Here is a 72,089-nt window from a genome sequence, read left to right as displayed (position 1 = left end):
TTGCTTCTAAAAGGAAAAATCAAGAATAATTTCTCCTGATGACCATCAAGAAAAGTTTTATCAATTATCTGGGTAATCAGTATTAGTGTTACCAAATTAATCAAAATTTCATGTTCAAAAAAGAGAATGAACAGTGCTATTTTGAGGCAGAAAAGAAAAAGAAAATTTGTGTGTTTTTTTGTCTATTTTAAGAAGTGATTTATGGTTTGACAATAGAGTATGAAGCTTTATTACTCTATTTCTGTACATTTGAGGGGAGTTTCCATGCAATGCCTACTGTAGGACTTCTTATATCACCAAATGATATAAGAATCTGTTCATTCTCTTTTTCAGTGCTGGGGATTAAAATCAGGACCTCAAGCATGCTAGGCAAGTGCACTACCACTGAAGTCAATCAACCCCGGCTCTAAATGCACTGTTGAATACTATTGTATGAATTAGCTGAGTAGAACTGCAGAACATGCTTCATAATGTTATACTTACTGTTATACAACCATGACATGGAGTTGAATCTTAAGTTATTGCATACTTGGACAAGGAGTAGACAAGAATTAATTAAAGGTCTTTGATTTAGAATTTTACTTATATGACTAATTTCTTGTACTTCTATTTTTGTTTATTAATTTATCCCAAACATATTGATTTATAGGACCTAACAGATATTTTGTACTAGATGTTAAAGATCAAAGATAGCATCTCTGACCTCTGGTGACCTCTGGTGACCTCTGGACCAGTGGGAGGCAGAGAGATCCAGAATTCTTTCATTCTGTATAAAAGGCTATGAATGCAGAAAGCACAGGGTGCATAGAAGTGATACTCATAAGTAACACAATTAAGTCTAGGGGTAGCAGGATAGGCCTCTCAGGAAGGTGAAGATTACCTCAACCATGCAGGGAGGTACTGGAGCAACGAGTGTGGAGGATGAAAGAAGCAAGTTGGGAGGAAGAGAGAACAGTTAGAAAGTGATGTAGTAATATAGGAATACTTTGTATTGTTGTATCGTGTACATGTATGAACAGGTATCAGTGAATTCCACTATTAAATATCATCACAATGCACAAAATAATATGGAAAAATTAAAAATAAGTATGAGAATTCCTGGTTCTTACTTTATCTGGGTTGATGTCAGCCCTCTGAAATATAAAAAAGAAATAACTAGGAACTGATTAGAAGAGGGATAGAAAGGTGAGCTTCTGTTCAAAGTCTTTCCCCACTAGGTGAGGAGTTGATGAACAAACTAGAGGGTCACCAGGCAGCCCTTAGTCGGCCACTTCTGAGTAAGAGTAGAGAGACATGACTCAAATTATTTTGATACTTTCATTTAGGTCCCTCCAAATGTTCCCAAGAATGTTGGGCTCAGTAATGTATCTGAGTTCCTTAGAGAGTACTGACTACAGTGAGTGAACAAATCCAATTTGGCAAACTGATTGAAATTTGTATTTGTATATATAAAATATCACTGGAAGATGGATCATGGGTCATATAGAAGAGTGATCATAGAGCATAGTGAAGTGAAGTTATGGTGAAAATGTTATTTTTATAATTGTCCTTAGCTAATTACTCAGTTAATTATAAAAGCTCAGCAGAAAAAATTTTCTTCTTTGCCTATAAGTCCAGAATATTTGTTACAACATATGATTGATCAAAACATCTGCATAAAAATATTCATATCAAAGTTATTCTATCTGTGCTTACCTAGCACACCAGATATAAAGAACTCCATAGCATTTGAACCTTCACTTTTAATATTTTTGCTGAGATAATAAAGGATCTTAGATAGAAATAGCAAGAACTGATAGAACATCTAAGCTCAGTACATTTCACTAGGGAATTTTTTGGTCTATTTTGGGTAGATTTTAATCCACAACTTGGTTAAAAAAATTCTTTCCCTGAATACATTTATCAAAGCATCAGGGTACATACAAGTTCACTGAATTTATTTTTAAAAACCATAGGAAACCTCCCCTGTTCTTTATCTTATCTGAGTTTTCCTTTGCTTCCAAAATGGACTTCAGTGTCATATTCTCACAGAAAAGTATGGAGTACTAAACATTAACAAAAATTTAACAGAAGTGGAAGAGATACATGGAAATATAACTGAAAGAGCTTAAGATAAGTCATTGGATATATTTACCAATAAAGTGAAGTTGCCAAAGATAACAGCAAAAGAGTAAACTGAACATTATTGGACTGTGCAGTTATTTTATAATGTCTTTACATAGGACAGCTAATTGGAAGCTAACTCCCATCCAACTGTACATGAGACAGGTGGTTTGCCTTTAGCAACTCACTCAAGTCATAAAGCAAGATAGTGGTGATGCTGGGAACAGACTGTTCCACGTCCCAGGAAAAGCACATAATCTCTAAAAGGCTATCATGTTGTTCTGAAAGAGAATGTGTCAGGCTTTGACACCATTGGTTAGATTGCAATGTTAGTTATCTTTGTTTTGTAAGAACCTGATGAATAAGTTTCCCAATCATGAAATCTATTTCTTAATATATCTGTGTTTATTTATTGCCATGTATTTCATTCTTATAATTCGTTTATTGAGTAACCAAAAGGGAAAATATTTAAACATATAACCCTGTGAACAACAAATCCAGTATATTTATTTTCACATATTAGGAATTTGAAATCTAGAAAGATAAAATATGGTAGTTTCAAAATCAAAATGGTAACATGGTTTCTCTGCCACTAGGCTATAAGACTCCTGAAATCCAGGGCACTCTCCAATCTACCCTTTTATTTGATGCAAGAAGTTTGTTTCCTGTAGTTTTGAATTGTTGCTGGTTGTGTGCTGCTTTTCAATTCAAGAGTTTCTGTTTTGTTTAGATTTTGCATTGTTTCTGATGACCCCAATTGTTCATCAACTTCATGACATCATCTTTCTTCTTAAATTCCATTAACACGCTTATGCTACATGAAGAGTTGTGCAAATGTTGATGGAACTCTGGTCTCTGATAAAATCCCACTTTTCCCGGGCTCTTTTACTCATTAGACCATAAGGTAGTGGTCTATCATCCAAACATTGCAGTGCTAGGGTCCCTCTTCAAAAAGCCAAAGAGGAGGTCAAAGGTGAGCAAGTCCAAAGGAGGCCATATGAAAGGTTCTATGCAAACATATTAGCTGGCATTTAAGGCTCTTCATCTCCTGTTATTATTGAGCCTATCTAGGTTTTCATCATATCAGGTGTAAGGAATCCTTTGCTCCCATTGGAACAAATATTTTTAACGTCTTTTTAGATCGATTCATACCCGTTTCCTGGAAGTCTTGCTCTCCACCACTGATTCATCTGAGTTGATTACAAGCACAAATATTGTCTTTCCTTCCATTTTACTGTCTGAATCTAAGAATTTACACACAATTTAACTTATTCATTTAGTAATTCAACACTCAATGTTTACAGATCTCTTCTATCTCTGGACTCCTTAAACTACTTTTTCTCAGCACCACATTCTTGAGTCTTTTAATACCTTTTATGTGATACTCAACTCTATCTACGTAATGTTTACCTGCATGTCTTATTCTGTAACAAGTTTTCAAGGTCATGGAAGGTAGGTTGGCTCTTGTGTTATCTAGGTTCTCCTGGGACATTAGTTCTAGTCACACATGGCTCTAGTCTTTTTGAACACATGGCAGGAATGTACTTCCTTAATGCCTTTTAAGTTAAACACAGCCTTATGACTTGCTTTGGACAATAAAATTTGAGAGAAGTGATATACGTGACAGGTATAAGCTTTAAGAACTATTTAATGATCCACCTCAGTCCACTGCACTGCTATGGGACACAGGTACAAAGATAGAATCTCCATCAGCTTGAATCCTTAAAGGACTGCAGTGGTAGACTTCACTTTTGATCTGTGACAGCTATGTTTTCTGCTTGAGACATAAATAGTCCCATTGATATGCCATTAAGATTTTGGAATTCTTTGTTTCCTAGTTGTTAAGCATCCTAGATAGATATCATACCTATAGTGAATATCCATTCAGTTAGTTTTTATGGAGCAAAGTGTTAACAGAATTAACTAAACACTATAATTCATTTTGGGAATATCCCAGTGATACGTAATAAACATATTCAGATATCATGGAGAAAGTAAAAAGATGATGTTGTGCTGACTTTTGCAAAAGAAAGTTTGACAGTTTCCCTTAACTCTGATTGACCTTTGAAGTACTGAGCGAATCCCAGAACAGCCTGAAGTTACAAATACTTGGTGTCTCAATTACTGGAATATTCATTTCTAAGGCCAGTTTGGAACTGAGAAGAGGTAAGAAAAGAAAAGCTGGAAAGATGAAGGTTTTATAGAATTGGAAAATTGTGTCAGTGTGCAAATTAAACAGGGATTTAAAACAATTTTTGGTATTACTTTAAGTGTCTGAGATATGCATACACTATATATATGTATGTATATATGTATGTATGTATGTATGTATATATTCTTGCAAGTCAAATACATAAACTTATGCATGTGTGTGTAAGGATGAATCATGCTGAAAGTCTTTTAAAACAACAGAAAACATCTCAATAACCTTTTACTTCTCTACATTTTCATTGTGTAAAAAATCAGCCAAAATTACAAACATCATTTGCCAACTTACTGTGTTCCATGAAGTGCCCTAAAGCAGTGCTTGCCAAACTTGACTGTGCATGCAATAATGAGGGGATCTTGTTAAAATGAAGTGGGGTAAGGACTGAGATCCAGCGTTTCTAAAAATCTCTAAAGTGATGTTGATGATCCTGGTATGGAGTACATTTTGAGAAGCAAATTTCTAACCAAAGCTTTTCATCTTACCAATGATCTGCTTGACTACTTTACTTCTCTTAACCCACTGAGAGTTCAGTGCCCTGGAGCTAGTAACCATTACTGAATACCCTCCTCAGGGACTCACCAGTGGTACACCACATGTTCATCTAATGCACATTGCATGAGAAGCCCATCCAGAGTTCAACACATGTCCCCAACTTACTGAGCACTCCCAAGGAAGACCTCTATCTCCTGGAAAGTCAGCTGCAGAGCTCTTCTTTACTTATCATGATCATTGGACCCATTGAACTGATGTGAGCCTTGTACCCATGGAGAAAAATATGCAGCACATCCTGCAATCCATCAGGGAGGGCAAGACAAAGAAGCCAAGTAGGGACTTCTAAAGAGAAGAGGACTGAATAACGCCATTCAATATGTCTTCACAAGTGACAAATACTATGTTTCTTTGCAATAGATTTGATCTTGCCAATATCATCCTGACTGGCTGTGGGATGACAGCTCTGAACATGCATATATGTTCTGCAAATTAAGAGTTTGTTTGTTTCTGAAATGGTGGATATGAAAAATGTTGAAATTTGTATTCATTTAATATAACAAATTTGAATATTATGTTTACTCATGAAAATAAGAAATATCTCTCATACAAACATATTCTTCTGTTGATTATTTTAATTTGTTTGACAGTTTATGGATACTATTAATAATTTGAAGAAACAAGCATTAGAACTCATGAGAAAATTTCCAGTTACTTAAAGTGTAAATTGTTATAATATAGTATATTTATGAAAGCTAGCTCATATTTCATATTTAAAATATGTGAAAACATCACAGTTTGACATTCAAATTGATGCCTGGTGTTTGTATTTAATCTGTCTTATAATTACATAATATAATGAATATCATTTTTTTCATTAATTCCCAGTGATGCATTAAATCTTCAATTTATTCCAAAGTTACAAATAAATAATATAAAATAAATGTGTCCACTGATGTTAAAAAGGTAGAAAAGAAATGTCATTGAGACTATAGCAGTGAAAGAGACAAACTTCCTATTCTATGTAGTTCTCATTCTTCAGAGAGAAAATAAGTAAATAATGTAGAGGCAAAAAACAAAATCAGAGAGATACACTTTCCACAAAGACATATAATGCCCTGTTCTCTTAAGAGGTAATGGTGTGGTTTCTTTCAATATGCATCACAAAGACTTCTGCTAGGGGCTCACATTAAAGTTGGGATTTTGTCCTTGCTCTTATTAACCCTGACTCTTACTAAACGTATACATAAAAAATGTTTCTTGGGCTCATTAACTCTACTTTAAACCTTTGAACAGATGTCCTAGTGACTTTCCAAAATTCCTACATTTATTATCCTTTGACTTGAGCAGTATGTGTTACCTTTATATCTATGCATAATTTCTTTCATTTTTGAGGTATTTTCACTTGTCTTATATGAATACATACACTGTTTTAAAATTTGCAATGAGGTTTGAAGTCCTTGGAAAGTGGGTGTCATGTTTTGTAATCTTTATGATGAATTCCACCTCCTTTCCCTTCCCTTAGTCCCCAGATCATAGCTGGAATGAAGCGCTGTGATGTGGAGGTGGATGGGGGAATCACGTGGGGGCCTGAAGCTGAGGTGTCCTATGAGCTCTTTTCATGAATATGAGCCTCTGTTTGGGGCTTGGTTTCTTAACAACAAAAGCTGCCATGGAACAATAAAAGATTCCAAAGCAGAGAATCCTGAGATTACTGAGGCATAGAAAAATGAGAAAGCAGGCAGTAGGAAGGTATCCATCATGAGGCACTGATAATTTGTGTGAAAATGACAGTGAAGGTGGAAGTAAATCTTGGAACTGGGAGCTCCTGAGGAGGTCAAGTTCCATGATGTTCTCAACCTGTAGGCTGCTACTCATTAGTGGGCAGGGGAATTATTGTAGTGGGCCTCACCTACCATTTTTTGTTAGCTTTTGTTTATGTTTGCATTGATCACTTTAGGGTCTTTATTTATTTATATACTAATGGAATTTTACTTAATATTTGTCTTTTACTTTATCAGACATAAAAGTATTCTTTTATGAAACTGTTCCAGTTTTACCAGTCTGCTGGGAAGTGTGTGTGTGTGTGTGTGTGTGTGTGTGTGTGTGTGTGCGCGTGTGTGCTCCTAGTGATGAGAAAACTGCATTTCAGACAAAATTTTGGAAACACCAAGTTACGGACTTCGACTCTGGAGCAAGATGACTATGTTTAAATCCTAACTTCTATATTTATTAGCTGTGATATTTGGGAAATTAATCTCCTCTTGGTTTCAATTTGTTATCTATAAAATAGGTTTAATAATAACACCTACTTTAGAGAGTTTTATAAAATTTTAATGTATTAACATTTGTAAAACTCTTAAAGTATTGCCTTCTATGTATTAAGTGAAATATAAATGCTAGCTGTATTTTTTACTATCAGTGAAAATATTTTAAAGGAATTCCTCCCTCCTTATCTGGAGAACTTGGAAAACTCAGTGATGGTTTAGAAGTGAGATGTTAATGAAAGAGCTACAAATGGGTTCAAATTTGAGCAAAGATTTCTTAGTAAAAAATCTCAATTTATAGTTGAAGTCACAGAATAAGTAGAGGTTACTATGGGAGAGTATGGATTAAGTGAGAGTTTTTTAAAGGACTGAGAAGTGAGGAGCCAGAGAAGAAGGACAAAATAAGACAACTGATAGAACTGAACCCCAAACATAAAAATGGAAGTGGTTAGCAATCTAAGAAGAAGAAAATGATTAATAGTGTCAAACATCCCTGATTTAATTGAAATTTAATTGAAATGAAAGGCATGATTACCTATTGAATTTGACCAAACAGTGGTCAAACAGTGAAGATAATTTCTGTGTAGGGATTAGTGTACATGCATGTATATTGTGTGTGTGAGTGTGTGTGTGTGTGTGTGTGTGTGTGTGTGTGTATGTGGGAGAGAGAGAGAGAGAGAGAGAGAGAGAGAGAGAGAGAGAATACAAAAGTAAAACAAGTAAATGAGAGATACAGCAAATGAAATCACATTCTCCTTTCAAGCAGTTTGTGAAAATATATAAGCTTTCTCATCTGGCATCATCTGGCATTGAATGATGAGCAGCACAGTAGAAAATGAGAGGTTGAAGTTAAAGATACTAACGAAAAAGAAGAGAAGAGAAAAGTTCTTGGGTATAAAGATAGAGATGTTAACCAATTATAGGATAGAAAAAAAAAAGACTTGACATTATCACAAACTTTCTGTATACCAACAGCTGAGCTAATCTTCTTCCTGTGACAACCCAGTGAGGTAAGTACACTGTTCATTTCAAATTACAGGTGGGTACAGAGATGAACGGGACGTTTAGGAAACAGCCCTCCCAATTCTAAGAAGAGTCTGGGTTTGATCCCAGGCAGCCTGCATACTGGCTGGGCCCTTATTGACTGCTCTGCCACAAACAGGGCGAAAAGTGAGGAAAAAGAGGATGCAAAGAAATATAACATTCTAACCAGCCTCTCAGTTGCTTTTATACCAAAAGAACCAAACTATACAGCCAAGACTTTTTATATTGAATGGCTTCTTCTGCTATTATCAGAGTATTTTAATCTGAATTAATATTTTAATTAATTTCCACAGCAAATTAAATAGTGGCTGTTGTAGGTTTTTTAAAAAACTGGATAATATTAGCATTTAAGCAATATCTACCAACCATCTACCATTTAATCACTAAGACTTTCTTTATTTGAGAATAATATAAGCAACTACCAACTTAATTATTAATCATAGAAAAAGTATATTGGTTCAATTAATTTTGTTTTCTTTCAGATTTATCTATACATAAGTTTGGAAAAATTAACCATAGGAAAGAGCTATGGATAAAATTACCGAATATCAATAAAATTTCATATTATTTAACATATTTAATGATGATAATATATGGTAAGGCACAGTACATATGCTGTAATTTATTTTATTCCAGAGAAATCTTGAATGTTTCTATGTTTGGGGAGGGGATAGCATTAGGAAAAGTTCGCTCTTGTCTCTCACAGTTCTAATTTCACTCACATGGAACAGCAGAAAACCCTGAGTAGAGGTCAGGGGAGAGAAGATCTGTTTCCTAACAGATGTGACCAGGAACCCTAAGGTGAGTGTAGATCTTCCTCAGACTGACAGTATGTCCTGACAGTGCAGTGTTTGTGTTCTGATTTGGTGCTGGCACAGGACCAATAGGAAGCAGGGTGATTGTGTTTCTAAAAGACAGCAATGGTGGGAATTACTCAAAAAACAATGTTCTTTCTCTGAGAGGCATTTTTCCCCATTCTTCATCCTCGGCGGAAGAAAAATATTTTTAGAAGAGTAGTAGCTGCATTGGGTCCACTCACCAATGCTCCTTTTTCATTTTTCTTCAATGTCATACAATTTTTTTTCAATCAGGAATTTTTCAATAAAATGTTGCATTCATGGAAATAATTTTGTTTGACATGAAATACACTTGTAAATTTTCCCTAGACTTTTCTCCATTCAAATCAACAACAACAAAAAGTTTTAAAATTAAATCAGACTCTGTTGAAAGGAGAGAGTATAAAGAATTTATGCAAAGCCTTATAAATTTTTCTAGAAGTCATAGAGTTCTGAAAAGATGCAGTTTCAATGCTATATGTATATATTATATAATATATAATGTATAATATATAATACATAATTCACATCACATATATGAATTTATGTACAATAGAAAAAAATGGTTTTAGCAAAATTTAATTTGAATTTTGAATCATCATTGATAATTGAAAAGAAACCACAAAGGAATTTGTCTCTCTTCCTTGAATATACAATTAAAACTATATCTAATTATCTAAACTTGGAACATTGGTGTAAAATTAGTCTCCAGTTAAAGGTTGAATTCTGATATAAGAACAATCAATAAATCACAGATTTATTTCTTTATTTTTCACTTGAATCAAGGGGTTGTACATTGGTAGTTGTGTGATTGGGGGTAAGAGGTAAAGGGATAGCCCTAAGGATTTCAAGTCTTTAACCTGTGTGCGTTGCGCCCTCTGCTTGTAGCTAAAAACCTGAGTCAAGAGTGCCTAGAAAGGGAAGTACAAAAGTGATCCTTGCTACTCTAAAGTAAGCATCAATTGTAAACTGGTCATGAAACATTATTTTGATTGGTTATCGCTAATATATAGAAAAGACCTGGTACAAAAGAGAAGTTTATGTGGAAATATAACTTTCAAAACATAAAATAGGAATTAGCTATTTTATTAACAAAAATTCATGATTTTTAAATAACCATTTTTATTGTTTTTATAGGACATATAAAACGTTCACATTTTTATTTTAATACTACATATATAAAATGTTTAAACTATTTTAATTAAAGTTAAAAGCTTTTCATAAGTTAACTTGAGGACAGTTTAGAAATGTCTATATTGGAAAAGAAAATGTTTGTAGGTTTCTTACATGGAGATCAAACAAGGCCCCCAGGAAACCAATTTGAGAAATTGAATCAAGGTTAAGAAAGATGCATTATATGGGTCTGTGGCTGTAGCTCAGGGACAGAGTGCTTGCCTAGTACATGTGAGGCACTGGGTTCCATCCCCAGCACCACATAAAAATAAATAAAGGCATGCTGTATATTCACAACTACAAAAAAGAAAAGAAAAAAAAAAGAAAGATGCACTGCACATGGAGAAGAGCTTCTTCAAAGCCTCCTGCCTCGGTTGGAATTGGTCTGGGAAGTTGGACTGTATTTTTTGCAGGAGAGCATCAGGTAAGTCAAACTGGAGCTCAATGGAGGTAGGTAAATCTGATGCCTGAACCTGGAATCCCTTCTCTCTAAATTCTGATGTAATCAAAAGAGCTTGATTCAGTAAATGGGGATGTAGATCAGTGGTAGGGCACTTGCCTCACAGACACAAAGCTCTGGGTTCAATCTGTAACACACCTCCACAAAACAAAACAAGACAAAAGCTTCAGCCAAGGCTATTCACTTGAAATTTCTAATTGGGGATTGTTAATGAGACTGACCCTCAAGGAATTATTACAGATTAAAACACATGTAATGCAGATGTCTTTCATCAAAAGCCACAAAGGAGAAAGAAATCTATCCCTGCCCCTTTGAGGACAATGTGCTTTTTTTTTAGAGAGAGAAATTACAAAATTAAGCATGGATCATAAAACCTGTATTGAAGCTAGGAAATGCAGGAACAGGGATTTAGTCATTTAGAGTAGCTGGAAATAACAGATCTTGTTGAATACTGTCGGTCTCTCTGGGATGCATACATGACCACTATTTCAACTGCTCAAGAGACTTCCAGTCCACACTGGCAGGGGGGAAAACTAGAGCAGTGTAAAGAAAAATCATTAGGGAAAACAGCACTCAACTTGGTCCTGACCACAAGTCCCTGGATATGGCTGCCAGTGACGCTAGTGAATAAGATCTATGCCAGTAGAAACAAGGCCAGGTCAGGCAGATGCCTTAGCATTGGGTTAAGGGAGTCGTGGTAGAAGGAGGCACTCCCTGGAGCAGTCCACATTTACGTTTGCTAATTGTGCAGAAGCAAAATCAAATAGTATTGATTTTTAAAAAGAAACAGGAGAAGCTGTGATTTCCACCCTTCTTAAACCTGAGGTAAGACAAGGAGATATTAACACACTGTGTAGTATGCCTATATATGTGTGTCTGTATATGTAAGTACACACAGTTCCATGGTCAACATGCCAACAATGGGTAGCAGAAACACTAAAAACTCATTAGTAGCCAGCTGTGGTGGCACAAGCCTGAAATCCCAGCAGCTCAGGAGGCTGAGGCCGGAGGAGTGTGAGTTCAAAGCCAGCCTCAGCAATAGGGTGGTACTAAACAACTCAGTGAGACCCTGTCGCTAAATAAAAATTGGGAGTTCATAACTCACTTCAATCTAATGTATGAAATATGATATGTCAAGAGCTTTGTAATGTTGTGAACAACCAATAAAAAAAATAAAATTAAAAAAAATAAATAAAATAAAATAAAATACAAAAAGAAAGATCTAGGGCTGTGACTGAGTGCTCCTGAGTTCCATCCCTGGTACTAAACAAAATAAAACTTCATCAGCATACTCAATTGCAATGTGTCCTTCATCAAAACTTTGGGCCTCATTTCCTTTTCTACAAAAACAAGAGGTTTAGACTGTTAATGTATTTTACAGGCCTACCAATCTATAAGTCTATATATTCAGTCAGCTTTATATATATATACACACACACATATATGCATATATACATACACACACACACATTTTGGAGGAAAATCTGGGAAAATTATGGAATTGGTAAAATGATGTGAATCAGCAAAATCTCTCTTAAGGAAGCTTCATGAAGGAAGTAGATCTTGGCTTATGTTTATGAAGATGCCTACCTATCTAAATTTGGCACCTAATATATGAGTTATCAGAATCCAGATAAGTGACAGAAATGTTTTCTTTGGATACAATCCTTTTTTAGTTAACAAAGCCTTACATAGAGTTTTGAAAGAGTGGAGGAGCTTGATTTGAGAAGATTGGGTGGGTATGATGGGTCAGGGAAATAACATGGCTTGGAACTGTAGAGTTGGAAGTCACTTGTGATTAGCTAATGCAGTTTTCTACCACAACTGCAGCTTACTGCTGAAGAGCCTCGATAAGCTTTAGAGGAAATACATGCACAAAATAGAACAGTTCTATTATGTAATGTTAACTAATTAATGCCGAGTACTTGGATTTTGTAAATAATGGTAAAAATAAAATAAAATAAAAATAAAAGGCACTCCAGGAAAAGGGGACACCATGACAAAAGACAAGAGCATGGGGTTGAGGGACACCACATGTGTTTCCAAGTTATGAGAGCTCACATTATGGGACAGGGAATTGTAGTAAAGGTAGTTACATTTAAGATGGGACTCATACCATATTCTTAGCCAAACTCTGAATCTTGGGACATTTTCAATCCCAAGCTGTGTGTTAAGCAATCTAGTGGTAGAGCCAGAGTAATCCAGCACAGTATGGAGGGTGTATTTGAAGGTGCTAGGAGCAGAAGTTGGCTCTTTCAGTAACCAAAGAGTGATTAATAGGTTGGAATCTAGAGCACAAATAGAACAGACAGAGAGGAAGGAGAACATGAAAGAGATCTTTAGCAAGATAATTCTGCAGGATTTGTTTGTTTTGGTAGAATTGTAGAGACCACCCAGGTTTTTGGATTTTGGTAACCATCAACACAGATGAAGAACAGAGGAGAAACACAGAGTGCTGGGTGGAGAGGAACATGATGAGTAGGCATGCGACTTTAGACATGTGTGAGATGTCTAAGATAGTATCCCTGATAGATACCACATTTAAGGAAGAAGAGGTCAGTGATGAAAGAAATTGATAATTACTACTGAAGACTGAATACTTCCCCCAAATAGTGTTAGAATGATTGGATAGAATTGAGTTTAAGTTCAATAGAATTTGAACTTTTTGTCATCAATCAGTAGATAGACTCATGAAAAGATTAGGTAGTTGTAGGCAAAATATGAATTATTTTTAGCACATTAAATTTTATGAGGAATTTGGTTGCTCCTTCCCATTATCTAGTTAGAGCATTTAACAAAGCATAAATGTTCAAGTATTTGTAATAATGATTAATTAGAATTTAACATCAACTCGGAACTGGAGAAAAGATATAGGATGCATCAATTCTTATTTCTTGCAAAATTGGAGTCTGTACAACCCCATGTATGAATTGAGCAATTTACTAATATTCTTTACTAATATTCTTGTAGTTAAGTGTGTGGTAAAATAAAAATAGAATGAATAGACAGAGGTTAGTTAAGAAGGGTGAACATTTCTCAATCGGATGGATTTTTGTTTGTTTTGAAAGCCATCCATAGGGAGAAAAAAAAAGAAGAAGAAATTATTGAAGACAGGAAGAAACAGATCAAAAGGGGATTGATGCAAAACCAGGAAGGATGCTCTTGACCTTATAGACAGCAAAGAGTTAATCAAGAATAGACTTGAGCAGATAGGGATTGATTGATTGATTAATTTTTTTTCTGATTTTGATTTGGCTTCTGTGTAAAGCAGGGAGAGTCAGCTGGACAGAGTTTCAGGCAGAGAAGGAGAGATTGAGACTAAAGGCAACAGGAATGGTGAGGAAGTGTGATTAAAAATGTCTCTGGAGAATAAATCTATAGAAAATGTCATCTGAGTCAATATAGGGACTGTGGAAGATGGAGATGCATGCAATATCTTGAGTTTTTACCTTGAAATAAAATAATCTATCTGGAGTGCACATTTGCTTTATTTTCTTAAACTCAACAGTAGAAAAACAAAAACCTACTTTTTCAAAATCTTTTGAAACAGATGAATGTTGGGCACTTTTAATTTTTGTTTCTCATTACCAAATAAATCAACTCAAATCATTTTTATTCTCACTGATTTTCACAATTAATCCTGAATTAAATATTATTCTCCCAAGCATAGAATTATTATTATTGCTTTTATCATCCTTGAGTTTATTAACATCACTAGTGCATTTTTCTTTTTGTCATAGGGATTAAAATGTGTTAATATTTGTTTAATGCAGATATATTGAGTAGAGGCCAGGAGTTAAGATTAGTAAGTTCATAATTATTAAGAGTTTTAAAAAATCAGAACATCAACTTTTTAAATAAAACACTTTTATAAGTGAAAATTGGTCATATTACAGAGTATGTTACATTTTCTTAGTCCATTGTTATCTTACACTGGGATTTTTTTTTTCTCCATACATGATTTTGTCACAGCATGTACTGCTCATTTGTAAAATATTGGTTTACTGAGTTACAAAGATCTTCCAAATATGGACACATTTCATGATTCAATATTGTCATATGCCATTCAGCTCTAAAAAACTCTGCTGTATACTTGTGCAAGAGTGTTAGGTAAATAATGGCTTGACTTTAACAGTGAAAAAACCCTGGGAGGATTTAAGAAGGGTTCGTGGGCCACACTAAGAATTAATATGCTAGAAATACTTACTTCCTTTAAAAAAATGAAACTGCTGGCAAAGTTGGTTCACATGTATTCTGTTTTCCATTTCCTAACAAAATGAAAAGAGGTGATGGTAGGTTATAGAGACCTCTAAAAGATATTACTGACATTAATATCTCATTTATTATGCTCATTTTGTATTCAATTCCCCATAATCATGAGTGACAGATTACATCACACAGATTATATACTGATTACTCGATTCTATAGAGATTATATACATTTTATCATGCAAACATTATGGGTATTATTTATGAATTGCAATAGTAATAAGTGTGTAAGAAAATATTTTTCTTGAAGAATATAGGGAATCTGGAGAATTCAATATGTTATACATAGAAAATATACATGAAAGAATTAGGATAAATTGTTTGATTATGAGTCCTTTAAGTTTTTTAATGCTTGGACCTATAACTATAATTCAGATATAATAGACCTAAATATGGTTAAAATGCATTTTAAACTCCTTTTTCTTGGAAACTAAACAAGAGCTGAATATTGAATAGGGCATGATAAGTTTCCATTGTTTAATATCCTATTTAATTCTTAGACAAGCATGAAGTATTTGCCAAGTGTCAGTTGGCATTCGATGTTAAATACCTTGATTGTTCCAGGAAGCTAGCTAATTATCAGCCTTTTGTCAATTAGCGTATATGCAAATATTGAATGAGTTTTAAAAGCACACATGGATTTTCTTTTATAAATATATGTATAGGAAGTGGATTATTAAATGATTTTCCCTATGAAAGAAGACAACAGATATGAAGTTTGTATGTGTGGTTTTTGGTTTATTATTCTGAAAACAAGAGACTAAATGTCCATTACTGAAGAAGTAAATTTATCAATCTGGGAACACTTTCTGTATATTCTTCAAATTCATTCTATTTAATGCAAGTCTTTACTTCTTTTGCAATATTTTTTGGAAAACATTATATTTTGAGCTATATTTTGCAAAATAAGTTTTGAATCACTTAATCCAGTCATTTCCAGACCTTTGTATTATGGAGTATTAAAATAAAATTTAATACAGATGAAAAAGGGATTTGGTTTTATTTTGCCAACTCCTTATTTTGCCAAAAAGAAAATTAGGGGGAAAAAATCAAGAAGCAAGCAAAACCTATTGCCTATCATCATCAACTATAATTATCAAATCTAAGAGGACAGTAGAAAATGCATGGGAACTTCAATACATCACCTTTATCTCTCCACCTATATATGCTTCATTATAAGAATGTTATGAGCTGAATTCTCTTCTTTTGAAGTTCCTATTTTGAGATCCTATCGCCCAGTGTGAGTCTCTTTGGAGATGTACCTCTAGGGAGCTAATCAAAGTTAAATGTGATTATACAGTGGGACTCTAATCTGCTAGGATTACTGTCCTTATGAGAAAAGGAAAAGATACCAGAGATCTCTCTTGTCATGTGTGCACAGAAAGGGGGCTGGATGAGGACGCATCCAGAAGATGCCCCCTACCAGTCAGGAAGATGGGCCTTGCCAGAAAACAACACTACAGCCACCTTGATCCTGAACTTTGAGCCTCTCGAATTGTGAGAAAATAAATTTCTGTTGTTTAAGCCACATGGTCTGTGGTACTCTATTATACAGCTTGAGTTATTGTCAACATTTCTAAATCACAGATCCAGTGCTCCTTGGAAATAATCTAGGAAATGAAAAGGCCTTACATTAAAAAAAAAAAAAGTTAGGAAAAGGGGTTTCAGAACAGATAAATCTTTGACAAATGGAAAGGGAATTCTGAGTTAACATTTTTTCTTTTACCCTCCTCCTCCCACTGCCTGCCCTACCTTTCTTTCATTGAATGGGGGTTTGGGCAGAGTAGGAGAAAGTAGAAATATGCACAGTTACTGTTCATAAATGCCCATTTTTATGTCTGGAATATTCTTGTCCTTTTGTGTGTTTGGCAAACTCCCATACACACTCAGGTATTCAGAGCCTACATCATCTTTTCTACCAACCCTTCTTTGAAGTCTCTTAAACAAGTTACCTTTTTTCTCAGAAAGTTGTTTATACCAACATAATAGCTATTATAGAAAAATGAACATACCAATTCATGATTTGCTTGTTATTCTTATGATGTTTTCTGATGATATTTGTTACCTGTCATCTACTGATGTTTATTGTGATTTTTTTATTTATTTGAGTTATTTCTGACATATTATTTTGTGATTTCTGTTTACCTCTCTTTTCGACAGTTTTTTTTTCTTTGCCTCTTTTCCCCCACTTAGTATTTTCTCCAAGCCTCTTTCCTGCCTTAGAATGACTAAGACTTTTTAAAACTTTATTTTATCCCTCCATTGCCTTGAAGTTATGAACTCTGATTGTTTTACTGATTACCCTAGACATCATTAAGCATACTTCACAAACTCTAAACTTATCTCTTTCCTACTACTATTAAGAATGCTCTTGGGATGTTCCTTTTGTAAATATTAAGAGTGGAGGATTGTGTTAGTTCCATTGTGTACATTAACCCCAACAGCCATTCCTAAATATTACTATTTATTGCAGCTATTGTTTTACAGAAGATTCCCTTCATATTTCTATGGCCTTATAAATCATATCACTCATCTTTCTGTTTTGAATTTTAGATCATTTTTCTTGCTATTATTTTTTTTTTGAACAGGGAGTACTGAGGATTAAACTCTGGCACTCTCATTTTATATATATATATATATTTTTTTTCCTTTTTATTATTTTATTTAATTAGGTATTTATGACAGCAGAATGAATTTTGATTCATTGTACATAATTGCAGCAGGACTTTTCATTTCTCTGGTTGTACACGATGTAGCATCACACTATATGTGCAATCATACATGTACCTAGAATAATGATGTCCATCTCATTCCACCATCTTTCCTGCACCTATGAACTCTTCCCACCCTCCCTCCCCTTTGCCTCTAATAAGTTCCTCCATTTTCTCCATGCCTTTTCTCTCCCCATTATGAATCAACATCCACTTATCAGGGAGAACATTTGGCCTTTGTTTTTTTAGAATTGGCTTATTTTGCTTAGCATGATATTTTCCAACTCCATCTATTTACTTGAAAATATCATAATTTTATTCTCTTTTAATGCTGAGTAATATTCCATTGTGTTTATATACAACAGTTTTTTCTTTTTCTTCTTTTTAAAAATCCATTCATCTATTGAAGGACATCTAGGGTGCTTCCACAGTTTGGCTATAGAATTGAGCTGCTGTGAACATTGACTTAAAATCAGCATACTATAATAACACAGCCACATCAATGTTCTGAGCCCCATTTTTTGTATTTTTTTGAGAGACAGGGTCTCACTGAATTGCTTAGCACCTCGCCATTCCTGAGACTGGCTTTGATGTTTTGTTTTCTTTTTTAATATTTATTTTTTAGTTTTTGGCAGATACAATATCTTTGTTTGTATGTGGTGCTGAGTATCGAACCTGGGCCGAACACATGCCAGGCAAGCGTGCTACCGCTTGAGCCACATCCCCTGAGACTAGCTTTGAACTCATGAACCTCCTGTCTCAGCCGCCTGAGCTGCTGGGATTACAGGCAAGTGACACTGCACCTGGCTCATCTTGTTATGCTTTAAATGCTTTTTTTTAAGTTCTCTTTCACTGCTCTTTTAAAAAGTTAATTTTAAAGTTTTTTTTATCCTTATTCCTTAAAAATAATTACAAGGAATACATGGCTCTATTTAGATAGCTGTTATTTTAAATTGTAGAGGTACTATTAAACCCTTTTACAGCTTTCATTTGTTTTAAGAAGACAATCATAAGCTCATCTTTTATTTTTCTTTCTATTTCATTACTTTGAAATTTTCTATGTACTTAATTTTCTTCAGATCCATAGAGATGTGCTTAGAAATTTGTTTTCTCAGGTTTATCCTTCTTGTAACTCATTATGCTTTATGAATCTGGGGATTTCTGTCTTACAGCCATTCTGAAACATTCTCATCTTTAATCCCTTTTGAATATTTTATTTTCCCCATGCTCTGTCATCTCTCCTTTCTGTAACTCCAATTACATATTTATTAAAACTTTTCTTAACTTCAATTCCCCATTTTCCATATTTTTACCTTTTTTATGCATCACTATGAATAATTTCTCTTGTTTGTGTCTCCCATGTTATTATTGTTTCTCTGGATATATTTTATCTGTCATTTAACCTAAGTAGTACATTTTGCATTCAAATCATTATATTGTTATTTTTAGAAAAACAATATTTTTCCCAAAAATTTTATAGAATAGTACGCAAAAGAAGAAGAAATAGTAGCAAAGTTTTATATTCTGAGAATCTCTAAAATTCAACACGTTTGTTCCTTGAACAATTTCAGAGTTTGGTGGTGGTTGTTCTGTAGTGGCAGGCAACAAGATGGCTGCACTGTGAACACTACAAACACAGGCAGGCCCTGGCCTAGCACCATCAAACAGGGGGCAAGAGCCAAACTGTAAAACAATGGTGATTGCTATGTGGTGTCTAATACCTGTTATGTAATATATTTATTATATTCTCGGATGAACATTCAGAAACAACCAGAAAGAGTATCGTTAATAGGGAGTTGATGGTTTCAGAGTTGCAGGCAGAGCAAAAGTCAGTGGGTGATGTAATACTATTAATATGTGCTTATTTAAACCCAGACAACATGGTCTAGAGAAAAATAGGATGGAATGCAAAACAACTGTCAAAATTAGATTATATAATGACTCGGATTGATCACATGGATGACAATAAAGTAACACACTTGTTCCAAATCTGACCAACAACTGTGAGCATGTAAAGATGTATACTGTGTCATAAGCTTATTTATGATTTCACTGATAATGGAACTCAGGTTATATCTTCAATCTCCCACACAGACTTCCTCTTCCTCTCTACTCTCTCACCATACCATACCAAAGTGAAATAATCATCCTGTGCATCTACTACTAGTCCAGAGACCTGACATACATGAAGATTGTACTAAATAAAAACATACTGGGGTTTTGTGCTAAATAAATAGATTTTTTTAGCTACTCTCATTACAAAATAAGTTAAATATGTGAGATTATAGTCCTGTTAATTTGGCCCACTACTGTAATCATTGTAATATGTCCAATAACATCATTTTGCAAACCTTAAACATATACAATAAAGTTCATCCAAAAAACAAATAAAATAAGCAGTGAAATGGCTATTATTCATATATAAAATATTACAAAATTGATTTGACTTGTTATTTCATCTGAACCAGTTTTGCCAACATAAATTTGTCATGACATCATGAGAATGAATCTATTGGTGGTTTCTAAAGGAATATTCTATATATTTTTTCATTAAGGTGGCCCTACAGACAAGAAAAATGCCATTGAACAAAGCAGACTTGGGTCAAGTAAAGGTATTCATAGAAGAGCCATGAGTTGTGTAAGCAAAGGTTAAATACATTTCACTTATTTGAAATAAAGACTGGGCTGGGGCTGGGGTTGTGGCTCAGTGGTAGAGCACTTGCCTTGCATGCTTGAGGCCCTGGGTTCAATCCTCAGTACCACATTAAAACATAGTAAATAAATAAATATTTTTTTAAAAGACTGGGCAGAGATTCATGTGTACAAGCAAAAGAAGTTCTGATTTACCTTTGCCCAAATTCATAGATAAATATTTCTAGTATTTATTTTTTAATGAAAGAAATTCAGTAGTATTTAGCAATTTAGCTTAATAATTGATTTATGAGTCATTTTTCTGCTATGAGCTTCTAGCCAGTCTTCTTGTCAAATCACCTCTGAAAATCATTCATCAATAGTTAATCCCATGACAAACTCAGCTATCATCCATCTTCTGTTTTCCAAGTCTCTAGAATTACTCATGTTATGTTATAATTACTTGTAATTATTCTACATGTAATGCAGTTTTTTAGACATCCTCAATAAGTAATATAACTCAGGCATCAAATGTACAATTTCATAGGTAGCACAATGAGCATTAAAATTGAGTACCACGGGGCTGGTCGAGTGCTCGCCTAGCTGATTCTCAGCACAACATAAAAATAAAGGCATTGTGTTGTGTCTATCTACAAAAAAAAATGTTTTCTCTCTCTCTCTCTCTCAAAAAAAAATTGAGTACCACATATTTTCTGAAGAAAGTTTTCTGAAGAAAGATCATAAGATCTAGTAAAATCTTTGGGAAAATTTTTAAATTTAATAACAGTAAAAAGATTGAGTGAATAAAAGATGAGAGAAGGAATGATAACACATTGAAGAGTTTTACATTTTGAATCAGATTAGTGTAAGGTAATGCCAAGTTAGGTTTTATTTTGGTGCTAAGTTTGCATCTTGTATGTTTTTCTCGCTCTCTCTCTTCCTCCCCCGTTTTCTTATTTTCCTTCCTTCTTTCCTCGCCCCTCATTCTCCTTCTTATAATGAGTTTTCTTCAATTTCCTTGGTGTTGGTGAACTTTAATAAGACAGCTTCCTTCTTCCTCCCAATATCCATATTTTTTAGTGGTGTTTGTGGATGTTGCTAGTCTTTTTTTTCCCCCGTTTGTTTTAATTTTTTAATCTTGAAGCATAGTGGACATCTCCAAAAGTAGACTGTTATGTCAAACTGCCTTGAAGTAGGGTGACAGCCTCTTATATTTATTAGTGAGGGTTGATCAGGTCAGCCCTTTCCCATCTACCAAAGGCTTATTCATCTGAGTGCTCACATTCACTTCTACACTTAGACTCCTCTTAGTTTTCTCAATTGCCTATAAGCCTCCCTTTTGGTAAGCACAGAGATTCTCATTTCTGTATCATTCTATTAATGTATTATGCATACAAACTAATATTGTACAATATAATATTATAAATATAGAGATATTGTGGTGGGAAACATAGATAAGGTCCATGTTTTCAGAGTTCTTTCTTTCTGATGGGAAATTCAGATAAGTCAATATCACAAAATTTCTGAAGTACTATGATTGGGCACAATACAGACATTTAACTCATCCCTGAATAAATTAATGGAAGAATAAGAAGTGATATATAAATTCATAAGACGTAAGTGGTCAGGAGAAACTAAGAGACTGTTCCAAGAAGTTGGGGAGGCCCTTAAATAAAAGAGAATATCACTTTTGAAGAATACATTTGTTAAGACTAGGAATAAAATACACAAGAGAAGAGTTTAGACAAATACATTAGAAAAGGCTGAGTCTAAGGTTTATTTACTTTTTTTTTTTTGGTCATTTACAAAGAGTTTGTTATTTTAAAGAGACTATGTATGTGTGACCAGAATAATTGAAATGCTTTAAAGAGGTAGGTAGATATAATCTTACATCAATTGCAATCAATCAATGCCTGTGCCATTGAACTATAGAGACTGGATGAGTTGGCACACCTTATGGAGTCTGTGGTATAAGAAGAAAATAAGTTTTAAGAGAGAGTCCAAAGAGCATCAGCATTTAAAACAGGAAGAAGAGAAATATGAAAGAAAATCTGGGATGGAACAGTCAAAAGGGAAGGAGAAAGAAAGTATGAGGTTTCACAGAGGAGAAGAAAAGAATGTTTTAAGAATAAGCGCTCAGGCTGGGATCGGTGGTGCATATCTATAACCTCTGCAACTTTGGAGGTTGAGGCAGGAGGATTACAAGTTCAAAGCCAGCCTCAGCAACTTAGCAAGGTCCTAAGCAACTTAGTGAGACCCTGTATTGAAATTAAAATTAAATAAAAGGACTGGGGATGTGGTTAAATGGTTCAATGCCCCTGAGTTCAATCTCCCTGGGATGTACCCCCTAAAAAGGGCCTGGATAATATCCCCATAATAAAATAAGGCCTAAAAGGATTCCATAAGAATAAATTAGTTTTTTTTTAATCTTCCTTAAGAATAAAGCAGTTAGCAAGGTACAAGTACCTCTAGTTAGTGTCAACAGTGTAGGAAGTGTAAAACTCACACAGAAACTAGCACACCATTATTCACTCAGTAGACACTTAAACTCTTTCTTCTACCACCATGTATGATACTTTCAATTCTTTCACATCCTCATTAACAAATGTGGTTTGACTCTTTAATTAAAGCATTCTGATTAAAGTTTATCAATATCTCATGGTAGATTCAATTTACATTTCCCTAATGACCAATGATGTTGCCATCTTTATACACACACACTTGACATCCATACTGCTGCTTTAATGAACTATTTAGATATTTTGTTCATTTTATTTTGAGGTCATTGCTTTCTTAGTATTGAGTTTTGAGATTTTATTATACTTTTAGTATACGTTTTATTACATGTACATTTGGTAAATATTTTCTCCCAAACCTATAGACTATCTTTCTATTACTTTAATGATGCCTTTGAAATAATAGAAAATTTACTTTACATAAAAGTCAATGTATTTTTTAAATATATGGTACATGATGTTGGTATTTATCTAAAAAAATCTATGCCAAATTTATTAGTGGTAATGTAAACTGGCAAAAATCACTTTGGAAAAACCAATTTGACAGTGATTTAGAAATTTAAACATGAGATCCTGTCAATCCACTCATAAATATTTACCTAAGAAAAATGAAAGTATATATCCACACAAATATTTGCTCACATATTTTCACAACAAATTTATTAGTAATAGCCCCAAGCAGGAAATAACCCAAATGTCCATCAAAAGTTAACAAACAAGTTGTAGCATCTTCATATAATAGAGTATTACCCATCAACCTAAAGGGAAAAATCATTAACAAAAGCACCAAGTGGATAAATATCAAAAGTTGTGGAGTGAAAGCAGCTAGAAAACAAGTGAGTATATCGGGCTGGGGTTGTGGCTTAGTGGTAGAGCACTTGCCTAGCATGTGAGAGGCACTGGCTTTGATTCTCAGCACCATATATGAATAAATGAATAAAATAAAAGTCCTTCAACAAATAAAAATATTTTTAAAAAGTGAGTGTATCTTGTATGGTTTCATTATGTAATATTATATAAAATGCAAACTAATTTAAAGTTACAGAAGATCAGAGGTTTTTTTGGGACAGATGATGAAGTCAAACAGGGATGGATTATAAAGAGGCACAAGGAAATTTGAGGGAATTATCAATATGCTTATTACCTTTACTATTGTAATGATCTCACCAGTGTGTTGATAGGTCAAAAATTGTACACATGTGTTTCAATGTTTGTCACTTAAAACTCAAGAATGCTGTTAAATATTTTATCTGCATTCAGATTTGACAAGTATGCCAATTCAATTTACTAAAGAGAACATACTTCTTGTGATATGATCAAATCATTCACTCAAAAAGCACACATGACCAGTTTCATGACTTTTCTGGGTTCACTTGGGCTAAGAGAACTTTGAGAAGTGATAACGCAACCTCAGGAATGTGGTGACAAGATGTAAAACATCTACCATCACATTCTCACACTCTTGTGAATCATTGCCATTGACAAAATGTGCTTCTCTCTGGGTTCCAAGGATGCGTCTAGGAAACACTCTTTATACACACACACACACACACACACACACACACACACACACACACCTTAATTTTATTTATTTATTTATTTTTTATGTGGTGCTGAGGATCAAACCCAGTACTCCACGCATGCTAGGCAAGTGCTCTACAACTGAGCCACAACCCCAGTCGTAGGAAACACTCTTAAGTATACTTTCTTTTATCCTTTTAAAATGTATTTTTCATGCATTTGGAAAATCATTTTTTTTCCTGTTTTCTCTTTTCATAAAATTTTCCCTGGAAAGATAAGGTTCTTAAGAGAATTATGTACTGGAAACCCTGAAAAATGCCTTCACATTGGCAACTTCTAAAACATGTTTAAATATTTCACAACTCTTTGGGGTCCTTGGGGCTTCTTAAATATGCTTGTGAAGGAAATTTTATCTTAATTTTCTTCACTTTTAACAATTTTTTATAAACTTAGCACATCTAAAATCATTTTGAAAGGTTTTGTTGCTCCTGCTCCTTTCGCCCTGGTTATATAATTTGGAAGCAATCGATTAAGAAAGACCATGCTACTTCTTTTAAACTCTTTAAAATTAAGGGTAAAATAAACAACTCTTCCCCTCATCTTAAGACATTGACCTGAGAAGTGGAAAGGGGGAATTATGCCTTCGGATGTGTTTTCTCTTCACCAGCCATGCACCAAGACCCAGCAGCCAGGAGAAAGATTTACAGGGGAGCCATGATGTCTCCCTTTGCTAGACTGCCAGTGGAGAAGGCTGCAGAGTCCTTAGAAAAACCTTTATGGGCTTTTCTTTAACACTGTATCCCACATGGTGAGGGTGTAATGGGGAGGGGACAGGATGAATGTATGTTCCTACTTGTCTGGGACAGTCTTATATTTCACCTGTTTTCTGGCATACCTATCAACAGCTGTCCCTTTTATTCTTAAAATTATTCTGGTTTGAGTTATATGATTGTCTCTATCTCCTTCACTGGGCTGGGGTACCCATCCTATGGTAGTCACCTAAGGTTGATTGCTGAAAACTCACAGCTGATCCTTCACAGGAAACGTTGTCCACTCGATCAGAGGCAGCACTACATGAGACACTGTGTTTCACTTCCCCTACCCCATCAGTCCCAAGCAAACCGAGGCTGAGAACTGACTAATGAGAGGGGGATTCAAAAAGCTGACTTCTTTTTATTGTTATATAATGCTCCCATATATAAATACACTACCTTTTATTTATTTATTCATGATTTGAAGCATATTTATATTGTTTTGACATTTGGGCTATTATGAATTATAAATAATGCTACTATGAACATTCACATAAAAATTATTTTCATGAATATACATTTACATGGAATAAGTGTGGAATTGCTGGGTCATGTGGTAATCCCATATGACTGAAGAATTGCCAAGATTTTCAAAGTGATGGTATAGTTTTATATTCCTACCAGCAACATATGAAGGTCCCAATTTTTCTACATCCTCTCTAACACTAGCTCTCAGCTATCTTTTTTCCCTTTCTCTCTCTCTCTCTCTCCTCTCTCTCTCTCTCTCTCTCTCTCTCTCTCTCTCTCTCTCTCTCTCTCTCAACTGAAGATTGAACCCAGGGGCACTTAACCACTGATACACATCCCCAGCCCTTTTTTATGTTTTATTTAGAGACAGAGTCTTGTTGAGTTGTGTAGGAACTCACTAAATTGCTGAGGCTGTCTTTGAACTAACTATCCTCCTGACTCAGCCTCCTGAGCTGCTGGGGTGTCACTGCACCTCAATTATTGACTGTGGTAACTATCTGTCTCTCTCTAAGTTTAATTTTTTTATAACTGTAATTGTATATCCATCAGCTCAAAAATTTATAGCTTCATTTTGTTGAGAACACTCAAACTCTTCTCACCTAGCTAAAATATATAATTAAATGCTGTCAATCACTTTTAGCTTACTGTTCTATAGAGTTTTTATGTCTCTGATTTTTGTGTCTTTTCTGTTTTGTTTTTAAATAAGTAGTATAGTTAAAAGTTTGTCAATTTTGTTTATCTTTTCAAAAACCACTTTTTGGTTTTTTGATCTCTTGTATTATTTGAAAAGATTTTGGTCTCAATTTCATTTCTTTCTTTAAACTTTATTATTTCTTTCCCATAATTTTGAATTTGGTTTGTTTTTCTTTTCGATTTCCTGAAGTTGCACTGTTAGGTTTTATTATCTAACAATTTTCTACCTTTATGTATGCATTCAGTGCCATAAAATTTCCTCTCAGTACTGCTTTTGCTTAATTATTATATAATTGGGTGTGTTGTTTCCATTTTAACTTGCTTAAAACTTTTTTAAAATTTACCTTCCAATTTTTATCATTGACTTATTGGCTAATCAGATACATGCTTAATTTCTATATATTTGTACAATTTCTACTGTTATTCTTGTTTTTATTTCCAATTTTATTCTGCAGTAGTCAAAGAATATAGCTATGATATTATTTTGGTTTTTAAGAATGTCTTTGAACTTGTTTTGCTGTCATTCCTTATGTGATAAGAATGCATGTTCTAGTTGGGCATGGTGGCACACACCTGTAATCCTAGTGACTTGGGAGTCTGAGACATGATAATCACAAGTCTTAAAATAAAAACTAAAAGGGGCTGGGAATATAGTTCATTGGTAAAACTTTACTGGGTTCAATCCCCAGTACTGCCAAAAGAATGTGTATCTGTAGCTGTTATATGAAACACCCTGTAAATGTTTGCTAGGACCCGTGGGTCAACAGTATTATTATTATTTTACGTTTTAAATAGAAACCACTCAGAAAGCATTTTCTTCCTGTAACTCATGCTAAGGAATGAGAAGAATGATCACCAATGTCAAATGGCAGTTGCAACCAAGCAATATCAAAAGCCATCTTCATTCTTAGGAGAGAGTGCTTCCCCTTTTCCTCATGGTTTCTGGTACTTCCCACTAGTTTTGTTTGTTTGTTTGTTTTTTTCTTTATTGATTCTATTTGATTATTTTGTTATTATCATTTGCATATCTACTCTACCAGTACTTTTTATAATGTATTTATATCTTTATCACAGTAGTTTTACTCTTATTTCTAATTCTGGCCTCTTCTTAAATATTTCTTATATGCCTGATATGATGGAGAAAAATTCTGGCAGTTTTAACTTGTCTGAAAAAGACTATTTCTTTATTGTTTCTGAAACTTAACTTTGATGGATATAGAGTTCATAGCTGAAAGGGTTTTTCTTGGATGTTTGTTTTTTTTGTTTTGTTTTGTTTTTGTTTTTGTTTTTTTAGTGCTCTGAATATATTATTTCATTCTATCCTGGCCCTCAATTTGAGAGAAATCTGTTATTATTCTATTAACATTTCCTTCTATGTTATTTAATATTTTCCTCTTCCTAAGAATTATTTATCTTTTCATTTTGACAGCTTGATTAAACTGTGTCTTGGACAGGACTGCATGAGTTGAGTCTAATTAGGGTTCTTTGAGCTGTATGGGATCTGGTTTCCATAACTATCCTAGTATTTGAAAATTTTTCTGGTATTATTTTGTTAAAATAATAACTTTCAATGTCCTTTTCCAACTCTTCTCCCTCCAGAATAGAAGTAATGGAAATAGTTGTCATTGAATGATGTACCATAGCTCCCTTAGATTTTTCATTCATTTCATTCATTTTTTCTTCATTTCCTCTAACTGAATTGATTCAAAAGATCTATTTTCAGCCAGGATGGTGGTGTATGACTGTAATCCCAGTGACCCAGGAGGTGAAAGGAAATCCATCTTTGCTCTGAGGGAAAAAAAAATAATTAGACCAGGTTAGACCAGGTAGAGAGCCCTGGAGCCTCTGAATGTCTTCTCTCCTCTCCGGGGTGCTGTCTTGGATCTTTGTATTTCACAAGGATCTCACTGCTGCTGTGCAGGGGACTTCCCAGTCACAACAGTTGGACTACAGTTGTTTATACTTTGCGGTGGTACCTTTTAGTAGGGAGGTGAGCAACAGGCAACTCAGTTCAGCCATGTCACTAGTGTCACCCATCTCCCAAATTTTGTTTCAGGGACTCTCTTTCTCCTGAGGACGCTTGATCAATAAATTATTTACACAAGAATATCAGGCTGTGTTTCTAAAAAAACTGACTTGGATAGTATTGGAACTGATGGTTCCAGGAGGCAATCTTTACAGATGTGGCTCTAGATCTGGTTAACTCACTGAGTGACAGTGACAGTGCAGGCATTCGTGGCAGGAGAAGTGTTGACAGTCTGTCAAACCCCTGTTGACAGCTGGCCCAGTGACTACACAAACTTTCACTGATGGTGACATAGATAAGACATGGCAGGAAGGGGGTGGATTTCCTTCTTAGGGTTTGTGAGGTTTGAGAGATTTTAAAGACAGTAACTATGTGAACTATTGGAATCAGGTAGCTAGGGCAAAATGCCATTTTTGCATTAAAGGAAGGAAATAACAGGCTCAGCTCTGTTAATGATGAACTTAAAGTAAAGTGTAAAAGATGAGAATATAGGTGGTGGTAATTGAGGGATCATCATCTCTTGAAGCCAGAAAGAAGACAGAGCTAGAAATGAAACACAGTACTTGATTATAAAAGTGTAAAAAGTATTCTCAGATTACTCATGTTTCCCATGCCAATCACTGCTTGACAAGGAAAAAGTATGCTTCGGATACTTGAAGAGAAGGGTATCTGGCCTGGGTGCACTTGAAAACCTTCAATGCCTGCTCCCCTGAACTCACTGTGGCTGCAAAAGAGTTCATTTCCCTTGTTCGAAGGTAAGGCATCCCTTATAGACTGTGCAGAGTCCTCCAAACCAACTTATAAAGTGCTTTATAAGACAACAATTTTTTTCAGCATAAGTGCTCACTTACTCTCATGACCACCAGATCCATAGCTAGAGTGAAATCTCAGGACCACCTGAAGTGCTGAGATTTTGTTAAGAAGGGGGAGAACTGAAACCCAACATTCCAGAATCTTGCTACCATGGATGGGCAAGAAACTCAGTGGTCAACATACTATATCTGTAGCTGTGATTTTGGAAGTATAAGCTGAGGCATGTTTAAATAAAGAAAATTCAAAGTCCCATAAGGTTAGTAATATTTTGTACTTTCTTTAATATTCTGTTTAGTTTTAATCTCAAGTACATATACTTTGGCAGATTCTAATCATTAAAATATATTAAAGTTCCAACTCAATTTATAATCTTATCAAATAAATTAGTACTTGAACATCACCTGTTTTATAACTTTTATAATTTATTAAATTTTTATCAATGTCTATTAAAATTAAAACTTAAAGCAAATTTAATTACATTGAATGACACTTCATTTCTCAGTGTATTGTCTCAATATTCTGTTTTTTTAATATTCTGAAATTATTTTAATTATAAGGGATTTGAAGAAATTTTAGTTTATAATACATAATTGATCTGAGATCCTGAAACCTAGAACCAATTAAGCAACTTCTTTTCCTGGAATTGAGTCTCATATTTTCGATAAGATACCAGAAGGTAATAACTGTATAATCTAATTTTCACAAACTATCTGAGGGAGGAAGTAATTTAATGTGTTTTTAATTTGATTCGGAAAGCATTTCTGTTAAATTTTAAGCATATTGTCATTTTGTCTCCATTTATATTTCTCCAATGTCACATTAGCTGATAATCCTTTTTTTTTTTTTTTGAGATTGAACCCAGAAGTGCTGCTTTACCACTGAGCTACATCCTCAGCTCTTTTTCATTCTTTATTTTGAGATAAGCTCTTGTTCAGCTGCCAAGACTGGCCTTGAATTTGTGACTCTCCTGCCCCAGCCTTCACATGGCTGAAATGATAGAAGTGTGCTACCAGGTTGATGATCATTTTATAGATAAAAAAGAATAAAAATATCTCTTGATTAAAACATCCCCTTTAGCTAGAAAGTCCAGGTACAAGAAAGAATGGGTAACATGTGTGCAAGCAGATACATTAATGCATAGAGTCAAGGAAAGAGAGCTAGCATGGGCCTCCTGTTAGGCACTCATCACTAGAAGATGCACCTTTAAAACATTAATAGCCTTGAGGACCTCTGAGTCATTACTTCATACCAGCACGTTTCTGCTGTAGTCCTTTCCTGAGACCTCAGCGCAGTGAGAGTGGGTGTATCAGTTGCAAAGAGACCAACCCCTCTGCACTCTGTATTGTTTTCTTAGTTTTAATTAAATAAGTCATCTCATATAGACTGTTGGATCCAGATATATGCTGACTCATTGATTGCTGTATAAGATCTATGTCAGTACATTTGGGATCCTTGACTCAAAAATTTAGGTTAGCAGATCTTTGCTTTTTAAAAAACATTGCTGGTAATATTGAAATGCTCTCAAAAATCACCAGTAGTTTAGCAAGCTTTTTAAAACTATGACAAATGCCCAAGATAACCAACTTACAAAGAGCTGAAGTTCATTATAGTTCTGTTTTTGAGGGATTTTTTAAAAGTATTTCACAAAAATGTGTCAATCTAATATCCAATTACCTCCAAATACTCTAATGTATATTTCTTATAAAGACCTTCTTTCACATAATTATAATACAATCACCAACACAAGGAATTAACACTGGTATGTTTCTGTGACATGAACCATAATGCCATCTGAGTTAACTCAATTGACTCAATATTGTCTTTAATACTGAATGGTTCCAGCTAAGGATCATCTGCTGTATTTTATTTTCAAATATCTCTAATCTCTATGAAACTTTCAAAGACGCAGTTGTATAATCTATAAAATTATCTGATGTTTCCTCCTGATTAAATTCAGGTTATGGATCTTTTAGAGGAATATCTCAGAAGTGATGTAATGTTCTGTTTATTGCATTCTATTAGGTGGTACATGATACATTTTTAATCTGATGTTTTATTTAATTTGATCCCTTCTCCACTGTAATATTAATGTTTCTCTTTTATAATTAGTGAGAATATTGCAGGAAGGTACTTTTAACTATAAGTTTCTCATAAAACTCTCAGTTCATTACCCTATTTATCCATCTATTGAACTCATGAATTCGCATTTTATCTGATGGGACACAAGGCTTAACTATCATTATTTATCTTTTTTTATTTTATTTTTATTTATATATGACAGCAGAATGCTTTGTTCAATGGAAGACACTTCAAGCTTACTCTGTGAACTCTAGGTGTATCACTATCATTCTTGAGAAAGTTTTTGCTTTTGGAAGAAAGTAGTATTCCAGATTTATCTTGTATTCTCCTTGAACTCAGCTATTTTGGGGGGAACCCCAGTTGCTTCAACTGGAGAGAAATAACTGCCACAGTCTGGCTGGGCAAAATAATGGGAGGGTGGAGAGGGGGTGACAAGCAACTTGTGAAGGTTGATACAGCAGGAGCCGCTTCTCTGCGGAGGTATATGTACTTAACTAATTAATCACAGCTTAATTAACATAAATAGATACAGCAGTCAACCAATAAGGAATCCTCATCATCTTAATAATTACACACAGCTTAACTTAATTGACATAATCTAGACACAGCAGTCAGTCATTAAGGAATCTCCATTATCTTAATGGCTCGATAGCGTTACTTCTCAAACCACTCCTCTTGGCAAAGTGCCAGGAGCCATCTTGACTTGTCTCTGGCCCTCAACAATAACTGGAAGCAAAGGTCTGTGTGATAGGTTTATTCATTGTTATTGGGCTATAACTTTGCTTGCAGATTCTCTTGGACAGAACTAGAATGTGAGTGTGTATGTATGTGTTTGTGTGTAGATTCTTATTATGGTTTCTCTAATGGTCTTGAGGTCTCTCTCTAAGTGGCCACAATCAGAATAGCACTGACTGGGGGAAAATTTAAGTTTGAGTGTTTCAGTGAGGTGAGACAAATGAGAGAAACAAAAATATGTGAAACCTTAAAAACTTCAAACACATGCATCCTAGTACTGACAAGTGGCTGAAAGAAGTCTGGGAGATGCAAGAAGCTTAAGGTGTGTGTGTGTGTGTGTATGTGTGTGTGTGTGTGTGTGTGTTTTGAAGACAGGATTGTGATTTTTCCTTTATTAAGGTCTCTTTTGAGTTTTTCCATGGGGGTCATACGTTGTATAACTTAAAGAAAATGCGTGCAATGCTCCTGTGCTAAGCCTGTATGAAGTGTTGTTTTTTGAGTTTTTGAGATGAGAAATAAGTGGGCTATATCACAAACAACCACACAGGGTCAGGAGTGTTTTAACTAGGTAAAACTCACAGTGTTGCTTTCAGTCAAAACAACTTAATCAGGTCTACAAATGAATGTCATGTTAATCAAATTTATGAAAATATACACACATAATGACATCTAAATATAGCCACAGATATTGAAAGCCACACAGTTCATACTGTTATCTCCAATGTTAATCCAAACTGCAGGACTCATTCTACTTTTGTCCCATTCTGTATTTGTAACGCCCTTCTCTGGCAGCATAAATCTGGTCTCCTTATCTTAAATACATCTAATTTTCAGCACTCCGGTTTGTAGTAAATTCCCCCTATATATGCTAACACCTCATCCCCCAATCACACTGCTCTGGCTTAGATTTCTCATGCAGTCCACAACCCTCCCCAGCGGGCACCCTCACTTGGTTTCTCACTCCTTCTCAACTCTGACTAGTTTCCATGTGGTGACCCTCTTCACACTGGTCTGCCCCAGAGGACATCTCCTTAGCAGAACTGTCCTCGGACACTCACAGCCACATGTGGTCAGCTCCCTACCTATCTGAGCTCTGTCATCCCACACCAAAGCTCTTCCTATACATGGTCAGGCAACCTCATCATTCCACCTGGACTCCAAAGTAAATGGCAAGCTGCTCTTTTGCAAATGCACCCCCTTGCCCTGATCAGGGTCTAAAAACCTGAGCTCAGCCACTCTTCCTAGTGGGCAATTTCCTTCCAATTCCATTTAGACTCTGGCTCCCCACACCAGGGATTTGCACCCCTTGTTGCTTTTCTGCTTCACTCTGATGCCCTGTGGTACCCCTCACCCCATGGCTGCCCTCCCTGCCCAGCCTGGATTCCAGCAGATTCCAGCGCCCCTTAACAGTCCATGCTCACACCTCCGTGCCTACCTTCTTCAGCACATCCTCAGAGCATTAGGACTCAAAGCCCCAATTCAAGAAGAAAAGGAGAAGAGAAAGAAAAAGGAAGAAGAAGAAATGTTTTTGATCTTTTTTGCTCAAGTTACAAAAACATTGCATTTCCTGTTGTTTCTCTTTTTCAGACCAAAGTGTCACTTCCAATTTGTATTGGAGTGTTTTATGCCAGAGAGAACATTGCTTTCCATGCCAATAATCTCAACACCAGCCTCTCATGCATTCTTTCATGGAAGACATGACACAATCGTGACTTGACACTCTCGGTATTTATAAATGCTATTTTTATTTAATCCTTACCAGTCTAATGACTTACTGTCTCAGCATGATGTGCTCTGATCTGCAAACTCTTATTTAGAAGTAGAACCCCTCCCAGAGTGAGTTGATAATATCTATTGTTACTTACTCATTTCACTTACTCATGATATTTTTATATCACAGGGCAACAATACTTTTTAAAGTAAAAAATCTAGCCAAACAACCAGTGAATATGATTTTAATTTTTAAAAAGTCTTTAATTTCCATTGTACTAGTTAAAGCAATTATTACTTGGCTTTATTGACTTACATCCTTTTAGTAACAAAATGCTTAGATTTATTTTAAAAATTAAGGGATAATGTAAATTCAACACACAAAAAAATGAGACTTGCAATAATCCTGATAATGGTTTTTCACTAAATGTGTTCACATAATTGCTGTGAAAATATGTATGTAATAATATAAAAGTTCATATTACTCATTTTGATGGTGTTTAAAGATGTATTTGGGATTGTGATATTGGCACATGTTCTAATTAATCTAATATTTATTCATGTCAGAAATAACAAAGACAGTTCATGCTAGACAGTTTCCCATTATCTGATATAATCACACTTTCAATAAAGCAGAACCCTAATGAGATAAATATATATATATAGATAGATAGATAGATATGCTACTTTAAACAGGATAGGATTAGCTAAATGCACATTATCATTTTAAGGAAAGGCAGCCTTTGTTGGTTTATTTTGCTGGAAGGGAAAAGAATTCCTTTCTTACTAACTTTTAGTCAAAATTAGTGCTAGGAGCCACTGCAAAGTATTACATTCATATGGAAATTGGGCTCCTACTGTTCACTTAGGCCCATTTGGGGACTCAAGTTACAAGACTCCTGGAGAGTTCCCATTGGTTGGGGAAGGATGGTAGGAGGGTGTTCCGGGGGAAGTGGAGCCCCCGGGTCCGGTAGGGACACACGTGTGTGGGTGTGTGGACCGGCTTGTTAGGGGGACGCACACGGCCTCTCACAAAATAAAACTTTGTTTCAGTTCCATCTGGCTTGTGTTTTTGTGCTCAGCCGGATTGCAGCATCGCAAGCCGGCGTGCACTGACAGCGACCCGCGAAAGCGCCCAGCAGGAAGGCAGCAGGTGAAAACAGCAGCGGGCAGAAGCGGAGCCAAGGCTCACGCGGCCCCCGCCGTCCAGCCTGCAGCATTTTGGTGGCCCTTGTACGGGGAACGCCCAAAATTTATAGGTGAGTGATATCGCTCGCCCCTAAGGAAAGGCGACAGAATGGGTATTTTTGTTTTGATTTATTCTGCTTTTATTTCAGGCTCTCTAGCCTTACAATTTTTTCAGGCGAATTGGGAAAAATGGTTGGCTCAAGGTTTTAAGTTATTCGGCCCTGAGAAAGAAAAAATTGATATAATCATTTTTCTCCTCTCCGTTTCTGTTTCATTCTGTTTTGGCTTTCTTCTATCCTACCTTATTGGGTTACGTTACCTTTATAGTAGATTAGAATCTAGTAAAAAACAAACTGAAAGACTGTTAAGTAAATTGTTAGAGGTCCAGGCTATGGCAGAAAACTTATTAGGTCAAGCAAAACAAAAGGTCCCTCAAGCTAGTCAGACAGAAGAAAAATTGAAGAAGGCAAGCTTAGGGAAAAAACGACCCTCAGATAGGGAGGCTAGTACTAACTCCGTTCCATCACCAGAGGGCGTAATTCAACCAACAGCTTCACCTGTAGCTGAGCAGCCCTCAGTTTCCATAGGTGATGAACAGAATCCTGAGGCAGGACCCCAAAAGTTAGCATGCCCTGTAGTTGAGCGGGGAGAAGAAAGGGAACGAGTTTACCGTGCCTTAGATTTCAAAATAGTAAAGCAATTAAAGGAAGCTGTACAAACCTACGGGCCTGCGGCTCCCTTTACTGTCAGAATGGTCGAATCTATTACCAGCTGGGACTTAACACCAGAAGATTGGGCTAGCGTGTGTCACTCTGTGCTAAATGGAGGACAATATTTATTATGGAAAATTGCCAATGAGGAATTTTGCAGGGAGACAGCTAGGCGAAATGCAGCAGCAGGTTATCCTGAAAGAGATTCTCAAATGCTATTGGGGAAAGGACCTTATGAGGGTCAGAGGCAACAGATTAGATATGATCCTGGCGTATACGCTCAGATCACTATGAATGCAATTAAGGCATGGAAAACTTTGAAGGGACAAGGGGATTTACAAGGTCAACTATCTAAGATAACACAAGGAGTTAATGAGCCCTACGCTGACTTTGTAGCTAGACTTATTGAAACAGCCTCTAAGACATTTGAAAATACAGAACAGGCAATGCCATTTATAAAACAACTGGCTTATGACCAAGCAAATCGTTGCTGCAAAGAGGTCATTAGACCGTGGAAACATGGAGATTTAAACACATATATTAAATTATGTAGCGACATTGATGAACAAGGACAAGTCATGGCAGCTGAAGTAAAACAGGCTTTAGATACCAAACCAAAAACATGCTATAATTGCAATCAGAAAGGACATTTTAAAAGAAATTGCCCCATAGGAGGAGGGTTTAACAAAGCTAGGTATCAAAGGAGTAGAATCCCGGGTATTTGCCCACGATGCCATAGAGGGAGACATTGGGCTAATGAATGCCGTTCTCAAACCACCATAGAGGGTATTCCGTTATCAAAAAATGGACAAAGACCAAGTGTCTACCCACAATATCGTGGAGAAAGGTATCAGGCCCCGTTGTCAAAAAACGAATTGGAGGGCCCAATGCCCCGGGGCCCAAAGCCACAAATATACGGGGCAATGGAGGAACCCAGCAGCACCATCAAGGTAGTGCCCAGGACGCACTATCCATCAGATCCCTCATCAGACAAACTAGAGGGAGCGCAGGGTTGGACATCTGTGCCTCTGCCAGAGCAGTATTAACTCCAGAGATGGGAGTTCAAATCATTCCCACAGGAATAAAAGGACCTCTTCCCCAAGGAACAGTAGGCTTATTATTAGGACGCAGTTCTTCTACACTAAAAGGACTTATGATAAGTCCTGGGGTAATTGATCCCGATTATGAGGGTGAAATAAAAATTATAGCCAGTTCTCCAAGAGGTATATCCGTAATTTCATCAGGAGATAGAATAGCACAGTTATTAATAATACCCAGCCTACATGATGAATTTTCCAGTTGTAATGTAGAAAGAGGTTCCAAGGGATTAGGCTCCACAGGTGTAGATTGGGCTATGCTTTCTTTAAATTTAGATTCTCGCCCAATGCTAAAATTAAATATTCAAGGACATGATTTTAATGGGCTGCTGGACACAGGTGCTGACCTCAGCATCATATCTCGTCAGGAATGGCCAAAGCACTGGCCATTGCAACAAGCCACTCAAACGCTTCGAGGCCTAGGAGTGGCAACTAACCCCCATAGAAGTGCTATGGTATTAGATTGGAGGGATCCTGAAGGATGTGAAGGAACTATACAGCCTTATGTATTGGACCATCTTCCCATAAATTTATGGGGACGGGATGTCCTAGATCAATTAGGATTGACATTAACAAATAACGTCAATTCTAACGCGCCCACTAGTAGGGCTAAACAAGGCTTTAGAAAAGAAAAAGGATTAAGGAAACAAGATCAAGATATGATAGCACCAATTCAAATAGATCAAGAAATAAATAAACATGGATTGGGTTTTCAAAAAGGGCCACTGAGACAATCAAAATTACATGGAAATCAGAAAGACCAGTGTGGGTTCCTCAGTGGCCCCTGACTAAAGAAAAGATACAAGTAGCCCACGATCTGGTCAAACAACAATTAGCGGAAGGACATTTACAACCTTCCGTATCTCCCCATAATACTCCCATTTTTGTCATTAAAAAGAAATCTGGTAAATGGAGATTATTACAAGATTTAAGAGCCATTAATAATGAGATGGTTATTATGGGACCTGCTCAATCAGGGATTCCCCAATTGTCTGCTTTACCAAAAACCTGGCATGTGTTAACTATAGATATTAAGGATTGTTTCTTTTCAATTCCAATTCATCCCGAGGATAGTCCACATTTTGCATTTACTATCCCTGCACTAAATCATGAAGGTCCTGATCAGAGATATGAGTGGAAAGTTTTACCCCAGGGGATGGCGAACAGCCCGACTATGTGTCAAATTTATGTTAATAAAGCAATCCAGCCACTTAGAAATCAAAATCCTGAACTACAAATATTTCACTATATGGATGATGTGTTATTAGCACATAAAGATAAGAACACATTGCTAGAATGTTATGCCACACTTACAAACTTACTAAAAAATTATAATCTAGACATAGCAATAGATAAAGTACAATTAAATTTTCCAATTAATTATTTAGGAGTTTTATTATCCTCAACCATGGTCCGTCCACCAAAAATTCAAATACGAGTAGATCAACTCAAATCACTTAATGACTTTCAAAAATTATTGGGAGACATAAACTGGATAAGGCCTTACCTAGGCATACCAACAGGAGAATTAGGACCCTTATTTGATATCCTAAAAGGTCCATCAGATCCAAATTCACCCCGCATGTTAACGCCTGAAGCAAGAAAGGCATTAAAAATCATTGAAACATATATGGAAAATATGCATTTGGATAGAATTGATATAAGTTTGCCTTTATTATTTATTGTACTACCAACAAAAAATATTCCTACAGGAGTATTTTGGCAAGAAGGTCCATTATTGTGGATACATTTATCGTATTCCCCTAATACTATTCTTACTAGATATCCTGAGGCTGTAGGACAATTAATACTCAAAGGGATAAAAGCAGCGAAGGGAGTGTTTGGGATTTCTCCCAATAAAATTATTACTCCATATACTATGGATCAAATTGATGAGTTAGCTAATGAGTTAAATACTTGGGCAATAATCATGTGTAAATCTAGTGTCTCATTTGATAATCACTTGCCATCTAATCCCTTGTTGTCCTTTTGGTCTAAGCATCCTGTAGTTTTTCCTAAAATGACAAAAAAAAACCCTATCATGAATGCTCCAAATATATTCACTGATGGGTCAAACAATGGTACAGCAGCGGTAGTTACCCCTGATCAAACTTTTACATTTTTAGTACCCAAACAATCAGCTCAAAAGGTAGAGCTCAATGCAGTATTACAAGCTTTTATGATGTTCAAAGATTCTGTATTTAATTTATTCTCTGATAGCCAGTATGTAGTTAATGCTATAGCATCCCTTGAAGATGCTGGTAGGATTTCTCCTTCCTCTACTGTTTTCTCTTTGTTTTCTGCTATACAAACTCTAATCTGGGACAGAAAAGATCCATTCTTTATTGGACATATCAGGGCACATACAGGGTTGCCTGGAGCCCTTAGTTTGGGTAATGAACTAGCAGATAAATCTACACATGACATACATATTTTCTCCACAATAGAAGAAGCTATAAATTTTCATAAAAGGTTCCATGTCAATGCTAATACCTTACAAAAACGTTTTAAAATAACTAAGGAACAAGCCAGACATATAATAAAACAATGTCAAAATTGTGTGACATTTTTACCACAAGTTAATCTTGGAGTCAATCCTAGAGGACTGATACCTAACCATATTTGGCAGATGGACGTTACACACTTGCCAGAATTTGGAAAATTAAAATATTTACATGTTACAGTTGATACTTCTTCTGGATTTTTAATGGGCTCCCTTCATGCCGGAGAAAAAACTAAAGATGTTATAGCTCATTGCTTACAAAATTTTGCCACTGTGGGTGTTCCTAAACAGTTAAAAACTGATAACGCTCCTGGTTATACGTCTAACTCTTTTAAACAATTTTGCTCATCATTTGGCATTACTCATATAACAGGAATCCCATACAATCCACAGGGTCAAGGCATAGTTGAAAGAGCTCATCAAACTATTAAAATGTACTTATTAAAACAAAAGGAAGGAATTGGAAAAGGGTATATATCCCCCAAAGATAAACTTAAAATAACCCTTTTTACTCTAAACTTTCTAAATTTGGATTCATCAGGACTTAGTGCTGCGGAAAGACATATGTATCCGAAAAATGTACATAAGCCTAAGGTACTTTGGAAAGATATTCTAACAGGACAATGGAAAGGTCCGGACCCAGTAATAGTCTGGAGTCGGGGCTCCGTCTGTGTTTTTCCACAGGAGGAACAGCAACCAATTTGGATTCCAGAGAGATTAACTAAAACAATTTCTACAGAAAAAGAAGATGATTTGACTCAAATCCATAACAGCTGATATCCAGAGCTCCAGCTTGGCTATTCTTACATCTACAACAGTGATTTACCACGGTGCCTTTTTCAATATCTATTTTATTATTACATTTTTCCCACATCATAAGGTTCTATTTTATTTATTTATTTATTTTCTCTTTCTTTTTGAGCTCATACAAACCTAGGTTAATGTTTTTCTGATCAGTTTTATTTTTTGACTGTGTTTTATTTTTTTTTAACTGTAAAGTTTTTAAACATTGCAATGGAGATTTCACCTAGGTATAGCTACAAGGCCTTTATTTACTATTGTCCTATATGTTCTATGTTATGTATGCACTGTTTTGTGTTGTATGTCTGTATGTGTGTATGTCCATATTTCATTTATAAGGAGCGCTCATGTATAAATAGATATAAATGGATCCAAAAAAAAAAAAAAAAAAAAAAAAAAAAAAAAAATCACGTGACTTATATGGTTTAATTTAAATTAGGTAAACAGCTGTTATAAATTTTGCTTTTAAAGGTGGTTAACAGATCTGTTTGTTTACTTTCACCTTTCCTTTTCATTATATTTAACAATTCTGTTCAAGATAATGTCTCTTTAGCACCATGGCCAGAATTCCCATCTCCATCCCAATGCCGGTGAAGACTAAGATAAAACCAAACTACAACTTCTATGATAGCTATCACAGTAAACTATATAAACTGATACATCAATCAATATAACTCAATAAGTATCCTCAATCAAGGACTTAATTTACTTTGGGAGAAAATGGACATATTGACAGACTCCTCCACTTTGAACTGCTCAATCAAGGACTTAATTTACTTTGGGAGGAAATGGACATATTGATAGACTCCTCCACTTTGAACTGCTTACACAACTTGCCTGGACTATGTATCACCTGTATGCATTGTGCTCTATTTGTTGATACAGTGAATTATGGTAGTGCTGAAATATCTTAGCTGCTGTGTCACCAGTGTTACTGTTCTTCCTAAGGAGCCGTCAATTGGCTTGGTGTCGTGGCATTTCTGTATCTTCCTCCCTTCTACTAGTGATGGTCTAAAACTTGGGGGCCAACAGAGGTGAGGCAAGAACCTCACCCCCCCACTGGCACCAAAGTTAAATTTGGGGGCCAACAGAGGTGAGGCAAGAACCTCACCCCCCCACTGGTGCTTAGGCCTATCCACAAGCATGGCTATGCTAGACCGGTAGTCAGTGACGGGTTGATCTGATTACAGTGGATTCAACCTAAGACAGGAAACTGACGTGTAAAAGTCAGTTCTCCCATGACGGGTAAGAACCACATGTTAAATTGGACAACCTACCAGGCACGGTCCCTAGCCACATTGCCATTGCTTAATTAAACAGAAGGGGGCAGATGCTAGGAGCCACTGCAAAGTATTACATTCATATGGAAATTGGGCTCCTACTGTTCACTTAGGCCCATTTGGGGACTCAAGTTACAAGACTCCTGGAGAGTTCCCATTGGTTGGGGAAGGATGGTAGGAGGGTGTTCCGGGGGAAGTGGAGCCCCCGGGTCCGGTAGGGACACACGTGTGTGGGTGTGTGGACCGGCTTGTTAGGGGGACGCACACGGCCTCTCACAAAATAAAACTTTGTTTCAGTTCCATCTGGCTTGTGTTTTTGTGCTCAGCCGGATTGCAGCATCGCAAGCCGGCGTGCACTGACAGCGACCCGCGAAAGCGCCCAGCAGGAAGGCAGCAGGTGAAAACAGCAGCGGGCAGAAGCGGAGCCAAGGCTCACGCGGCCCCCGCCGTCCAGCCTGCAGCAATTAGTCCAGTGATTGGCTGAGTTCCAGTGATTGGCTGAGTTCCAGTGACTGAAACAAAACAGATTCCTAGCTATTTGAAGTGTATCTGGTGACAAAATCAATAAGATTTTCTTTATGAGATGCAGGTGTTCTATGGGAATATCAGAGAAGAAAGGAGCTGAACTTTGGGACACATTCTCTGTGTGAAGCACTATGACAGCTAGCTTATATGTCATTCACTTCTCAAGCAGTTCTGAAAGTTGTCACTCATCTCAAATAAACAGCAAATTAAAAGAGAAGTTAAAGGGCCTCTCATTGTATGTTGTGATAAGGTACACTGCCTAGGGCATGCAGAGAAAATGGTGAAAATATTAACGTCTGGAGCTAGGCAATAAAGGATTCTGAAAAAACATAATTTGTGTTCCTCAACTTTCACAATATCATCTTCCTTTCCACGTTTTTTATGATACAAGAATGCTTGTCTTATAGCTTCATGAATTTTAAGCAAAACCAAAATCAGTAACTACATTTCTATTTCAGTTTGCATATACTCTCAAGCTAAAATAAAAGCTAGTTTAAATATGCATATATTAAAGATTAAGTTTCATGAGTACTTTTTTTCGTATTTGGGAATAAGTGTTGTATAATACTATTGCACAAAATGAGAATTTTTTTGAATTATTTCTAAGAAGCAAATCAAGATGAACTCCAGATTATATACCTTCATAAGCAGGAATAATACTACGTAATTAAACAACTCAAAGGAACACTGTTCAATTTATTCCTTTTATTGGTATCATTGTCTTGATAGTAATGAAAAAAAAATATTTTAACTCTCTTTTGAAAAGTAACTTTCTGGAAATAAAAAAGGATTGAAATACAAGATGAACAAATATATAAAAATAGTAAGTTTGTCAAATACACATAAAAGATTGATTCTTCTAGAATCATTTATGGGTACCAAACATTCTTGATGGCATGATTAGTAATGTTGACATTTCTTTTTACCTCTGACTTCACTATAGGTAATCCAGAGCATTACAAGTAGTTCCATTTTTATTTAACCTTTCAATATTATATTCATCATGGTATGTTCACCTTAATTTTTACTTTGTTGAATTAAAATATGATTTATCTTGATTGTTGAGACAACTTTAGTTTATATGACCTCTCTTCTTCCTCTTGTGTAGGTCACCAGTGCTGGGTTCTCTCTCTGATGATCATCGTGCTTGCCTTGAAGCACTTGCTCAGCTATCATTGATGACAACCTTCCTCTTCCCCTGCAGGCATTTGAATTGCGCTTCTTTGCTGTTCACTGAATTCAGGAAAGTAACCCATACCACAGCATCACCAGTTAAACAGTGCTCATGATTGATCTCATAGTTTCTTTGTTCTATGTGCTACCAATGATATCTTTATTAGGTAAACAGTAACATGTGTTATATGTTTGTCTGCTTCTAATGATGAGAATGTACATATCTAATGTGCAAGCGAAATCTGGTGATGAATTTCCACGGAAATCCAAAGTACACAAACATAACCTGTGACCTTTTTGCAGTTAGATACCTAACAGTTGAAGATAATTCTGTCAGGGATTTGATAGATTTGCTCCTTGGAGTTCTTAATGACTGATTTTTGTGAAAATTTTAGGAGAAAAAATTGAACATACGTATAAGAAACTGAAAAATAATAGATGACCAGTACTTCCTTAACTCTTTCTCCATTAGTTACTTGTTCTTTTATATTTTTACCTTGAAATACCCTTGCTGTTAGATTGATGATTTTAGAAGTAGTGACATGGAAATATGATAATTTAAAAAATATGAGAAGTTATGTTTCTCCCCTTCTTATTTTGTTGCATCTGACGCCCTCATCTTTGCTCCTTCTTAGAATTGGTTAATATGGCTTGTGGCAGCCACAGATAAGCAGGTAGTTTATGTCTTTCACAGAAATTAGAAAAGGGAATGTTTAAAATGGGAATGAGGTCAAAGGTAGTAGAAATTTTAACTTTTTAAATGATTCTTTCCATGTGAATTTCATCAGTAAAGGAGTTTAGATGTAGGCTATTTTTAGATTGTGATAATTTTGTAATAAGGATTTGAAATGATTCTTAGCCTTAAACACAGTTAAAAAAACCTAATTCCTCAGTAATACAATGGGTTAAGTCACACAGGACATCTTGACAATAAAATGAACTCTGCTTTCAAAATTGTTTTAAATCCAACTTGAAGATGCATTGTATCACTTACTAACCAATACAGGAAATGGTACATATTTCCAGTGTTTGCAAATACATTGTTGTACTTTAAACCACATATTCAAATTTTTACCTTTTTAATACAAACATAGAAATTATTCCTAGAGATTGACTGTTGTTTAGAATACATATCCACACCTTGCATTTTTTCTCTCTCATCTCTGTGAACTGCAAATACTCCTACAGTTGCCTCTGACAAGTCTTCCAGTTTTATTCCTAGATTATGTGAGTTCTTTCTGAAATTTAATTCATACAAATGTTACACTTTGCTCATCATTTCCTTTTTGTATACAATCGTTGTTTTCATTGCTTCTGGTTACTTCACATTATTGATTTTTCTTTCACCTCATTGGTTAAATTATTGCTTTATTTTATGGGTTCCTGTGCTCTCTTCTCACATATTGGTGTTACTCAGAATTCTGTCTTAGGTTCTTCTCTTCTCCCCTCTTTTCCCCTTCACCCTTCTGATTTCCCAACTCTATCCACATTGCTGGACAATCCTATTCTAGTAGGCTATGTGCTCAAAACTGCCTAATCTATATCCTATTACAATATCCAATTCAGATCTGTCTTCCTGGATCCATCTGTCTCCAAATGCATACAGACATCTCCTCTTGGGTGTGCTAACGGGCCAACATTGAATCCAATTATGCTCTTCCTCCAGGTTAGCAAAAGTCACAATTTATATCCCCACTGACAGTCTGAATCTGTCCCTTAAATCTTTTGTATAACCCTGTGGGTCTCCTTCCATTTCCATGCAATTTTCCTTCTCTCTCGCTTTCCCTCCCACCTCTCATCCCTGTTTAATGTTAATCTTCTTCTCATGCTCTTCGTCCCTACTCTGTTCTTAGTTACTCTCCTTATATCAAAGAAGACATTTGGTATTTGTTTTTAATGGATTGGCTAAAGCTGGGAATGGAACCACAATTTGACCCAGCTATTCCCCTTCTGGGTCTATTCCCTAAAGACATAAAAAGAGCATGCTACAGGGACACTGCTAAATCGATGGTCATAGCAGCACAATTTACAATAGCAAGACTGTGGAACCAGCCTAGATGCCCTTCAATAGATGAATGGATAAAAAAAAATGTGGCATTTATACACAATGGAGTATTACTCTGCATTAAAAAATGACAAAATCATAGAATTTGGAGGAAAATGGATGGCATTAGAGCAGATTATGATAAGTGAACCTTAAATCATTCTTTAAAATTCTATCCATTGTGCTTCTTTAACAACTCCCCCAATGTTTTCTTTTTCTTAATTACTAGACCACCGCTACTCTAGTTTTGTCTCCACTCTTTCTCAGATTACTGGAACAGTCATCTAATGCCAGCCTCCCTGCCTTGAGTCTTGCACTCTCCAAACACATCACCTACATAAAGCTTCTCCAGGGTTCTCATGAAAGCTTTCTTGAGCTTATCACTTCTCACCTCTACCTTTACCCAACTATCCACCCAGGATCTCCCTATCTTAATTGTCAAAACTGCAGTCACGCCTGTTCTTCCTCTTCACTTCCTCTAGCACTGGGACCACACCATTCTCTTCTCTGCAACACCTTCTCTATCTATCTTCCCTGGGATAATCTCTGCTTGTTCTGTAGATTCAGTTTCCAATTCCTACTTTCTAGAGAGAGCCCCTTTCTAGAGAGAAGCTGGCCTGCCTCTCTGTACCCATAACACTTTGTGCTCACCCTGTTATTGCATTGATTGTATTTTATTCCTTGTCTGATTCCCACCAGGAGACCTTAGGTAAGAAACATTCAGGCAGTACTTCTTAATAAAAAGGTAAATTCCTGCCCAACTGCTAATGGAAAATATTTGGAAGTGATATTTCCCATCATCTCAGTTGGGGGCTCAGGAGATTGAGTTTGTTTCCAGTGAAAGTGAGACCAGTTAGTGTTCAGCAGTGGGTGGGGCCAGCTCACGTATTGTGTTACATCCTTTAGTACTTTTTTTAAAAAAACTTACTACTCCATGAGAGTTTTGAAATAGTTTTTTTTTTTGTTTTATCATTCTTTTAAGATCTATATGGTGCAGCACTTTAGATCTACCAGATATCACATCAGAGGTTGGGCTCCAGAATCAGAAGTAGATTCCAGACTCAGAGATTACCATTCCATGAGACTACAGTGATAAAATGACTACAGGATTGTGACCAGCAAGAGATACTGATTAAAACTGAGAAATACAGTTCAAGTGATGATTTAAGAATTAAATAAGTATGTTACAAAGCAAAGAAGTTGAAGTTTGTATATTGGAAAAATGAGGAAACAATAATGGTAGAGTTAAATTGCATATATTAGTTTTAATTCATGACTTTAAATATCTTCCCAAAATTATGAATAAAATGGCCCAATAAGGGTGTCATCTTGACCACTGGTAATCATTTGGAACAATTACACATGGATCCACTGATCCACATATTTGATGTCTAATACTATTCTCTTTTTACAAGAACCAAATATCTTTGGAAAATAATTGATTCAATGTGGTAAGACCCAATATGAGTTTGAAAATCTTGTTTTTGCCCTATTTTAAGAGTGATTTCAGAAATATCAGACTACAAAAAATGCAGTGTAGTCAGTTGAAAGCACTCTTTGGTCAACTTGTGATGGTTTAAGTTCCAAAATAGATAATTATAGTTGAGAAGAATGTTGAGATTGTGATATGAATCATAATCATGCTTAAAGGGGAAAAGCTAATAAAGTACTTGGCAGGGTTGTAAAGAAGGGCAATTATGTGTTTAACCTAAAGCTTATTTTAAATAAGGAGGGAAGTAAATTGGATTTATATGTATCTTTTCTTTTATATATACCAATTAATAAAATTGAACCTCTCAATTTATAAATAATAGGTTCAGAAAGTTTTCATTCGACAGATACTCTATTAAATGGCTATAGAATTTCTGGGAATGAAATTTAAAGTTGTGATTTTTCCCCGTTAATATTCTCATGAGTTCCTCCAAGGCTCACAATGAGAACAGTGAAGTATTTTTCTATAAAACCAATTGCACATTATTCTACGGGGACTACTTTCCTTACCTTCCGTCATGCTCTTCAGGTTGTCCAACAGAGATTCTCTTTTGGGGTCCAGTTATCACTCCAGGTGTCCTCATGGGGAACACCTAAAACAAAGCCAGGCTTTGATTATCTTTAGCCCACACCTGACTCTTGGGACACAATCACCCATCTTCTGCCTTGAAAGGTGAGGAGCACTGACTGCCCAGTGTAATACCTCCCCTTTGTTTCTGTTACTACAGCATCCAGCCAGCTTGTTACTCCTTTTCAAGTTTCCTGACAGATGTTAAGAGTGAACCGCAGTGTCACCAAGCTGTGGATAGCACAAAGCAAGTTCTCTAATAAATACCATTGAAGCATCTCTTTCCTGATTTGTGGAGAAGAGAAAGCACTCTTGATCTCCTTTCTGCTGCATTAAATGGGACATGGAACTCAGTTGTCTCTAACTCTTTTCACCCGACTCAGCAATCCTTTTACCATCCTTGGTCTCTAAATGATTTTTATAACCTCAATCTAGCCAAGTTCCACGATTTCTTCTCTGTCCATTCTTCTTGAAATTCCTGAATTGTAGTCTGTCTCCCAACTCATTTTGATATCTAAAATACATTGCCATAGGTCTTAGAAATAATTTCATTTGACTTCCCAGTGGGCATCAATGTTCCACATAATTCTAGTACACATTATAATATGGAAGACTATCTAGAGTATGGGTGTAGCAATGCTGACCAAAAGAACTTCCAAAATATGACTTCATAGAAGGGCATTGGGAGTCCAAACTCATGAACACTCTCTTTTGCAGGTTTGTATGACTGTAATCTTTCGATGTAACTCTGAGTTGATTGGTTAGTGACCCAAATCACACACTCTTGACTTGGCAGTAAAATCGTGTGTGTTGGAGACTGGAGGAAATATCACAAAATTACAATAACCCTGGATAGTACTGAAATGCCTATTGTTGCAGATTGCTTATACAATTATGAGGTAGAGATAATGAGGGGATAAACCTATGGGGCTCTGATTCTTTTTCGGGGGGGTGGGTCTGGGGATGGAACTCGGGCACTCAACCACTGAGTTACATTCTCAGCCCTATTGCTTTGTATTTTATTTAGAGACAGGGTCTTAGTGAGCTGCTTAGCACCTTGCTTGTGCCGAGTCTGGCTTTGAACTCAAGACCCTTCTGCCTCAACCTTCTAAACTACTGGGATTACAGGTGTGTGCCACCATGCCCAGCTGATTTCTTTAAAAAAAAAGTAATGATTTTGCAAATATCATTTGTGTTTGTATTTTGTCTATTTTAAGTATTTAAGAGAAATGATCATAGTAAATTTCCAGTTTTAAGAATATGATAGTATAAACTATGAGGTTTTTTTAGTAGCTATCCTTACTTTATTCTTTTTAGTAATAGTCTTTGTCTTTTAAGCTAGGCACATGGAAGCCCAGCTAGAAAATACATTTTTAATCATCCATGAAGACTGAAAAGCTAAGTGGAGACGTGATTAAGTATGAGCTAAAGGTACATGAACAGAGTCATATTTGCAACTTATGGATCATTTTCAATGTAAGGGTAAGCTGCCTACTATGGGCAACCTGTGTTTTCTTCCAGCAGGTGGTACACAGAAGTGCAGTGACCCAAATTGTGTCATACAGAAGTGGACACAAGGCCCAGGGGAAGACAGAAAGAGTTTGTGCCGCTGAATCACCTTGGAGAACAAAGTTACCCTACTAGGTAAAATATGTAGAATGTTATACATGGAAGAAATACATCTCTATCTTAATTTAAGCCATTGTAATTTACGTTTCCTGTTTATAGAAACTTAGCTTTTACAAAATAATATGAATTAAAAAAAAACTTATTTCACTTAGCGTGTTATTCTCCAACTCCATCCATTTACCACCAAATGCCATAATTTTATTCTTTAAAGCTGAGTAATATCCTACTGAATATATATTGTATATTTTCTTTATCCATTCATCTATTGAAGGGCACCTAGGTTGGTTCCATAGTTTAGCTATTGTGAATTGAGCTGCTTTAAACATTGGTGTGGTCGAATCACTGTAGTATGCTGATTTTTAAGTCTTTTGGGTACAAATCAAATAGTGGGATAGCTGGGTCAAATGGGTTTCATTCAGAGTTTTCTATGATATGCTGATGCTAATTCACAATAAGAGTGAAGATAGGGAAGAACAGAGTTACTTTAGATTAGGTAGAGAAGAGAAACAGGAGAGGGAGGAGATAGAAATAGGAAGGATAGAAGAACGTGAAGCACACATTATTACTTTATATGCATATATGATGCATGACTGATGTGATTCTACAACATGTACAATCAGAAAAATGAGAAATTATACCTCATTTATGTGTGATATATAGAAGTGCATAAATGCATTCTACTGTCATGTATAACTAATTAAAACAAATTTAAAAATTAAAAAATAAATAAATAAAGGTTAAATTCTAAAAAAATAAGAAGCTATTGTCAATATCAGGTAACTACTATTATTAGCTAACTATTTTAAAAACTTAGTGTAAGAGCTGGAATGGTGGTGCACAACTGGAATCCCAGCTATTCAGGAGGTAACAGCAGGAGAATTGCAAGTTCCAGGCCAGCTGGGCAATTTAGTAAGACCTTGTCTCAGAATTTTAATAAAACAAAAACCAAAAAGCAAAAGCCAAAATGGACTGAGGATATATCTCAGTCATAGCATGCCCCTGTGTCCAATCTTCAGTATCAAAAGATAAAAAATAAAATAAAATAAAAAGAGCTGAGATATAGCTCAGTGGTAGAGCACTGCCTGGTTTAATTTCCAGTACTGTTGAGAGAGAGAGAGAGAGAGAGAGAGAGAGAGAGAGAGAGAGAGAGAGAGAGAGAGAGAGAGAGAGAGAGAACAGAACTTTGGGTAAGATACCAGAATAAGTGTTATTCCCTGACGATTTCATTCATTTCTCATAAAACCAATGAGGTGGGTTCTATCATTGTTCATACAATTATATCACTGCAACTTTATGATCATAATTTGAGGAAATGAAAGCTTAAATTGGTTGCCTTAAGTCATAAAGATAAAAATGGCTGAACTCAACTCAAGGTTCTAGGACTAAGCCACAAGTCTAAGCCTGGATCCCCCCAATTCTGTTTGAACCATGGTTCTCTCTTATGCTATCCTACATGGTAGTAAAGTGACTAAGGAAGTTTCTGCTTTATGAGTTTTTAAAAACAATATTGACTTTTCATATCAAACTGTAGATTCTTTCTTATGAGTCGTAGATACACTGAAGATTTTTCAATGCTTCTATTTTTTTTTAGTAATTTTTTGGATAAATTTAGGAGGTTTGCAAATAATTATAGAGAAAATACCCAACTACCCATTATGTCCCTTTGAAGATTGTTATTTACATCTTGAAATGTTTTTAAACTTTCCTCTATTTTCTAAGTTAAATTTATATTGCATTAACATGTTGTGACCTTTTTTATTTTTGCTTACCATATCCTAAGCATATTCTGATATTATCAAAAACATTTTTAAAACCCCTTCATTAAATAGCAGTTATACATATAACTAGAGCAGTGTCAGTAGGGTGAATATTTCATCCATAACAATGCTTACTTCCCTCTTCCCCAGCTATTTATCATTTCCAATACAAATTTTCAATAATTGAATGTTATCTAATCTCACAATAAGCCACATTTTGATTTTGTTCATATAAAAATGTGTTTACAATGAGAATCTTTTTACCATGTTCCTGGCTAGATCATCTACTCTATTCTGTGATTACACTTTCAAAATTTTTCAGTGCTCTCACATGAATACCCATGCAGTTGGACACCCTTCAATTAAATTTCAGGCTGCTGAATCCTCACCAAGATTCTCTACTATGAATAGGACACATCTTCATACCAAATGCATCAGATTAAAGAAAGAGCAAAATCTGGGTATTAGTAGCTTTTGAAATCATACAAACCCAAAGTGGTACCTTTGAAGACAAAGACACAGTGAAGATTTCCCATGCAAAGATGAGAAAGTGAACACTCACTTCATCTTAAAATATTAGTAGCTCAGCACTATGCAATCTTTTTTTTTTTTCATTAAAGACTTGGTTTATTTTAACACTTCCATTGGACTACACCTATGCCCAGGAGGGTTTTTATCAGGCTGATTTATACCCTTTGTCTATTTAATGAAGCTAGTGAGAAATGGCTGCCCTCTAAATAATGCCTTGGAGGACTTGCTAAAATTCTCTAAATAATACTTTGGATAACGCACATATCAGCAAAAAAGAAATCAGAAAATAAAAGTCTCTGTTACAGAAACTAGGGATTTTTATGTGATGAATGAATATCTTAGGGCCAATTGTAAGGACACCCAGTTCCATGACCATAGGCAAAATATCAACTATTTCATTTAAAAACCCATTTCCACAAGGTTTACAGCTTTACTGACTCACTTCCCTTGGTTCCAGGTGACTTTAAGAAAACAGTGATCTTAAATCACATTTGCCAGTTCATTTGTGCTAAGGATGAATATTTTACTCTGCATCCTATTTACTCCTTTAGCATGAATGATTTTCTTCTATAAATTATTTATTAAATAATTGAGACACAAATTAGAAGTTCCATTTGTGATATAAGTTCACTTTAAATAATTCTCATCTTTATAGTTTATACTAAATTTATGAATGTTAAGACTGCATTTAAGGCCCATTTGTTCACCAGCATTATTTGGGTTCTGTAAATATTATTAAGAAAATTAATATTTATTTACAATTTACTGAATGTTTACTACATGCCAAACAAATTACATATTTTATATTAAATCCTCTCCTCATACCATACAAGGTAGATATTGTTACCTCTTGCAAGATGAGGGAACTGAAGATCAGAGAGGTTAAGAAACTACCCAGGAGAGAGTGCATTTCTGTTTACATACAATGTCTAATTGATCTTGAATATTTTCTGAGTATATAATATAAATACTTTGATGAAATACTGTTCAAGTTCTTATGTCATTTTTACTATTTATATAGTAAAATGTTATTAATTTTAGTTATATCATCGACATTTTACAATTTAACTAAAGCATACTGAATAAAGCATACTGAACTGTATCTTAACTTAAAGATACATAAACTAAATACTTAAGGATCTCAAAAATGTAGTTAGTATAGCCCCAAACAAAAAGATTCAGGGTCACTCCAGCCTGAATTGTGCTGGCAACAAAAAGATCACACAAATGCAAAACAGCTTTTTCAGGGGCAGGGATGGCGCTGGCTCTGCAGCCTCAGGGGTCACTTCCTGTACTGGAGGGCTGGAGACACCAGGGAGGCAAGGGGCAAGAGAGCAAATTCACCCCAACCTCCTTATTTATTGGGGAGAAGACAGAATATTCTACCCAAATAAGGCAAGGGATTGTGTTACAACACACAGAGGGGCATAGCCCAGTCCCACTGGGTGACACCCACTCCAAGAGCTGCACTTCTTTGCCAACTGCTTGAGATGCCTGTTCCACACCTTCATTACTCAAGGCTAAGGGGGTGTGCTCAGCTCTGGTTGAGGGTGGCCCAACATAATAGAAGCAAAAATAACTGTCAAAATTAGAGTTCACCATCTGCATTGATCAGCACATATTCTTATAAGGAGATAACAGATGTGGGTAAAAGCTTACAGCATCTTAAGTCCTTCAAAACATGTCTAATGACCTACATGTTTTTCAGTTTATAAAGAGGGAAATTTTGAAAGTATTAATCAGATTATTAGCTAGCTAATGATATCAAAAGGCAACTTGAAATTTATCCATAGTTTATCCTTCTTATATTTTTCTTGTCAAATTTGAAGAAGTTTATATCAGTTTCATAAAATGTGATTCACTCTTCCTTCCTCAAACTTTTCATAAAAAGTTTCCTGGCATGATTTATTGTGCATTTTTAAAGAAATATTCTTCGGCAAAATTATTCCAGATTGTTAGTACTTATTGTTTTTCCATATGTCTGTCATATTTTTTTATATTTCTTTATTTTCAATTTTTTGGTGTAGTATTCTTTTTTTCCTATTTCTTCTAAAGAAAAAAATGCTATATTTAAAATACTCTGATAATTTTTATTTTATAGGTGAGCTACATCCATTATGTATTTAGTAATTATTGCTACATTTGGACTAATTTCTGCCATTTCATTTGTGTTTCTGTTAGGCTTTTTTTTTCTATTCTTTTCCTTCCTGGTTTTTGTTCATTAACAAAATTTTCTTTTCTGATTTAATTTGGAATACATAATTCTATGTTTCTCATTAACTTTAAAATATTCAGTATCTCTGTCCTCTGCGAAAGGAGGACATGGAACTTGAAATTACTGTATACTCATTAACTTCTTTTTTTTTTTTAACAATTTTATATTTTCAGAACATTTGTAAAAGTAATATAAAAAGTCCCTATAAATCCCTTACAAATGTCTCCTAAAGTTAGTATCTTACATTACAGTTTTATACTTGTCATAATTATGAAACTAAAACTGAAATTTTACTATCAACTGGACTGTAGATTTTATTAGGATTTTGGCAGTTTTTCTACTGATGTCCTTTGAGTGTCCCAGGATCCAGTCTAGTATGAAAAGTTGCATTTAGAGAGCTATGACTTTTAATAACAATCTCATTATTTCTGCAATAAACTATATACCTGATTCCAACCTACTTATTTGGTTCAAGTTTTAAAATTTCCTGTAGAAACAAAACAGATAGAAATCTTTTGTACTTTAAACATTCTTTATTCTGTCTCTTCCTCTTTTTTTAAAATTAATTTAAAATTAAATAAATGACAGTGGAATGCATTACAATTCTTATTACACATATATACCACAATTTTTCGTATCTCTGTTTGTATATAAAGTACTTTGACACCCAATTCTTGTCGTCATACATGTACTTTGGATGGGATTAGCAGGGATGGTGGAATGTGATAGACATCATTCACTTCTTTTTCCATATCTAGAATTTAATTCTAATCTTACAAAAACAAATATTCTTCAATGCCAATAGTAACTATCTACTTCTTTCTTTTCCCTTTTCTCAATTATTTCACTCACCTTCATTTCTTGCATTTTTGTCTGGGTTCACAATTTTTATTAAGCACTTCTTCTGGTGATTCTTTTAGTGCTCTATTTTAATGACAGTCCTTCAGTCTTTGTATTATCTAAAATGTCTTGATTTTGTCACAAGAAATTTTTAGCTGGTTATAAGAAATCTGAGTTGACTGTCTAAAACACTCAACATTTTATTGTCAATATTAAAAAGTCTGTGGTCTGTCAAATTGCCCTTTTTTTGTAAGTAAAAAATTTTCCCTGGAGAGTATTATTCCATACATAAATATTACTATTTTTTTATCATTTATATTCTGAAATTCTATTGAAATATGCTTAGGTGCAGAATTATTCAGAATTGTTTTAGTTATACCTTTGGCATTTATTATTCACTTTCTACCTGAGGAAACATCTTGTTTTATTGATTTTTTTAAAAAATAAATGGCAGCGGAATTCATTACAATTCTTATTACATATATATACCACAATTTTTCATATCTCTGGTTGTATATAAAGCATGTTAACACCAATTTATGTCTTCATACTTGTACTTTGGATAATGATGTCTATCACATTTCACCATCCTTGCTAATCCTCTGCCTCCTCCCTTTCCCTCCCTCCTCTCTGCCCTATCTAGAATTCATCACTTCCTCCCATGCTCCCCCTCCAAAAATGAGGCATATATACACAATGGAATTTTACTTAGTAATAAAAGAGAATAAAATCATGGAGAAGATAATCCTAAGTGAAATTAGCTAATCCCCCGAAAAAAAAAAAAAAAACAAATGCAGAATGTTTTCTGTGATATAAGGAGGCTGACTCATGAAGGAAGCATCTTTTAAAAATTCTGAAAAAAACCAAATAAATGCATATGAATATTGCCATCCATTCAACCCTCCTTTTCTCAAAAAGTAGAATTTCTATTATACATATGCAGGCACTTTTGAACTTTATGTTTCTTCACTTTATTTTCAAATTTAAAAATATTCATCTCTATATTACCTTTAGCTCTATCATTCAGTTTCCTATTCCCTCTTCATCTTTCTGTCTTGCTGATTTTTTATGTTTAAAGGTTTAATGTCAAACATTTTTTTGCTCTCTGGATTTTCAAATTTTTGTTTTTATTTATATATTTTTGGTCCTTGAAAACATTTCTTCTCTTTTAAGAAATGTAGTTTATTCTTATCTGTTAATATCCCAAGTAAATACAGTTTTTAGACAATTATTTCCTATTTATAGGAGTAAATTTCCTGCTTGTAAAACATGGTAGCTACTTTTCATGACCTTCATATTCTTCACACAGTATGTAATTTTACTTTAAAATGTCTCTTGAATCTTCTAAACCAGTGTTTCTTTGCCCATTTCTCCAATGTCTACTAGGTTTTCAACCAACCGACTTCCTATTCAGGTCTGAAGTTGGTGATTTGAATGGGAATCTTTGTTTCCTTCCTCACTGAATTTTTTCTCCACTTTTCTATCCTGAAACTTGTCTATTGAGATAGTGATTTTGGCTTTCAGTTCGACTATAACATTGAAATATCTAAAAAAGATAAAGACATATTTAATATTTTGAAAGATTTCACCCATTAAATCAGAGCATCTTAAGTAGAAACCATTTAGTGTAATATTACATGAAGTAGTAAGATCGTAAAAAATTACGTAAATTGATAAAAAGTAAAGTTCAAATTCAGAAAGGACATGTAACATACAATGCCACTGGTGAGTGCAAGATAAAAAACAAAACAACAACAACAAAATAATAATATAAACCAATTTCCTTGCATTCTCGTTCCACTGCATTTACTTGCTCCTTCTTGTAGAAAATATTCATAGACTTCTGCTGAGAATAAAGTCTGACCCATTTTCAGTGCCAGAAACTGCTGCCTTAAAATGTCTGATTTGAGATTAGTTATAGCCCATATATGTTTATTTTGGCGTTTACTAAAAATGAAGATTAAATAAAAATACAGGAGAACCAGCGGGCCACGTTTTCCTTGGTGATACCCACCCAGAGGTGTGCAGTTGCTAATGTTCCTTTTCATGGAGCACTGTTACCAGGCCACCAGTCCTCATCCAGCTGTTTCTCAACCATACTCCTGTCCCAGAGTCAATGAACCTTATCTAAACTCTCATGGTACTGCAATTGCACATTCAATTGCCGTATCTGTGAACGGAAGCATTAAAATCTTTAAATTTTATGAATGTGTACACTGAACAACTTATTATAGATTACTTTTTATCAGATTAGGTATTTCCTAGCAATGAAAAATACTTTTAAGCAAACACAGATTCAGGCATCCCTGGGAAGGAGGGACAGGTGTGCTGCAGGCCATAGTACAGAACTCTACAAAATGAATAACAAGGACAATTGGGGAAGGTGCTGAAAGAATTTCAGAGTCAAAGGAGAATGGAGCACTCTGATAGCAGGTTTTGCTTTCTTCCTAATTGTTTTGGGCACTTACCTTATTCCCCTTCACTACTTCGAAGTCTAAGCTCCACATCACACCTCTGCTCCTTTCTCAGGAGGGTTCAGACAGTTAGGGTGTTTCTAAACTTGAGTTCTAGGACTAAGGAAAATCAACGTTAACCTGAAGACCTGCTTATTTACCCTTCATGCCAGTATAGCTACTCCTATAGTTTCATTTGGGGCAAACTAAGAGTTAAGTTTTGAAGGAAATGTAATGTAATCCAGGCAAGGGTCCAAAAAATATCCTTTCAGTGAGAGCTGTTAAAAGAGAAAAAAAACTGCCTTATTTTTGCAGAGCTAATCAACAAAAAGAATTCTAAAATAATTCTTTTATATTTTTTTATGTGACTTCACATAAGACCTAACAATTATAAATCTATTCTCTACATTTTCATTTGTGCAGGTCTGGTCACACATTGAGATTTTGAATGCCACTCTGCATTCTAGTTATCTTTAGCTCATTATCTTGAAAATCATTAAATCTGAATTATATGCATATTTGTGTGGGTATATACGCATATACATGGAGATAAATTTCCACTGACATCTAGTAATATTCCCCAGAGAGTGCCTGGAAAACATAAAGTATAATGTAGAGAAATTTTTCTTCATAGTCTTTGTAATACACTGCAAACTATGTTAAGACCTCTTCTATTTTCTCTTTATGGCATTATAGGATTATACTTATTGCAGGACTCACCAAATGTGTGAATTTCTTAAAGTTATTATAATTAAAAAGTCATAGACTGAGGCTTTAATAACAGAAATTTAGTTGTTGACAGTTCTGGAGGCTAAAAGTCCAAGACAGATCTGCAGGTTTGGTTACTGCCAAAGCATTTCTGCTTGGTTTGCAAATGGCCAGCTTCTCATCATATCCTTATTGGTTTTATCTGTGCTCATACACCCCTGGTGTCTCTTTACATACGCAAATATCTACTACTACTAAGGACATTTGATAGATTGGATTAGGACCCACCGTAATGACTTCATATTTACTCAATACCTCTTTAAGGAACCTATCTTCAAATAGTGACCTCTGAGATATTAAAGGTTAATCTTTCAACGTATGAATTTTGGAGGAACCACTACTCCACACACAATATCAAACATTACTGCAACTTGTTCAATTCTTAAGTCTCCCAATAAAGATACAATACTTGGAGTTAGGAATGACCTTGTATTTGTGTTTCTTGTATTCAGTACTTTGGATTCTAAAATATACATATAACTCAATAAGCCCAAGAAAATATCTATATGTTTTTTGACTTTTAAAACAATGTTATCTGGTCTTGACATATTTGGTTGGTGATGATGTTTTTCCAATGGATTTATCTTCAATTAAATTAAATTACAGTAGTTCCAGAGCTAACTATGCATTAATAAACAGCTGAAAAATATATTTTTTGACTTAAAATGCATGAAGATAAATCATACAAGGAAAGAAACAATGAGTATGTGAGAATATATATATGAAGAAGCTCTCACTTACTATATATTAGTTTCCCTGTCACATGAAATAAGTCATTGTCCACACCTTCAAATAGCTCATTAACTAATTTAAGAACACTGCATGATAACATATTTAGGAATTTTTAGGATTAAAATATGCCTGGGGGTTTTGGTGACCAAAAGTGGTATCTTCACTGAGGATACTGTGTTGGAGTTGGGCTTTTAAGGATCAGGGAAATGTAGTAGCACAATTAAATGGTATAGAAATTGTCATGGTGAAATTACTAGGGGGCTGCTGACAAAGAAAAAAACACAATGCCTAATACTTGTGTTTTATTGACTAAGACATTGTCATAACATGTTTTAAGTGTATAAGAAAAACTGTCACAAACATCTCAGTGATTGTTATAGTGTCTACAAAGCTAGTTCAATGTCTTCAATGAGCAAATGGCTAATTAGTCAAAATAAAATCACTTACCCCTCTATCTGGAATGAGAGTTGAAGTTTGAAATTTATGCCATGAATCATCAAGTGATTGTTTTTCTTCTGGATAAGAGAAGAAAGGAAAAAGAGGAAGTAAAGGGCAACACTTAAGATATCTTAACATCAACAATCAACTATTCTAAGTTCATAGGAAAATTCCCATTAACCTAAAACATGACAATTGCCAAGTATCCTTCACATGTTCCATGGTGTTACTTAATTTTTCTTATCATCTAACTTTAGGTATTGTTTTTAGCTCTTCCTAGTCTGATAGTTTATAATGTCTTCAACAGAAAAATCAGCCCACAATTTAGGAAGACCTCTTGGAAAATTCATGTCTCTCTGTTGATGTTGGCTACATTATGTTTTTCTTTGACTTGCCATGGTTTACATTTCTCATACGTTTATCTTAGGAGATACATGTGCTAGCACAGAATGGATATCAGAGTACAGAGTGTTCTAAACTAGCTTCCCCTTGACATGGTTTAAAAAGAGATTATTCTGATGATTAGACAGTTGCAAAGCTGTGCCTCAGAACTCAGGTTTTCACACTTATTTAGTATAGTTTTCCCAGGTTTTGTTATAGATGATAGTAAGTATAATTACTTTAATCATTTTATTACAATGACTTCTGCTTCTTTAAATCTGACTCTCTCACCTACTGTTTTCACCTTTAAGGACCACTATGATAATATCAGATCCAACTAAATAAACAACAATAATCTCTCCATTTCAAAATCCTTAACTTAATCACATCTGCCAAATCACTTGTCTTATAAGATATTCAGAAGTTTTGGGAATTAGTGTGTAGGCATTTTGTGAAAGGTCATTATTCTAATTACCCACCCAGGCCATACCTTGTGAAACACTGCCACAACTGACCTTAGCAAAGGACATACTAAAAGCCAGAGTAATTCCAGAGCATTAAGGAAGGTGGCTTTACATTCTTTCCCAATGCTTGTTTATTTATAAAAGATTTTTCTAAAACTGTGTCAGGGAGACCCTTTGCAAGCTGATGAAATCACCCAGTTCCTGGATATTCCGTGGGAAACTTTTGAGGACAATTTGCAGCACCTGTTTGTTTGTTTTCATTTGCTATTTTAAGAGGAGTTCTGTTATCCCAGCTTATGTGATGTGTTACAGCAGCAAACAGGTAGGTAAAAATGAATGAGGGCAGCAGTCTGGTCTAAGCCATCAGGAATAGGTGATTGCTAAGTGTAAAATGAAAGCAGAAATGGTAAGCTTTGATGGGATCTTCCAGCTGGATGCACACCATCTGAGACACTGGGACATCCACACTGATAGCCAGGTAGTGTTCCTCCATAGATTTACAGGGGAATGGCACATTCATGAAATCACTTGTGAAGGACATTTCTAAACTAAGGTTTCGTATATCATAGAGGATTGATCTCAATTTTTCATTGAAGATTTTGAGCAGAAACATGGAATCTATGGGAAGAGAACATGATCAGAAGAGTAAGGAATCCAAGGGATATTTTTAATTAGAAGTAAGGGAAGGAAATGGAAGTCTGACAAAGCCTTCCTTTGACCTCCTTCGATTTACAAACTGTGGGAACAGAAGTGCTTCCTTGGGCATAGAGAGTACTCCAGAAACCTGAGAGGACCCTACATTTCTTAGCTTTGTTTAGGACAGTCAACTAAAACCCAGTTTCAATTTTATTTTTGTTCACAAATGTTCATCCATCAACCTCCTCCTGCTCCATTTGAGATTCCAGGAATGGTTCTAAATTTCCACATCTGAGAAATTTGACTCAATCAGTTATCTAAATGTGGGACCCACAGGGAACTATTTAAGTAGCACTGATAACGATGACAAGGATTGCATTATTTTTTTTCCAGTGGCCCAAAGTAGCCTTTTAATAATCAAACCATCACAATGAATTATTTCACAAGAAGATTAAATATTTCACATCCAGTTCCTGATTCTAAATTTACTCATGTTAAGGGTAGAGATCATTCTCTTCAAGCCATGGAACAAATTTCCAATAAACAACAATTTATCACTTTTTAAAGCATGGTGTAAGAAATGAACTAGAGCATAAGCTCTGTTTTCTTAGCAATTTAGTTCACAGGGCCTGGTTCACATTGAAAGCAAATATGTTTTAAGTTTTTAGCTATACCTTTTCCAAAAAATCTTTTTATGTGTGAGTTTGGAGAGTCTAGTTCAGTGGCAGATGTCACAGGACAGACACAAGGGTCTATGTGAAGGTAAGGAATTTACGAACATCACGCAGGATATGTTTACATCTTGTATGTGGCAAACCTGACTTTTTATGGGAAAATGCATATTTTCACGCATTTAATATTTCTCAGTTGAAAAAGATTTGGGGTCAACATTTTATGCGACCATGTAAAGAAAGGTCAGTGATATTAGCTTTCCTTCCCCTCTTCTGCTCCCCTTCCTCTAGTCTACTTGTTTTCCTTCTATTTATGATTTTTAAATATTTTTATTTTTAAACAACATTAACCCTAGGGGATCACCTGGACCTCTTGTTTACAATGGAAACCACTTATGTTTGCTATTTCTTACCACATCCTTGGCTTTTCAACTAATTTTTAGACCTTTACCTGGGTTCATAAGTACAGAACAGGGAATGAAACAGAGAAAATGAATATTTGGTTTCAAAATTTTATTGTTTCTTTTCCTTAACTTATACTAATACTCATAAGCATATTGGGGTTAAAAATGGGAGAGAGTATGATAATAACAATAATGAATGTGTATAAGAGATTTTGAATACCGATTCCAGTATTTACCAACTGTGTGACATTAGGAAACATTACTTACTTATAAACTGAAGATTGTAGTATGCATTTGAGATGGGTATTATAATGTTATGACTAATACATGTGGGCATTCAGGAAGATGCTAACAGAACATGAATATGAAAAATTAAAGACCAATTCAGTGCAAAATATCTTTCATCATTTTCACTAAAACTTAAAATAAATATTTTTGACATTGCATTTAATTTTCAATATATGCATTACTTAGTAATTATCTTGGGAGGAACAAACACACTACAGTATGGATAATTTTTCATATAAGGTAGCAGACATTGTTCCTGAAAAACTGGGCACTCAGCCATGTAAATATCAATAGAAAAGTAAAGAAGGAAAATATATCTTAGAATTTCCGGCACATCTGTGGTTAGAACTACGGTTTTGTAATTAAATCTAAGAACATCAGTTATTTAGGAAGCATTTATTAGAATGAAGGGTGGGATGCAGAAAGAAAAAAAAACTGAATAAGAAATTCAGGATCAATCCTATCATCCTCTTGGCTCTTCCTAGGTTCTGCCTGTTCATTGATATTTTAGGCAATTGTGTAACAGGAGAAAGAAGCAGAAAGGAGTTAACATTTATTGAATAATTCTTATATGCCAGAAATTGTATTAGGCATTTTTTTTGCATATAAGAATGAAATCACTCTGTAAATCTTATTACAATTGGCAATAGGGGAAAAAAAAGCCTTTCATGTTACAAGAAAGATGGTTCTAGGAATATAAATTGTTTCATTATGATATACATTTGAAATGCTAAGTAGCCCAAATTTTATTTCATTTTCATCTCATATTTATGGAGTAAGTAAGGTCTTGGTGGGGCGATCATGAACTATTGTATTAGCTTGCTAGGATTGTCTTCACAAAATACCAGAGACTGCATGGGTAGAACAAAGTGGGATTTTCTTTCTTACAGTTCTCAAGGCTAGAAGTATAAGATCAATGTGTCCAAAGCTTGGCTTCCTTAGGAAAAAAACTATTCCAGGCTTCCCTCCTTGGCTTGCAGATGGCTTCATGCTCCCTTGACTTTCACATTGCCTTCCTTCTGTGTGTCCTTGTCCAAGTCTTCCTCGCTTTATAAGGAGAGGAGTCTTATTGGGTTAATACCCACTCTAATGACCTAATTTTAATTGAGTGACATCTACCAATACCCTTTGCTTCCCACAGTCATAATCCTGGGTTCAGGGAGTTAGGATGCCAATGTATAAATTCTTTGGGTAGAAGACATTGTTCAGCCCATAACTATGATATTTCTCAGGTATGGTCTTTCCAATTACAAACAAGTTGACTTGTTCATAATAGATGTTCCATAGATATTTGATAACGATTATTCAAACTCTTTATAACATTTAAGCAACACAAAACACTGTAATCCAGAAAGTACCAAAATGGAATAGCTTTATAAATTAACGCACATTCACACACACATATGCACCCTCATGCACACACACACATTCCATATTTACTGTGTTCCAGATACTTTTAAGGACTGCGGATCCAGAAGTCAGAAAATTAGAAATGATTACTTTGTATGGAATGCACATTTTAGCAAAGTTGTTCTTTGACATTTCTTTCCATTTCTTTTTCATAGCAGTATATTCTGATATTGTAAATCTCTTTTTCTTTGGGGTACACAATATTAAGGTATCATTCTTTGGGGAGAAAAATGCCCATAGGTTTTGGCTAAGAAAATGCTAGCTGGGAAATGCAAGCACCGGGCCTTTGGACCGTGCTGTACAGGTCATGCAAAGGTAAGAATAGTCAAGTTCCTTCCCTTGGAAAGGTGGGTGCATAGGCTCTCAAAATTGCAGGTTTTCCCTAAATTGCATAGGCTGCCCTTGAACTGGAGCTCTTTCTGCTTTAGCCTCTTCTGCACTGGGATTCCAGGCATGCTCAGCACACCCTGCTAGCCAACTGTTTTTTATTGAGCTGTGATGAACTCTTTCTATGTATCTTTAGTGAAAAGAAGATAGTTTATATCTGCAAAGAATGTTTAACAGTGTCATTAACTCTCCTTCCCTATGAGCAATTAAGCTAAACCTAAAGTTTATAATTCTACAGGGATTAAAATATAGATTTTAATAAAATTATGTGGGATGTGTATTACCTTCAGCAATAAATTAGTGTACAACTTAGCCCACCAAAGCCCAGTAAAATAGGAAAGGTTGGGGTTAGTATGGTTCTTATCCAGGCTGTGATTTATGACACATCGGTGCCCTGTGCTAGCCTGAGGTGTACATCCTATGACTTATGAGCAAAGGAAAGCTCCTGTGAACTCTCTCTCCCAAGGCAATCTGATCAACAAGTAAAAATCTTCATCAAAAATAGATACTGAGAGTTTACCAACTCCAAAACCTCAACAAAAGAATAATCATCTTCACTGCTCTTACTTGGGCATGTCCAATATGATATTGGAGGTTTTGGAGATTCTGGTGAAGCTCTTTGAGTCTTATCACATCTGATAAGAATCTTCTACACAGAAAATGTAAAGAGAAATTCCAACCAACTCTGTTCCAATATGTTTTTATTGGAATCATACCCCATCCCCCCACCATGGGCCAGTGTTAGATGGAAACCTCTAGCATGACACTGACACTTCAGGGTCTGTTCACATGGGTAGGCAAAATGTTGCATTTGTTATGATAAGTGGATGATAAAGAACCGACTTAGCTGTGAGGAGTATTCTTCATGCAAAATGAGCTTTTCCCCCACAAATATTGATATATCACCCAAAATTTTCCAGAAAAGCCTTTTCACACAACCACCCAGTTATTTTCTCTCCCTTCTGTGGCTGCATTTCTACTTCCCTTGGCTCTCCTCCTTTCAGGGTCTGTCTTTGCCTTGGATACCACCTCCCTCCTACCCACCACCTTAAGACTTCCTGCCTGATCAGGGTGGATCAACTTCCAAGTTCTCCTTTTTACAAATAACTCTGCATTTCCTGTTTGGATTTCTTCTCCTTTCTGAGTCATTGCTTCTCCCTCTTCTCTTATACATGAATATTACTGATACTTGAGTCAGCAATCTGAGGATTGTCTAGCTTCCTAATCTGTGTCCTGGGATCTAGTTTTCCTGAATTAGCTCCCGAATAAATTGCTGCATGCTGTGCTGATGTGACAGTGGTCAGTTTTCTGAACTTGAATAAGTTTTCTTTTAATGAACTTGAATAAGTTTCTTTTAAGTTATCACAATTTTCTCATGTGTCAAGTTGAGTTGTTACTTGATGTACAAATTTTCCAGTTTGAGCCTTGATCATAGTGACTTTCAAGTAAATAAATGTAGATGAATGAATGTGGATTTAAGAATTTTTTTTTTAAGTTGGTTTTAGGAAGTACTTCTCGAATAGTATTTCTAAAAAGAAGAAAAAAAATATTCTAACAACTGTATTTTGGCAGCTATTAGGAACTCCAGAGAAAGTATTTTGGTATTATTTTTATACTGTATAAGACTTTTTATCTACCTGATCTTCCATCTCACGTAATATTCCACAAAAAATATAAATGCAAATTGCTGATAGTTTTGATCTCCTCTGGGCCCATCCAAATATGTTTCATATATTAATTCATTTATTCCTCAATCCCTAAAAGATAGGTACTAATATTACTTCACTTTACAAGTAAACTGACTAAGGAAGAAAAGTTAATTACCTTGCTCAAAGTTAAAGCAAGACAGAAAACCCAGGATACATACAAGGCCGTTGGCTTCAGAGCTTGTGCTTATAAATACTCGGCTATTCTACCTTTATGAAGAATTTGAAGAAAGTCCTTAAAAGGAGTATATTTTGATAAAGCAATCTTGCTCTAAAAATGCCACACAGAAGAAAAGCTGCTTGTAAATCTTTTTATTTGTAATCTCATTTTCTTTTTCTGTCTTTCCCTAATTACAATCTGAAAGGCTTTTCCATGTTCTTCCCCTCTGGTCTATTTTCTCCTTCCACATGCATTTTATTCTTCCTTAGAGGCTGTTGTGTTCTTCTCTTGTGAGTGGGTTGAACTCCTCTATCTTGTTCAGTGTAATATCTCTTCATGTTATTAAACACAGGTCAATATGAATAAGGCCTAAGAATTATCAGAACTCTTCTGAGAGCAGGCTTGATGAATCATGTTACTTTACACTTACTGTCCTGTATACATCTATAAAACTACAGATGTATAGCTATCCTGTAAGAATTCAGCTATCAATTATGAACTTTTATATGTCTATCCACACTAAGGTTTTGATGTCCATGTTTACTTCCAGCCTCAAATTTTTCTGAAAGTAAGAGAATATTTGGGACCAAAAAGTTGGGACTTTACCACTCAAGGTGTGAGTTGAGAAGCCCCCCCCCCCGCCCCCGCCATAAAAAAAGTAAAAATCTGGCTATCCTTTAAAGATTTTGTTTTTCTAAAAAATAACAGTAACATTTCAAAGATAATGTCTGCGTGAAAAAAAAATAAAAATATAAGTTTATGATTTGATTCCACATATATAAGTGTCTGAGTCTTGCTTAACTATCTCACAGATGAACTTCACTTCTCATCCTTCTCCTGTATGCTTAGGGGATACTAATGCACAACGAAAGTTGGGAAAGAGGGCCTGAGAACTGATTTTCCTTAAAAGAAAAATGAATTGAATTGAGTTTATAGAGGAGGCATGAGGAATTTTGCACAGAATTCTGGAACTTCAGAACATCATTATGTCAGGAATATCACTTTGGAAATTTGACTTTCAGTGGATTGACAAACTGTTTTAAGAGTGTAACTTTCTCAAAGTTATATTTTAGGTGGGAAATTAGCAAAGGACGTAGAAAACTGTGTTCTAATTCATAAACTCAAATTTAAGAGTTGTGAACTGATCCTATCATCTTAAAGTTTTAGGGACTGAATTAACCTGTACCTGTTTACATACATAAACATATAAGTGTGTGAGCATGTTTGCTAACAGAAGGATGCAGGATTGGTTGAGTAGACTTACCCTGAGGCCAGACTTTTTCCCCTTCCACCTATGACAGGAATAAAATTGGAGCTTGAGGCATTTGGAAAAATTGCTGATTAATAACTGCATGAGGACATTTAGATATTCATTCTGTCTTGTGAGTGTTTAAAACAAAGAGGATTATTTTCTAGATATGGAACTCTTTCCCATATTATTTACTGAACTTACAGATCCTATTAGGAATTTAACTATTGAGAATAAGCTCTCAAAGATGTAAGGAACATTTCCACTTCAGTGGAACTAAAACGCAATGGGGAGATTAGAAAAATATACATGAGAAGTCAACACCAATGGAATAATCTAATTCAGTGATACTTTACAGTTCCTGGAACTTTTTACATCTGGATAGATAAAGTTGTTGGTTTACTAAAAATAAACAGGAAAGAACTAGCCAAATGAGATGCCAAAGGCTAAGTACTTTAACACACACACCCCTACCCCCACCTTGGATACTTCCTCAGGTTCTCACTGGGTCCTAATTGTTCTTAGTTTACATATAACCGTAATATATTTTTATCATATCTCATTCCAAACTTTTGCAAATTAAAAACAACTATTTAGAAAATTAGAAGGTTAAGAACATCAAGGCATAAAAGTGAATTACTTAACAATGAGTCTATAAATAGAATAATTAACAAATTAAATGTTCCCTTAGCCTCTTTGTAGGCCCTGTAGAATCAATATTTTACTTAAATCTTTAATAGTTTCAAGGACTGCATTCTCCAAAATGAGGTCTCCATAAATTCCATTTAGGAAAAAAAAATCATGAAAAAGCCCTATGTAAAGAAGACAAATCTGCGGTAGTCATGGTATTCTTGTTAGAACCAGAACCATCTCTAGCAGACCCTATATTCAGGGTGTGAATTTAAAACTAAGCAAAAATTTGTCAAGTTTCTCAGTACCACCTTTATCTAAATTTATTCAGAAACATAAAAACAAACTAAGGTGGGCGAAGTCTAGGATGAAGACCCTCAAGCCATTCAGGTGACTTTAGACTGACAGAATCCAGGTGCTTCCCATAACTCTCCTGGTTGGGGAGCAGCCACATGTCCCTTAGAACTGTTAAGACCAGGGCAGGTTTGAAATCAATAGCCTGTAAACTTTAGTTGCTACCAGAGTTACATCTCTATTGCAACAAATTTCTTTGTGGAAAATAGCTATTTCAGTGAATAACGTAATGATTATCTGCAGTCTGCACACTCACCCAAGATGTCAAAGATGATTCATTCTCCTATAGCAGATCGAGCCAGAGAATTCTCAGTCATAATGACTCTTTGGCCAGACTGCTACCTGCTGCTCCCAAAGGAGGCTCATGAACAATCACTTTCAGCATTGCCTCTTTGAAGTTTCTGGTATTTATTTCTCCCAAAGTACTTTGAGACTTGGAAGTTGGATGGCTGTATGGTCCTGTCTTAACCATCTTAATTAACAGCTTTATCAGAGGGAGAGACTTGACTTTGTTTTGGCAGCATTGATGGCACACCGTCCTTTTCAAGACATAGTTGTAGGAAAAGTGACTTCTTTTTGTTACTTGAGAAATACCACAGGGCAACGGGGTTTTGCAACATCACACACATTGAACACTTACCATCTCTCTTTTGAAAGAGAGTTCAGAAGTCAGAGAAAGACTGTACATCCATGCACTATGTGTAACATTTGGTGGCTACTAGTGGGCATTACAAAGTTAACCTTTGTATTACTCAATTTTGTTAATTTATTGCTATTTGTCTGAATATTAATAGAGTTCTATATTTTTCTGTCTTCTTGAGAAGATCATTAACTTCCAGGAAGAAATCAAAAAGGTTCATAAAACATAAAACACAAGAGAAACATATTATATTATAAAAACGCTGAAGAACCTTATTATGCCTCACAGAAGTTTTTCATTTAGTTTTAATATGTATCTTGGGGAATGTTCATAATGATTTTATTTTGTATTTTTCTCTTAATCATGGATATAATGTTTTTCTCCCATGAGAAACCCATAAATTACTAGTTCTCAAATTATTTTTATGTCATTCCTCTTTATTTTTTTAATATTATGGGATGAAATTGTAATGAAAAAATAGCTCATTCACATTCATGTTTAAGAATCATTAGAGCAGTAAAATTGATATTTTAATGAAAATTTTGTTTTATATTTTCTCAAGAGAGAATAATCTATATCACTAATTTCTATATATTTTAGGGGAAAAATTTACTTTCTAGAGTAACATAGTGCTGCCCATACTTCTATTTTCATAGTAAAAATGCAGATTAAATTTAAATAAAATTTATGAAAAATAAATTAAATATTCTGTGATGGTGGGAATATGTTTTTAGTTTCTATGTATGTGTGTTAATTAGCATATAATTTTATAGGGACACATAAATATTGTTGGAAATACTTTCAGGATTTTTTGTTTTGTTTTGCTTTTTGGTAATACCAGGGAGCAAATCCAGGACATTGTACATGCTAGACAATTGCTTTACAATTTAACTAAATCCCCAGCTCCAATTTTAGACTCTTAAAAAAGGATTACTGAAACTCTTTCGTCTAAAACTGGCCTGCTAAAACAGAATACCATACACTGGGTAGCTTAAAAAGCAGAAATTTATTTCTCACAATCTGGAGGCTAGGAAATCTGAGATCAGGGTGCCAACATAATCTAGTTGTGTCCTCACCTGGAAGAAATTTGGGAGAGAAAAAGCAAACCCTGTACTGTTTTTTTTAAAATAAGGACACCAATTCTCTTTAGGAGAACTCTCCCCTAATGACATCCTGAAGACCCCACCTGCTAACACAATAACCTTGGGGGTTATGATTTCAACATAAATTTTGAAGTGAAAATATTCATTTTTTCTATAGCATTTTTAAATTTTTTTTCTTTTCTGTTTTCTTTCTTTCTTCCTTCCTTCCTTCCTTCCTTCCTTCCTTCCTTCCTTCCTTCCTTCCTTCCTTTTTTTTGTGGTTCTGGGGGTTAAATCCAGGGCCTTGTGCATTGCCTATGAGGCAAGCACTATACCAACTGAGCTATATCCCCAGTCTCAATTAGTGTTTTGAAGGCTAAGGAATATCTTTTATTTCTCTGACATGTAATGACAATTATTGTATTTGATGGAATGTTATAAACCTGGAAAAATGTTAATATTTTAAATTAATATTATTGTCAAGATGATTTTGAAAATGCTGGATGTATTCCTTTATTATTTCTTTATATAAATATATATTTCTTGAACACTTACTGTACTACACATATTTCTTGAACACTTACTGTATTCTAGACATTGTATTATATATTACAGAAAAAAAGATAAATATGGACACAACCAATATGTTATGTTATTTAGAATGCTTCAGATAATAATAATAACAACAACAGTAACACTAATAGGGGCTGTTTTCTTCACCACTCTATCATCTTAGTGTAATTCTGACACTAATATCTGATAAGAATAGGATAAATGTAAAGAAACTATAAATCTACCTCACTTATAAACAAAAACAATATATAATAATTAAGCAGATAAAAATTACTAAGTAGATTTTGAATGAGTAATCTATCATGGACAGAAAGAGTCTACCCCAAAGAATTCAAGGATGGTTCAATATTAGAAATATTTATTATAGCAACTTAAAACATTATGATAGTAGTGAAGAAAAATACATTAATATAAAACAGTCTGGGTAGAGGTATTTTTTTAATCTACAAATATACTTAGAGGAAAAATACATGTTTAAAAATTTTAATGGGAAACCTACTTTCTATCATAAATACCATGTTTAGAAAGCATAAAGGGGATGAGACAGATTCACTTAATTGAAATGTGAAATTTAAAAAAAATACAGAGAAACATTCAAAATGTAAAATTAAAATATAAATGATAAATGTGAAGTTCTGGTTAAAATGGAGCAAACATTCTTTTATCTCTTGCTGAACTCAATTATAAAATCTGTACAAAATATGCAGACAGCTACTTGAGAACTCTGAGAAGTAAATATAAGAAGACAAATTGGAAGAATGCCACTGAGCTAACTCTGAGTTTGCCATTTTTTTCCCCTCGTTTCATGTGTACTAAGTACAATCTAAAACCCAGAAATGAACAGTGTGTGCAGACAATGATCTAGGAGAAACTCTTTAGTTTTTGAAACTGAAAAAGAAACTCTTAAAACATAGAGTCAATAGGGTGAATTTACTGGAAGGTTTTCCTCTTTTTTTATCCTTTATGTTAGGAAGAGCGCTAATGGAAAGTACCACCAGTAGGGGAAACAAGCCAGAGCCACATTTTACCATCTTCCTCTGCATTCAGTCAAGCTATAGCCTCAAACTCCTGTCCCCAAACCTGTTTATTATCATTTTAGTTGTCTTCTTTCTCTGTCTGGTAATTATTTGACTCCAAATATGCCAGAAGTCAACAATATCTGTCCCAAAATCTGAGAAGTCCATGGATTTTAAATGGGTGGAAAACAGACTTCATGAATTAAAATGAACTAGCCATTCTTAAATGAAGGAAAACTAATAGTAGTTTCTGGTTTTAACGAAATTACTAAAGCAATTATTCAGATAGAAGGAATTATTCAGACAGATATTCTATCCTATTCTTAATAGTATCATTGGAAAAATGATACTCTTTCTCTTGAATACTTTGGAATGTGTTTAATTGTTCAAAGCATAAAATGTAACCTTCTCAGAAGTTTCAATGTACTCAGATGCAGTAGTTAAGACAGGAATAGCAAAAAGGACAGAGGTCAATGAAAGTGTGTAGTGGTAGCACTTTTATATTCCAATGATATAGAAAAATATTGATTCTAGGTAGATTGTGGGAAAATGTGCATTTTTAAAATAAATATAAAATATTTTTAATGTGCATTTGTTAAGTTCTTTAAAAAAGAAAAAAAAATAGTTAAAACAATTATGAGAGAGGTATTAGTGAGTAAGTAGAAAAAGAAATGAAAACAGCAAGGCCAAATTATACTAAATTTGGAGTAAATATCAAAACTTTCTCCAGGGACCTTATGGAAATTGTACATAATACATATTTGATAATTCAAAAGCATCTGTTTAGGGACATATTAAATTTTAAAAAATGAATTAAGCATAAAAGACAAATCAGTGGAACAATTTTAATAAATTATAATAGGTTTTTTATTCTTTTCTATCATTAAAGTTATTTGATTTATTTAAAAGCAAGTATCTTACCATCAACTAGACACATATAATAATAATAATCCTTACTACTTTCCTTGAATTGAATTGAATTGCTAAAATTTAACTGATGATCTTATAAAAATATACAATTTAATTATCTCCAAGTGATAAAAATAAATTCCAAGAGTGCTAATCTTTGGCTAGTAAGTTGCTTTTGCTTTTAGTTTTGGTTTTGAACTGTGTTTGTATGTATGTGTATTTGGCTAAATTTGAGAGGTAGACATGACAGTGTATTGAAATTGTCTTTGACCTGCCTAAGAAACTAAGTGCTACATTTCATTGTTAGTTTTATTTAATTAATTATTAATATTTTGACATCTGATAAGCAAGTTTCTACTGGATTCTTTATATTTTGTGCTATACCAAAAACAACATAAGTTGATTTTAGAAAATTATTATGTAAAGGAGATAAAAGTTTCCTATTCAAATAACAGAACATTAAATGAATTAGAACCCTTTTATCCTCTAAAAGTAACCAGTGTAACATTATTGTATCTCTTTAATGAATTTGATTTTAATGGTCTTGCTGTGCTACTTTTGGCCTTAACAATATGTATGATTTCTTTCTCTCTAAATATATAAATATTACTTGAAGAAAATTTTTTGGATTGCAAATCCTATATCCCAAAATGAAATTTAGTTTTCTAGAAATAGTAGTAGGCACTTTAACATTTAGTAGATATGCCTATCTCATATTACTAATGAATAGTCAGTGACTATAGCATCTTAAAAGATGGCTGTAGGGACAGAAGAAAGGATTAAAATAAAATCTTGCATTAACTCAGTAGAAATGTGGAACA

At 34.9% G+C, this 72,089-nt stretch overlaps 1 pseudogene; it reads right to left on the bottom strand.

Annotated features, from left to right (window-relative positions):
* Nucleotides 1-26,999: 26,999 nt before the first annotated feature.
* Nucleotides 27,000-27,188, bottom strand: LOC144367830 (small nucleolar RNA U3; annotated as a pseudogene).
* Nucleotides 27,189-72,089: the final 44,901 nt, after the last annotated feature.

Source organism: Ictidomys tridecemlineatus, chromosome 1 (genome assembly GCF_052094955.1).
Source record: "Ictidomys tridecemlineatus isolate mIctTri1 chromosome 1, mIctTri1.hap1, whole genome shotgun sequence".
Taxonomy (NCBI): domain Eukaryota; kingdom Metazoa; phylum Chordata; class Mammalia; order Rodentia; family Sciuridae; genus Ictidomys; species Ictidomys tridecemlineatus.
The sequence above is the reverse complement of the archived record's forward strand: the minus strand, read 5'-3'. Positions and strand labels throughout refer to the sequence as shown.